Raw genomic sequence first — 72,089 nt, forward strand, 5'->3', positions numbered from 1 at the left:
CCTGTACCTGGTGCAGGAGTCTCTTCACGTGTAACACAACATATGTTTAGGGCTGTCATGGAGGCACTGGCACATTCAAAAAGGTGCTCCAGACAAATGCACAGGATTGTAGATGTACCACAGTCTGACATCTGTGACTGCCTCCACCATGTTGTTGATTCCATGGATTGGATGAATAACACATTGGAGTGAGGTGTTTCTGTGATGGAGCATGGAGTATCTGTCATGGAATTCACATTGTCTGTGATGGAAACATCACCCTCATGGAAATAGGTCAGCAACTACAACTGCTGTGAGCCAATGTGGCCAAGTCTGATCATGCTCCTGTATTGGCAGTACTTCCACTGCTCCATCAGGGAGTGTGATGTCCACACCCAGATGTGGCAGGTGATGGGGTCATGGTCCTGGGTGTTCCTGTGAAGGGAGCTCGTCCAGCAGACATCAGTCATCTACAGGTAGCAGTCCTGCATCTCACATTGGGCATGGAGGTGCCAGTGCAACTCCTGGCAGAGTGAATTCTTGTGGTAGGGGCAACAATGATGAACTGTCAACTCTACCATGCATGGGTCACACCTGTCTGACATAGACACATAGAGCTAGCACTGAGCTTGGCTGTGTTGCATGCAGATATTCACACACCAGTGTTACATTGAGGGCACCTACAGACAGACACACACACACACACACACACACACACACACACACACACACACACACACACACACACGCGCACACACACACACACAACATTCCCATGACCATCTTGCCTGCTTCACTTCCTTACTCACATACACTCATACACCTTTTGTGTCAGCCTAAGCCTCCTGCACCCCCACACAATTCCCTGTACAAGTGTTGATAACTATGCAATTTCCCAGTTTTCTATCTTTTGGATTCAGTGATAGTAAAGCTATGTGCCTTATACACAGGGTGACTGCTTACATAACTAATGATTACATACACCTGCATGTGTGGTGTTGAACTGATGATTGCACCTGTCAGTTATATTGTACTTGACCAGTTATACAGATGCTACCATCATCACCATTTCACTGCTTTACAGTAGATGTTCTTGTAAGGCTTGTGAAGTTAATAACTGAAATTTGTATAATACAATTTGAAATTTTCCCTGTACTCAGTGGTGGCTGGTGACTTCAAATGAAAGGGGGGATGCAGGAGAAATCTGAATGGGTGGGGCCAATGGGAAGGGGTGTGACCAACTAGAACAGGGTGGAGATAGGCTCAAACCACAAAAACTGGGGGTGGGGTGCAACAAGTATGTCACAATTTGAAATGTCTCTGGCTGACAGTGATGGCCCTGACACATTTGTCATACCTCTCATCCTCAGAGCAAGAAATCTGGACAAAGCCATAAATAGAAGTGGGATAATGGCCCAAAATAAGGACAATTTCTAAATATTGCTCTTATAAACTTAGAAAGATAATAGAATAGTAGGTCTTGCATTAGTATGAGTTTTCTGAAGGATATGAAATTTGAAACTCAAATGTCTATCATTATTTTCTAACTTCAATCTTTAATGAGTTGCCACTAATTTGACAGAAAACCACAATTTTATGAAAAATGGACCAAAATGTAATGCAAAAATATAAAATAGCCACACAATACAGCTGGGAACCTGTCAAAGAAGGGCCACTTTTTTAATATTAGTACTGTTAAGTTGAGCAGCTGACAAAATAAGAGAATCTACATGCATTTCTGAAATAAAAAGTAATCTATAACTCTGATCATTACAATTATTTATTAATTGGAAACCCCCACATTTTCTTCCAAAATTGCCATTTTGCGGAGGGATTATTAGGGGGAGAGCAACATTTTCAGTCAAAGTCGGGGACGGTTGAAAGGTTTGAATATACCTAATTCTATAAAGTGATTTATTTGCTCGTACCTCTCAGCCTTTTAATGCAGGATGGATAAGGCCAAATACATTGGAGGAACATACAGACAGTACTAAAAATTGCTCTTGTACAAACTTAGACAGTTGATAGAATAACAGGTCTTGCTTTAGCATGCATTTTTCTGAAGGGTATGAAGTCTGAAACTCAATTTATGTCATTATTTAGTGACTTCATTCCCAAATGATTTGTCAGAAAACCACAAATGTTATGAGGAACAAACCAAAAATAAAAAGCAAAAATCTATTCATTCTGCAAAAATCTGGACAGTTGAGAGTTATAGTTCAGCCGGGGCTGTCTTTGAGTTTGCCACCCTTCCCCCCTCACAAAATCATGGCTGAATGGGGCCTCACCCCTGCAGCCATTCTAATGTCCCATTACTTGGCTATTTCACCCCATTTACCATAAACACTGGAATGTGCATACTACTTTACGTCTATGATGATTTGGATTTCCTTTAAAAGTTTTATTTTACATTTTACAGCACAGACACTAATAGCATCTCATAAACAAAGCAATGCAGTCTCGCAATGAAAATAGAGTTAGCATTAAAACTTCTCTGCCCTGAAAGTCACATTCATTGAAACAGCATTGAAACCCACATTCACAGAAAATAAATCTGGCCAGTGGCAGATAAAGATTAACCCCCGGATTCACTACCCTTCCATGCATGACTAAGTTATTCATGCACAGAAGCAGCCATTTATGAGCATGATGGTATCGTGCCATGCACATTAATGAAGACGCACCGCCTGAGCTCCTAATCCTACATGGAGTGTGTAAGAGTGCAGGGGACATGTCTGAGAGCAGAGCTCTCAGAATATACATGCCCCTGCAATGAAGGACTGTAGAAAGGTTGTAAACAATGAGTGAGACCACTCATAGATGTACGCATATCCCCAGCAACATCCCCCCACATGTATAAGAGCAATAGTGAATAAAAAAATTTTTTTTAATGAAACGGATGGAATCTAACCATAGGTGTGCAGGTTTGCCCATCGCTTAGTTACAGTTAATGCAGCTTAAATAAAAGAAAGTGGATAAAAAGCAAGATATATGCAAATGACGCAGTACAGCAATAGTGTAGTGGGCAAAGCATTTGCCTTACGAGCAGTCATTCCCGGTAAGAGTCCCACCGCAGTACATTCCATTTTCCATTTCAAATCACTTTATGATCAATATTTTTAGTTGCATAATCTAATAAATAACATATATTTGTGAACTGGAATACTGCATTTAATCCAGATGTGATATGTCAGTGTCATAATGTTGCAAAGTCCACAAATAATCACATGTGCCCCATACAGTATCTCTGATACAGATGGAAGGTAAACTGTGTAATGAATGATAACTCCATACATTTTCCAAATTCCCCACCTCCCCAAGAACCATTAGACTATTACTGTCTAAAATATAGCAGTAGTAAGCGGTAGTAAGCATATTTAAGCAGTAGTAAGTGTGTTTAAGCCAGTTTGTGCAGGGGTAAGCAATGCACACACAGGTTAAGCAATATTGAAGCTAACTCTCTGTAAGCATATGTAACCAGATGTTAGCATTGCTTACCTTCGTGCAAACCAGCGCAAACCCACTTACAATTGCTTAAAAGTGCCTTAATCACTCTGTGTACATCAGCTGCTGTTCTGGGCAGAAAGAAAATAGCCAGCCTTTGCAGATCATGAACCCATGACCCTCTACACTACAGTCACCATAATTAACCACTAAACCATCACAGCAGTACATAAGACTGAGGTTTCACCAAACAAATCCTCACCATAGGAAAATAAAACTGAACATGTGAAAGGAATCTGTATACAGTCTGATGTTGTATAACCTGCTACATAGCATAAATATGTGGACTGGAGTACTGCAGTAAGCCCACATGTGAGGTGTCATTGTAATAAATTGTTGAAGTCCCCAGGACCCCATACAGTGTATGTACACATGAATCATGGATACCAGACACATATATAACATGTAATAAATAATAAATCAATGCCAAAAAGCCAATATAATGCAAATTAAATATTAAGCAATGCTAAGCATTGCACAGCTCTGCTTAGTTGGTGTAAGCAATGTGTAGGCCAGCCAATTCAACCTGTCCATTGGTATACCTCTTTAAACAATACAGTGTGCCCATAGCTTAGTCTATTCAAAACCGTCCAATCATGGAAAATTATGGGAAATCAGGCATATTTAAACCCCACAGGCAGGAATACTTCCCATAACTGGTTGCAGATTCCTACTGTAGGCAGAATGGCTGGTGTTGGGGAAGGATCTCAATTTCGAGTGCAGCGCTGGGGCATCCAGGAGTCCAAATTCATGGTATGGCTCCTGGTAAAACACCATGAGCAGAGACTAGAGCAGGGCCAGTGCCAGGGCTCACAGTATAAAATGGAGGCCTGGGACAGTCTCGCCCATAACCTCACCAGTGCCACAGGTATCCCCCAGACTGGTGAGCAGGTCAGGCATCACCATGCTGACCTGAAGCAGTGGAGGGGTGATCTCTTGGAGCAGTGGATCCAAGAATCAAGGCAGATGGCCGATGCTCCAGCACAGAGTAAATACCCATTCTACTACGTAGATAATGATCGCCTAGCTTGTGTATACTATGGATAGGTAATGGCAAAATATCACTGTATTTCTCTGACAGCTGCAGATGAGCAGGCTGCGAACCAGCAAGCCCATGCTGCTAGGTTGGAAAGGCTCCATGGTGAGGCAGGTTAGTAATAATTCTGCATGTACTGTCATAACAAATAAATATAAGAGTCTTAGAAAGTGTTGTACCAGTATAAACATGTATTGTGTATGGGATGTACTGAATAAACTAGCAATATGGCAAGAAGACTGTCATATAGGTTGCATGTAAATAAAGGTGTAATATCCTGTGAATAAAGGTATAACCCCTGGAGTGCATGTGTTTACTCTGCTTTCATATGTTATTGCAGTGTTGCATTCTATAAATAGTACTGTTGTATTAAGCAGTGTTACCCACACTGTGGTATGCAGATAAAATGTGTAGGAAGTTCTGTATAACAATGTTTGAAGTTCCAAGAGGTCAGTCATATTATACAACTGAGGGAGACTTAGACAGAAAACATTGGAAAGCTTCACACCATTTCCCTGATAGCACAGTGTACTGTGATTTTAGCTGTAAATTTTTTACCACACAGAGCATGGGTTTGAATCCTGGGAGTGGTACTAAGTTGTATGCATAATCATACCCCACAACTGTACTGAATTTGTGAGAAGGTTCAGATAGAAAGCTGTATGCCTAATTAGACCCAACAACTGTACAGAGTTTGCTAGAATGTTCAGATAGTAAGCTGTAAGCATAATCATAACCATCAACTGTACAAACTGTCAGAATGTTCACATAGTAAGCTGTATGCATATTCATACCCCTCAACAGTTCATATCTGTCCAGCATGCCCACACAAATGGCCCAAATATGCTGTCTGGTACCCTGTTCTCTTGACAAATCAGTGTGATGATCCAAGAAATGTAGGCAGCTTTTAATGATGAGAATTAACTGTTAGAATTAGAGAAAACCATGAAATTTTGAAAGCCAACACCTCCAGAGACAATTTTGGTAGCAAAATGGTGCAAATTCAAGAAAAATTGCACAAGTTGAATGATGAGCTATGTCAAAGAAAAAGAAAAAAGTTTTTTAGAGACAAGAATGAATATGCTAATTGTACGGCTTCAGCATATGGGCTGAGGCTTGAAACAAGTGTTAATGAAAATGGTCAAAATGAGTTTGATATGGGAAATAAAGCTGCTGGAGAAGATACAAGTTTATTAAGGAGGTCGGAAAGACTTGGAAACAAAAATCAGATTACAACAGTGGCGGAGGTCCATGCCAATATGGCAGGGGAAATAATACAACATGCAAATGAACAAGTAGTTAAAGCCAAAACCAAAGATAATTTTAGGAAAAAAACTAATGAAATACAACATAAAGCGAATGAGAATAAGCAGATTATTGAAGTATAGCAAAGAGTTGACAATCAAAATGCAGATGGCTATAAAGATAAGCCTTATTATAATAAACAACAACAGCAAAAAAACGGGGGGGCAGAAAAGTTCCAAAGAAGAACTGGAATTACCATCAAAAACAGTGGAAGACATAAATAATGTGAATTTCAAAATTGTTAATCTGTGTGAGAAAAATATCTCCTATGAAGAATGTTGTGTGCTGAGCAAAGGATGGAATTTTGCCCCTGCACAAAGGGCTGACAAACTTACTATGATTAATGAATTAAGAGACTATGTTAGAAAGTCAAATTTCACACTTTTTTTCGGAAGTCAGAAATTCAATAGCTGTGATTTTTATAAACCAAGCTGCTATAATCCACCTCTGTGTAAAGAATTAGAAATGTTCTTGAATGTTTGCAAAATGCAATTGTTAGAAATGTTAGATAATGATTCTAAATTTAAATATTACAATTTAACAAAAGGAGAAAAAGAGTGTTTTGATGCCCTATTACATGATGAAAACATCTTAATTTTTAAAGCAGATAAAGGAGGGGCAATGGTTTTAATGGGAAGACAAGATTATGAAACTAAAATGAAGGAATTATTATCGGATTTTAGTTTCTATAAACCAGTTAATATGAATGAGGTTAGAAAAGGGTTCTCCTTGATAGATTCTTGTATAACAGAGTGGTTTTATGCTGGAAGAATTGATGACAAGATAAAGTGGAACATTACCAATAATAACCCCAAAATTAGTAGAATTTTTGGTATACCAAAAATCCACAAAAATATTGGCTGCCCTCCATTAAGACCAATAGTTGTTAGTAAGAACAGCAAGACTGAGGGTATGTCTATTTTTGTGGACAAACACCTACAAAAAGTAGTACCAAATGGTATAACATACATAAAGGACAGCAATGATTGTATAAAGAAACTAAATGAATTACAAGTCTCTGTTACAGATATATTAGTAACTCTTGATATAAATTCTCTTTATACTATGATCCCTAACAAAGAAGGGATGGAAATGGTCAGAATGGGATTGTTGCAATCCGAAACATTTTCTACAAATACTGTAAGTTTGCTCATGGAAATGATAGATTTAGTTTTATCATATAACTTTTTAGAATTTTATGATGAATTGTTTGTACAAGTCAATGGGGTGGCTATGGGTGCAGCCTTAGCACCCAGTTATGCCAATTTATTTATGCAAGGATGGGAGATGGCCAATATTTTTGGAAGTATTTTTGCAAAGAATGTCACAAAAATGCTGAGATTTATTGATGACATTCTTATAATTTGGAATGGTTCTGTGGAAGAACTAGAAGCATTCTTAAATTATATTAATAATATCTGTTCATATTTCAAATTTACTCATACTTATAGTAAAGAAAAAAATAAATTTTTTGGATCTTACTATTTATAAGAAGGATGATAGATTAGTTTCAAAGATTTATAAAAAAAGAGTGCCAAAATAATATATACTTACATTACTCGAGTTTACATCCTAAGAAGACAAAATGGAATATTGTTAAAGGCCAGATCAATAGAATTAGTAGTCTAACAAATGATGAAGACATTTTTTATAAAGAAGCAAATAGTTTTTGTAAAAAGATGAGTAATAGAGGATATCCTGAACATATGTTAAATAAAATTATGAATGAAGAAGTTCTTAAAAGAAACAATGTGATGACAGATGAAGCCCATACAGAACATAGTATGGACTTCACGACAGCTTTAGCAGTCCAAAATAGCATTGATTCTTATGAGATCAAGAACATCATTAGAAATAGTTGGGCCATCTTCAAAGGTAATAAGGATCTCCTACAGAAACTAGGAGATGAACCCAGATTTGTGCAGAAGAGAGCAAAGAATTTTAAAGATTTTTTTCAAACTAAGTGAAATAAATGAAGGTAATGGAAGAAAGAAAAGGCATGTTTAAATGTTTCAATTGTAATTATTGTCAATTTTTATACACAGAAAGTAATGAAATATTATTAGGAAAAACTATAGTTAAGGTTCCGGGCAAATTTACTTGTAAGTCCAAAAATATAGTTTATTTATTAGTATGTTTAGAATGCATGTGCTTCTATATTGGTAGAACAAGTAGAGAATTATATAGAAGGATATATGAGCATCACTATGCAATAGGTAGAGGGGATGCAAAAAATGCAATGGCTAAACATTATATAGATAGCAAATGCAAAAATAATTTTAAATGCTTAGTTATTGATGCAATTCATCCCAAAGTTATAAATATTAACATTGAAGAAGAGTTGGGTTGGCTTGAATACTGCTGGCAAGTCAGATTAAATGCATGTACCCTGGACTAAACAATAGAGAAGAATGCATTATGTATCTAAAAAGAAAGGTGCTTAAGCATTAGCTTTAGTATTCTTGTCTTTTAATTAACTAATTCCAATTTATGGGTTAATTATGTTTCAATTGATGTTTTAATTGATTTTAGAATGATATATAAGTGTATTGCTTTTGCTTCACCACCAGTCTGAAGAAATCTCCGATATTAGGAGATGAAAGCGCTCACTTGTGGTGGAATTTTGGAGTGATTCGTGTCTGGAATAAATCCTGGTTTTACCTTTGTGCTGTGTCTGTCAACACTTTTTACCTTTGGAGCTTTTAATGACATATAAGTGATAGTCAGACCTGTACATATTCAGAGAATGTATTTGAAAACAAACCTGTCATTGTAGCATCTCATCCAAAGTGTATGAGAGCAATTCTCAAAATATGTCGCATTAACATCTGCATCTTGTCAAGCCTTGACCATAGTGTGTGCAATAACAGATTGAGAGGTATGTGTATAACATCAGCATGGAATCTGGGAGTATGTGTAGAAATAGTCCGGTAGTGTTAACAAAGAATTTGTCCACAGCTATAACAGGTAAGAGGTGTAGACTGTAGGTACAACACAGTTCACTTATATACTTGTCTACAAGCATGGAATCTGGGAGTATGTGTAGAAATTGTCAGATATTGTTAACAAAGATTTCCTCCACAGCTATAACAGGTAAGAGTTGTAGACTATATGTAAGACACAGTTCACCTATATACTAATCTACAAGCATACCATTGTAGAAATTAAGGACATTGGGTAATGTATAATACATGTAAGGGACAGATCACTGCAGTGACTAAGAATATTGTGAAAACTACAGAGATATATTAGTTGTTAATTGAACTCTCTCTCTCACCCCCACCATATCTGCAACAATAACCTAATTACACACCTCAATGGATATGTGTACACTCCAAACTTTTGTTGGGACATATGTCATATTGCTTTATAAATATTCACATTTGGTTCTATGCATGTTCCATGTTACAATACTCCCATATTGGTGGCCTGTTGCCATCAATGAAACCTGCATGCTGTTGTAATGGCCACTGTTGTTCCATATATGCACGTTCTCTGCTCAGTCTGCAATTGTTCGGAATCTGGTGTCTTGGGTTAATGGGAATAATTCTAGGCCCACATCATGGGGGATACTAGAAAACAATTCTATCACATCTATAGTGACTAAGAGTATGTGCAAACCATATTTGCTCCTCTTCATCCCTCTCAGAAAAGCCCATAAATCTTTAGTAATGTGAGATACTGAAGAAATGAAATTCTTAAGATTCCAATCAACATAAATGGCTAAGGGTTCAGTAATACCCCCAGCTCCCGCTACGATAGGTCTGACTTTCATGCTATCAATCCCTTTATGGGTTTTAGGTATCCCAAAAATACTGGACATCCTAGGTTTCTGGGCCTGGAACGGTTTGAGGCTGTGTTATCCCTCAAATCTGGCCTAGATGGTAATACTATTAATTTGACCCTGGACGTTATGGACACTATTCTTAGAACAATTTTATACACTTTAACGGGGAGTTTTTTCATCAAAGAAAAGGTGTGGCCATGGGGGCAGCTTGTGCCCCCCTGTACACCAACTATGTGTTATATTATTGGGAGAAAAATGTTGTCCTTAACACTGACTGGAGAAGGTATATTGCCTTATATACTAGATACCTGGATGACATCTGCTTATTATGGGATGGCCCCAGAGATATATTTGTGGAATTTATGATGTATCTGAGTGACTCTACTGAATTTTTAGCTTTTACACATACTGTTAGCAATTCCAGCATTAATTACTTTGACATTACACTTTACAAAGACATTGTTAATAACTGTTTTCAGTCAAAGATATACAGGACATGTACATTCTCAAATTCTTATTTGCATTTTGAGAGTGGAGACTCTTACTATCAAAAGAAGGATATCGTTAAGGAGCAAATGATCAGGGCCTCCAGAATGACTACTGTGAACGCAGAATTCTTAGAGGCGATTAGGACCCTTACTACATTATTTCTTGAAAGGGGATACGCTAAACAATTGATTGACTATTTAACACAGGAGGTCATAAAGAATAGGGACATTCAGTTTTTCCCCTTATTAGGTATGGGCACAATTCCTTTGGAGAAAACAGTAGAGGTGGAACACAAACACATGGGGGATTTCATTCCCACATTCTCGAGTACTTCAATACAGGTAGAGGGCATTATTAGAAAACACTGGCCTATTTTAATGGTCAACATGGACACTAGTTTATACCTCCCCAACCATCCCACTTTTCTAAGGAGGAGGGACACTAATTTGAAGGAGTTATTTGAGATGACAGATTTTACACCACCGGTAGGTGATGGATTCAGACTTGGAACCTACAAGTGTGGGGCTTGCCAGCAATGTTCTTTTATTCTTGACAAGAGTGAATTATTTATTCCTTCAAGGAGATATAAAATTAGGGCTTCTAGGTATTGCAACTGTGGAACGAAAGGGGTGGTGTATACAAGGATTTGTGAATTTTGCCAGAGTTTCTATATAGGAAAAATGGAAAGACAACTAAGAAGAAGAGTGTATAAGTACATGTATGAGGTATCTAAGGGTAAGAATTCTAATGCTTGTTTTAGGCATGCTTTGTCTTGTAATGAGATGAAAATCAAGTTTTTTGTGTTGGAACAGGTTTTGATGGATCCCTGAGGTGGATGTTGGGAGTCCAGGCTGGAATACAGGGAATTGTTCTGGCAGCTTAGGCTGGATGCAGGTAGAACTCCTGGACTTAATGATTGTATCAGTATTAATAGTGCATTAAAACTCAGGGCTGCTAAATTGTAAGGGAATCATTGTGTTATTTGTGGCAAGGGGTTTATGTTGCCTCAAATAAGTCTCTCTTTTCTTCCATTTTTTTCAGATTTGTTTTCCACATTCCGTACAGTACATTGTTTTTTCTGTACATACATATCTACAGTTAGATATTTTAAAACATTTTACAGCTGTGTTTATATGATACATGTGTGTAGTATATGAATTTGACTTTTATTTTGTATTACATCTGACAGGGCAAGTGCTGTGTTTTTGTTTTAACCTGTTGGGGAACATAGGGTTAATATTTTTTACTATAGGTGATTCATTGAAGTCAAGTTTCATCAATTTACTATTTAGGGAAGATAACTGACTGGGTTCATTGTTCTGAGGAAGCCTGGTATTACACTAGGTAAAAGCGCTTAACCTCATGCCTTTTTGCATTTTGGTGTGTTTTTATTGTGTTTTAACACTGGAATTATATTAAATTGAGTTGAGTTCACAGTCCTGCTTGCCGTGGATTTTCTGCTTTTTGGTTTTTGGTTTCATGGTTACTGTAATATAATTGATCGATATAGGGTATATATTATACATCTACATGCATCCCTTTATCAATGAATGTGAAATACTGTCATTTTCTTTAGTAATCTAGCCATGACACACTTATATTCTTCTTCTTTTTATAACTCTCAATTATTGCTTTATTTAGCAAGAAATAATGTTTTGTTCCATATGACTTTTTATTACCTTTTTGTTCTATTGCCATAACTGAATTTTTTATATAAATTATTATAACCTCTGTTTGTATCAATTCAGGTATATAGTTTGAATATTGTAGGATGGCAAGCTATTGGTTTATAGCTCTTAGGATAGTTTGCAAGTTCACTCTTAAAGAAGATTATTGGTTTTCCTTTTGTAACCAGGTTGGTGTCTATTAGAGATGTGTGCATAATTAATTCTCACTCAAAGCTAAGTCTTCATGTAAACATGTTAATACCTTTAACTAGAATTTAGATACTGTATCTAGACCCCATTGTTTTTCCATTTAGAAGCTTTTCTTAATTTTGCCTCAATTTCTTTGTCTGTTATTTCATTCCATTTCATATCCTTTACATTAAATCTTCCTACTGTTTCTTTTATTTCTTCTATCAATTTATTTATTTATTTTTTATTTTACAGTTGTTAACCGGGAAAGTCTAACTGGATACAGGTCCATTTTCAGTGGAGGCCCGGGGAGAAAAGCTCCACATAACAATAAGTACATGAGAGAAAATATAAGCAAACATATACATAACTATATAAGAATTCATGTGGGCACCCACAAGAGAAATACATATAAGCATATGTACAGTAGTTGTTAAAAAGTTCTTGTTGTAAGGAAATTCATATAGTACATTATACATGATAATGATTGAAAAATACAAAAAATAAAAACACATATTTATTTTTTTTACTAGAAGATAGGTATTTGTTCTATACTGTATATGTCATTGAATCTGAAAGGTACATATCATCGGATAAAAATGTAGAATTTTTGTTATATTCAAAAAATATTCATAATTACTTCTTTAAAATGTGCCTACTTTTTTTGGTGGCGTTTCTATTTATTTTGCTTTGTTTTCCAATTTTCTATAATACCTTTTTTAGGTCATTAGAAGTTGCTTATTTTGTAATATTCATTTATATTTATCTGCATATCTTCTAAATGTTTCTGCTTGTGCTGATTGTGAAGAAACTGAAAACACTGTCTATCTGTGTTAGCATGCCTGGCAGGAGATTTGTCCATATTCTTAAATTAACTTGTATTGTATGCCAGTATGCATAATTGTGAAAATGTAAATAAGATGTAAAATGTTGAGTATTTCTCTGTTTAAACAGAATGTATAAAAATCTGTGACTGCCTTCATACATTTCTAACTGCACATGTTTAAGAGGGACATTCTAAAGTACAAACTGTGGAGAATCAACTGATCAGTGAGTGATGTCATTAGAATGTTCCTTGCTACTAAGAGACTATTTAAACAGCTGATTGACAGAGAAAGAATTTTTTACAGCTGACTGTTATATTTTGAAATTAGACAGTTGTGACTGAGAAGCTGTGCAGTTTGTCAAGTACAGAGCAGTTTGTTAAGTACTGAGCAGTGAACACCAAGAAAAGAGAACTCATCAAGAAAACTGTAAGCTTGCCTTGGCCTTGTTATTATATCTTAGAGTAGATCAGGGACAGTATTCTTTAGTTAGATCAGGAAAGTTTAGTTATTAAGATAGATTTTTTCTTGAATAATGGAGTCCCATTCTGCAGTTTGATTTTACATTTCTGGTGACTGACTTCTAGTGTTTATTGAGAGTTATTGATTTACAATTTTGTTATCATTTTTACTTATTATTAAATGTTTTTCATTGTTTACATTGTGGCTAGAAACTAGTGTCTGTCCATACAGATTAGAGAGTGCTTTTATCTGTTTGACACTCCCTGGATCACCTTGAGGCCTAGCTGTTCTGGTCATAGCTATCATTTATTTTGATAATTAATTTTTGTAATTGGACATCCCTTTTGAAGGACATGAAGATGATCTGATTGGTGGCATCATTGCCATATCATTTTGGTAAAGAGACATAGCTGAAACTTTGTATCAGGCTTTCCCGGAAGTGTTTGAATGTGTGAGATTTAAATTTACTTGAGTGTGAGTGTATTAGAGGTCCTAAACTGGAACACTTTGCTCTGAAGTGTGTAATAAGAAAATACATTTGGGTGGAGAGAAGTATATAGTCCAGTCCCAGAAAAATAGAGCTTGTTTCTTTTGTGCTCTTAGGGGAAAATTGTGAAATATTACTTCTGTTAAAGTGACAGTCTCATACTGGGGTCACTAGTGAAGATTGAGGCTCCTTAATTACTGATCCAGGATGGTAAGAGACATCACATTAATTGTTGGCAGTCCGGTGGGATATAGCCAGACATCGCACTAATATTTTCAATTTATATTGGAGACAGTATATGATAAGTCCTGGTCTGCTTCAATATTATGTATTGCTTTTAAGACATCTATCTTTCTTAGTAATTTTGATGATCTGTTTCCATTTCTATATTCTTCTAATGCTGATACTTCTGGTTTAAAATGATTTTTCATTTCCTCTATTTGAGGCTTCCATGGTGGCATTCTACTTGTTCTCTTTTTTTAGTCTTGCACTTTATGTTTTTGTGGTAACACTTCATCCATTATTAGTTTAGCTACACATTAATCTGTCATATTTTTAGTTATATCACACGAATTTCTCTTAATATTCCTGATTAATATGTTTATCTGTTTTACCAATATTACAAATTTTGGGGCTTATTTGCTTTCTGTAATCTATTTATTTTACCAATCTTTAATAATCTATACACCTCTGTTAAATCAAGCAGGTCATCCTGTAGATTGATTTCTTCGGAACTGAAAAGAAAAGTTCCAGAATATCTTCCTGTGACATATACTTTTGAGATGCATCTTGCTTCATCTGCCCCTCCTCCATGTGGGGGCCCATTGGCCTATCATGCAGCAGCATTACATGAGTCAGAGTTCCACTCTATCCTACTCCATCCCTTGCTGGGCATCTTCAACTTGACTTTCATATGGGTCTGCTACAGAAGATTCCAGAGCATCACCATGTGACAAATATCCTTCAGATGCATCCTGCTTCATCTGCTGCTTCTAAATCGAGGGACCCACTGTTGCTGTGACACTACCTGTGTTGGAGTCTGCACATGAAATGCATCACTTCATATATAGTGCATCAGTTCAGTTTCTGTTTGTTTAACTTCTACCTCTCTAATTGTCTTTTCTATTTTCTTACTTTATGATCTTATTTTTCACTGAAATATTCCATATCCAGGTGCCTTTGCCTGTATTTTTCTTCAAATATCTTTGGACCTGAAATGTTTGATATATATATATATATATATATATATATATATATATATATATATATATATATATATATGGCAAAATATCAGATGTCTTTACACTTTCTCTCTTCCTCTGCACTCCTTTTTTTCTAGGGAGCATAATGTTCCTTTTTTATGTTTTTTTTTTGTTGATCTGTTCTAATGTTTTCATTTTGTATGTAGTTTTTAACAGTTTTCTTGTGAAAGTGCTATTCCTGGTAACCAACTGAAATGTTGGAATCTGCTAGAATGGGTCCCACTACATGGAGCCGAAAGATAGGACTTGCATATATTAAGCCCAATATGCTATTTCTTGGAATATTCACTTTTGTCTGGGGTATGGAGCTCTCATATTTGCTATATATATATATATATATATATATATATATATATATATATATATATATATATATATATATATATATATTTGGCAAGTGTGAGAGGGTGCAGGGGGTGCTCAACCCCCCCTGAAAAAAAAAAGTTTTAAGGAGAAGAGTGATTTTTGAGATTCACTCTTCTCCTGTGTTTTCAGTCTTTATTTTTGGGCTTTTTGGCACTTAGCATTTTCCTCCAATTTCGCTCTTATTCTCTCTCTTATTCTTGATAAATATCCCCTGTTTGTAAATTCTAGGACTTCTGCTTAACAGCAACAAAACATAATGTTTAATTATCCCCAACAATCTACTTTGTCAATTCAAGTCTTCTTTTTTGTCCAATCAGGGTTATGTGAATTTTATGCAGTACTTTTTCCTTCTAACACAGGGAGACCATTCTCCCTCTGTGGTAGAATTGTTTCCATGTCCTGAGCATGCTACACTGCCTTGTATCCAGTCCTGGCACCAGTGCATACACCAGGGGTGAACACTTTTTTCCCTGGAAACTGGGCACCCAGTTATCCTTTTTTTTTTTTTTTTTTTTTTACTTTTTTTTGTTCTGACTTTCACCTTGATATATACAATACAGTTTATTTATGAGTATCATCTTAGAGAGATGTTTTTGTTATAAAACAGGATCCACCACATAAAGGTACTCACCAAGATTTGAGGATGAATTCAATTCCAGCAATATAGTGATACTGCTCTCCTTGTATTGCTATTTCATCTCTCTACATTCATTACACCTCCTCAGAGAGGTATCTAAGGAGGCATGCAAACTAAGTACCCAAACCACCTCAACTGGCTCCTTTTAGTCTTAAGTAACAGTGGCTCTACCAGGATCACCAAACTCCTTAATCTTTCTTGAAAAGTGAGCCCACCAGTTAAAAGAATTAACCTTATTTCAGTGATCTGTATCTAACTCTCATCTTTTCAGCAGTATCTGAGACACATATCCATATGGAGGATGGGAACATAAACTGATTGGGAAACTGAGACCTTCTTTTTCACCACCTCCATATGGCATAATGCCTGAAATACTGCCACACCTGCAGCCATCTGCTGGTCAATGACATGATCCCCTCTATAATAAACCATAAGCAAAACCCCAGGATGTTTAAATTCCTGCACTGGAGGTAGCATCTACTTTCTCACCTGCAGACAGCAACCCACTCTCTTTCAAGAAAGAACCTTAACATCTGACTTAGAAATGACTTCACATCCAGCAGCAAAATACTGCAGTGCTAGAGATCACAGCCCTTTGAGAAGAGAACATCACTAATTACAAGCACCTGAGATGCAGCCATTATGTCTCTGAATCTGATGTTCTCCAAAACTTTGTTGAACATTGATATCCTGCCTATGAAAATCATAAACAGGAGGGGAGTAAAGGCTCAATTTTGGTAGAGTCTGACAACCACTATTATTGTATTTTACGTCATATGAGAATGGAGATACAGTTCTTGCTTTGCAAATAATGGAATCAAAACTGTCAAGAGAAACAATAAAAATCAAAGATATGTGGATGATACCACTCTGATATTTGCAAATAAGGGAAAGGAGACAAATCCAATGATGAAGATGAATGTTTGAAGTGTTAAAGCTGGCTTGCTGCTAAAAAAACAAACAAACAAAAAATATACACTAAAACTGCATCATCTACCATATCAGTTCTTTGTAAATAAAAGAAAAAAATAAAGGGATTTAGTTAATTTACTTATAAATGTTATTTTTCTGGGCTCAAAGATCTCTGAAGTTGTACCTATTATATTAAAACGCACTCTTTCTTTGGGAATAAAGCAATGGCATCTCTGAATAAGATTCTAAACAGGAACAATATCACATTGTCATCAAAGGGCCATATAGTCAAAGCTATGGTTTCCCTAGTAATAACATATGACTGTGAGATGTGGATTAAAAGTAAGGTTTTGAACTGAAGTATTGGAGAAATCTTGAAAATTCTGCTGACTGCAAGATCAAGTTGGTTGACACATAAAGAAATAAACAAGGCTGTAAAGTAAATGAAAATACTTTGGTCACATAATGCAGAGACAAGACTCAACAAAAAAGACTGATAGGAATGATCAAAGACAAAAGAAGACAAAGTTTGCAGAGGCTATGATGGAGGATAGACAACATAACTGAAGTAATGAATATGAATCTGTAAGAACTTAAAGAAGCAGTCAGGACTGCATACATATCTGCTGACCTGACAAAATCCAAACATAGAGAAAGTTTTCAAACATGAGGAGAACAAGTGTAAGGTGACTTCCCCTGCTTAATTTAGCAGAAGCATGTCGGTGTCAAGTGGGACTGGAAATTAAACCAGAAGCAGATAAAAATCAGGCAGCAACTGAATGCGCCTAAAAAATGAAAGAATATAAAGTGAAGGATAAGATGAGGAAGCAAGAAATGTAAAGAGACATAGCTGAAACTTTGTATCAGGCTTTCCCGGAAGTGTTTGGATGTGTGAAATTTAAATTTACTTGAGTGTGAGTGTATTAGAGGTCCTAAACTGGAACACTTTGCTCTGAAGTGTGTAATAAGAAAATACATTTGGGTGGAGAGAAGTATATAGTCCAGTCCCATAAAAATAGAGCTTGTTTCTTTTGTGCTCTTAGGGGAAAATTGTGAAATATTACTTCTGTTAAAGTGACAGTCTCATACTGGGGTCACTAGTGAAGATTGAGGCTCCTTAATTACTGATCCAGGATGGTAAGAGACATCACATTAATTGTTGGCAGTCCGGTGGGATATAGCCAGACATCGCACTAATATTTTCAATTTATATTGGAGACAGTATATGATAAGTCCTGGTCTGCTTCAATATTATGTATTGCTTTTAAGGCATCTATCTTTCTAAGTAATTTTGATGATCTGTTTCCCTTTCTATATTCTTCTAATGCTGATACTTCTGGTTTAAACTGATTTTTCATTTCCTCTATTTGAGGCTTCCATGGTGGCATTCTACTTGTTCTCTTCTTTTAGTCTTGCACTTTATGTTTTTGTGGTAACACTTCTTCCATTATTAGTTTAGCTACACAGTAATTTGTCATATTTTTTGTTATATCACACAAATTTCTCTTAATATTCCTGATTAGTAAGTTTATCTGTTTTACTATTATTACAAATTTTGGGGCTTATTTGCTTTCTGTAATCTATTTCTTTTACCAATCTTTAATATTCTATACACCTCTGTTAAATCAAGCAGGTCATCCTGTAGATTGATTTCTGCGGAACTGAGAAGAAAAGTTCCAGAATATCTTCCTGTGACATATCCTTTTGAGATGCATCTTGCTTCATCTGCCCCTCCTCCATGTGGGGGCCCATTGGCCTATCATGCAGCAGCATTACATGAGTCAGAGTTCCACTCTATCCTGCTCCATCCCTTGCTGGGCATCTTCAACTTGACTTTCATATGGGTCTGCTACAGAAGATTCCAGAGCATCACCATGTGACAAATATCCTTCAGATGCATCCTGCTTCATCTGCTGCTTCTAAATCGAGGGACCCACTGTTGCTGTGACACTACCTGTGTTGGAGTCTACACATGAAATGTAAATGAATGTAAACTTCATATATAGTGCATCAGTTCAGTTTCTGTTTGTTTAACTTCTACCTCTCTAATTGTCTTTTCTATTTTCTTACTTTATGATTTTATTTTTCACTGAAATATTCCATATCCAGGTGCCTTTGCCTGTATGTTTCTTCAAATATCTTTGGACCTGAAATGTTTGTATTGATTAGTTTGAATTTCTTGTCTCTCTCTCTCTCTCTTTATATATATATATATATATATATATATATATATATATATATATATATATATATATATATGGCACAATATCAGATATCTTTACACTTTCTCTCTTTCTCTGCACTCCTTTTTTTCTAGGGAGCATAATGTTCCTTTTTTATGTTTTTTTTTGTTGATCTGTTCTAATGTTTTCATTTTTGTATGTAGTTTTTAACAGTTTTCTTGTAAAAGTGCTATTCCTGGTAACCAACTGAAATGTTGGAATCTGCTAGAATGGGTCCCACTACATGGAGCCGAAAGATAGGACTTGCATATATTAAGCCCAACATGCTATTTCTTGGAATATTCACTTTTGTCTGGGGTATGGAGCTCTCATATTTGGTATGTATGTATATATATATATATATATATATATATATATATATATATATATATACATATATATATTTGGCAAGTGTGAGAGGGTGCAGGGGGTGCTCAACCCCCCCCCCCCTAAAAAAAGAAGTTTTAAGAAGAAGAGTGATTTTTGAGATTCACTCTTCTCCTGTGTTTTCAGTCTTTATTTTTGGGCTTTTTGGCACTTAGCATTTTCCTCCAATTTCGCTCTTATTCTCTTTCTCTTATTCTTGATAAATATCCCCTGTTTGGAAATTCTAGGACTTCTGCATAATAGCAACAAAACATAATGTTTAATTATCCCCAGCAGTCCACTTTGTCAATTCAAGTCTTCTTTTTTGTCCAGTCAGGGTTATGTGAATTTTATGCAGTACTTTTTCCTTCTAACACAGGGAGTCCATTCTCCCTCTGTGGTAGAATTGTTTCCATGTCCTGAACATGCTACACTGCCTTGTTTCCAGTCCTGGCACCAGTGCATGCACCGGGGGTGAACACTTTTTTCCCTGGAAACTGGGCACCCAGTTATCCTTTTTTTTTTACTTTTTTTTTTGTTCTTTCACCTTGATATATACAATACAGTTTATTTATGAGTACCATCTTAAAGAGATTTTTTGTTATAAAACAGGATCCACCACATAAAGGTATTCACCAAGATTTGAGGATGAATTCAATTCCAGCAATATAGTGATATTACTCTCCTTGTATTGCTATTTCATCTCTCTACATTCATTACACCTCTTCAGAGAGGTATCTAAGGAGGCATGCAAACTAAGTACCCAAACCACCTCAACTGGCTCCTTTTAGTCTTAAGTAACAGTGGCTCTACCAGGATCACCAAACTCCTTAATCTTTCTTGAAAAGTGAGCCCACCAGTTAAAAGAATTAACCTTATTTCAGTGATCTGTATCTAACTCTCATCTTTTCAGAACTATCTGAGACACATATTCATATGGAGGATGGGAACATAAACTGATTGGGAAACTGAGACCTTCTTTTTCACCACCTCCATATGGCATAATGCCTGAAATACTGCCACACCTGCAGCCATCTGCTGGTCAATGACATGATCCCCTCTATAATAAACCATAAGCAAAACCCCAGGATGTTTAAATTCCTGCACTGGAGGTAGCATCTGCTTTCTCACCTGCAGACAGCAACCCACTCTCTTTCAAGAAAGAACCTTGACATCTGATTTTGAAATGACTTCACATCCAGCAGCAAAATACTGCAGTGCCAGAGATCACAGCCCTTTGAGAAGAGAACATCACTAATTACAAGCACCTGAGATGCAGCCATTATGTCCCTGAATCTGATGTTCTCCAAAACTTTGTTGAGCATTGATATCCTGCCTATGAAAATCATAAACAGGAGGGGAGTAAAGGCTCAATTTTGGTAGAGTCTGACAACCACTATTATTGTATTTTACGTCATATGAGAATGGAGATACAGTTCTTGCTTTGCAAATAATGGAATCAAAACTGTCAAGAGAAACAATAAAAATCAAAGATATGTGGATGATACCGCTCTGATGTTTGCAAATAAGGAAAAGGAGACAAATCCAATGATGAAGATGAAAGTTTGAAGTGTTAAAGCTGGCTTGTTGCTAATAAAACAAACAAAAAATACACACTAAAACTGTGTCATCTACCATATCAGTTCTTTGTAAATAAAAGAAAAATAAGGGGATTTAGTTAATTTACTTATAAATGTTATTTTTCTGGGCTCAAAGATCTCTGAGGTTGTACCTATTATATTAAAATACACTCTTTCCTTGGAAATAAAGGAATGGCATCTCTGAATATGATTCTAAACAGGAACAATATCACATTGTCATCAAAGGGCCATATAGTCAAAGCTATGGTTTCCCTAGTAATAACATATGACTGTGAGATGTGGATTAAAAGTAAGGTTTTGAACTGAAGTATTGGAGAAATCTTGAAAATTCTGCTGACTGCAAGATCAAGTTGGTTGACACATAAAGAAATAAACAAGGCTGTAAAGTAAATTAAAATACTTTGGTCACATAATGCAGAGACAAGACTCATCCAAAAAGACAGACAGGAATGATCAAAGACAAAAGAAGACAACGTTTGCAGAGGCTATGATGGAGGATAGACAACATTACTGAAGTCATGAATATGAATCTGTAAGAACTTAAAGAAGCAGTCAGGACTGCATACATATCTACTGACCTGACAAAATCCAAACACAGAGAAAGTTTTCAAACATGAGGAGAACAAGTGTAAGGTGACTTCCCCTGCTTAATTTAGCAGAAGCATGTCAGTGTCAAGTGGGACTGGAAATTAAACCAGAAGCAGGTAAAAATCAGGCAGCAACTGAATGTGCCAAAAAAAAGAAAGAATATAAAGTGAAGGATAAGATGAGGAGGCAATAAATGTGGAAATTCCTGGAACAACCTCATGTCAATCAGGATTTAATGCACAGATGGTTAAGGATAGGTGAATTTAAACTAAAAGATGAAAGTTTAGTGTTGGTAGCCCAAGATAGTGGACTATGTTCATGCTGGTTTACAACGTCCATTGAATGTGTTGGATAAACCAACAAATGCAAGTTTTTGTAAAACAGAATTAGAAACAGTTGCGCATCTTGTGATACACTAATGGCAGAAGGCCTGTATACTGAAAGGCATACTGTTACATTGGGGATTGTGAAATCATTATAATATTGAAGTAGCGTAGCTGAAAAGCACTTGAAACATGAGCCACAAAGCGTTATAGAAAATTATGAAGTTTATACCACGTGGCATCACTGACTACAAACAGTTCAAAAAATAGTAGTGAGAAAACCAGCTATTGTAGTTCAGGAAAAGACAAAAGCAGCATTAATCATTGAAATTGCTATACCCAGTGATTACAGTGTCTTATGTACAAAGAGACACAAAGAAATAAAATACCAGAATTTATAGGCAGAACTGAGGGCAATGTGGAAGAAGGATACCCAGACAGTTCCAATAGAAGTAGGAAAAATGTGTCTCATAAAAAAGAATATACAGTTGTATTTAAAAATGTTACTGATACATCTAATGTCATATGAATTGCAGAAGGAGTCAGTACTGGGAACATTGTGGGTCCTATGAAGAGCACTTTTTGCTAACATCAAAGACTGAAGCAATACTAAGTTTGTGAACTTTAATCATACTTTGACTTAGGAATGGGGTCCATTTCCATCATGGTATTAGAAACTCAAAAGTCTTGGAGAAATGAAAAGGTAACATGATTTTATTCTTGTTGGAGCAGTGATGTTACTTTGTACTTGATATGTCTTGTCATAACCATATAAATGGACATCTGGTTTAATTCCGTGAAGCTCCTTCTTCTCCCACCAGGTAACACTGATGTTTGCGGGATAAAATCCTGTAGATCTACAGCTTAATGGCACTTCTTTATTAGGCTGAACATGGTCTATTGGACCAGAAATTTCTAGATAAGAGGGTAGTCACTAAATAAATGAAATGCAAAGAATAAATACAAAAGAGAAACAATAAACTAATGGTCATTGACTACAGATTTAACATAAACATATCATTGACCCACTAGATACCAACTGTGATATATTTACAGCTGTAATTAATATAACAAATCTGATAAATTCTGTATAGCTAGATAAATCAAAAGTGCATAATATAACCATAGTATATACAGTCAGTTTTCCTGCACCCTTGATATGGGGGTTATGTCCTCCAGACTTCCATATACTGAAAATTCAAACCCTAATATCACATGTTCCCACAGGCAGAGGAACACTTGGATTTGCTGCAAAATCAGACATACCAATGAAGCGTCTGCTCACTCCAATTGTATCCCTCATCAGAGGTGCAGTGGAGTGCAGAAAATAATTTGAATACGGAGGTCCTTGCAAGAATACTTTAACAATATTCATTTTTTGATGGTACTAATTTCATGGTGCTGGCAGTTGTTTATATAAATAATATTACCTGTGTAGAATATCTGATGTTGACTTGTGCCTGATTTACTATTTTTGCAGAAAACTTTTCACAGTTAAACTGATGTTGATTTCCTAGCCATAAATAGAACTTGTTAGCTAAAGCAAGAACATTTTTTTATTTATTGTGGTCCCAGTAGTAGCTGGCAACATTTCTTCCTTACTGATACTCATGCAAAGTGTCTGTGTCTCTAGTTCAGTCTTTGCCAGCTCATACAGGATCTATTAACTCACTCATTGCTGATGGAACAGTGTAGTTTCAGTTACTAATTCTAGGGGTGATGAAGAGATCACACAGATTTTTGTTGTTTTTATTTTATAATACCTTCCCGTATACTGGCTGGCATGTATAGGATGGACATAAACATAAGTGTTGCAGGAGGTGTGACCCACCTCTGCTGTACTGCAACCTACATTGTTCTGATCACACAGTAACTTGCTAATGCTTCTTGTCACCAGTCCTTGCTCTCCATAGCTAACTGTGATTTCATGTGCACTCTGCATAATGTGACATACCCCCTGAAAGAGATGAGAAGGTATAAGTCCCTTCAGTCCTTTCTTGTTTCTCACTGAATCTTCCAAAACAAAATCCAAATAACATAAAGGCATTGCTGCACAGCAAAAATCTTTACTCCGTACAGGTACTGCTTACCCTGCAATGCATTGATATATGCATCAATAATGAGTCCTGATTTAAGACCATTGAGAGCACCCTATAAGTGGACGGTTTTAATGATTACAATGTGTTCAGGCCCACAGCATGAGATGAAAGTTCTAAATGCAGCACTGTCCACAGACTTATTAAAACTCCTTCATATCCAGCTTACCATTAACAAAACCTCTTATTACGTCATAAGTAACTATAGGACCACACCTCTATATTCACCTTGGTTCATATCTCCTACTTGACTGGTATGGATTCCCTATGCATTAGGCCAATCACCATTCTCCAAGGGACTTCTACTGCCCCTCCTTCAACTGGGAGACATATGCATCCCTAACATGTATGCCAAGAGATTTTTGGAATTCATAAGTACAATCTCTCTGGACCAGTTAGCCCACACCCCAACTAGAGGAAACAAATTTTTGAACCTGGTCCTCACTAATATGGGACAGTTCTGTTCCCCACCAGTTGTAATGTCTTCCCTTTTCAAACTGGACCATAAATCAGTCACATTCACCATAAGACTGAAGCTGGAGACATCCTCAAATATTTTGCTATTCAAAGTTTACATGAAAGCTAATCTACAAAAACTGAATGATGACCTGGCTAAATTTAACATCCCCCACTAACCTGATGACCTCAGTTTGTATGTGGAATGCTTTATCATCAAATTCTATGCGCACACAAATAGTTGCATAGATGCATCTGCCCACTCTCCAAAGCAAATACAACTCTAAATTTAAAAATGTTGGACCAAAACTAGAAACAGGCACTATGATTAAAGAAAAAAAAAACATAGCGCTCGGTAATAAATGTAGCTATCAAGATGTCAACTTAATAAGGGACTCTGGTTTCTGATCAAATAGCCACCCAGACAAAAGACAACCATGAAGCCTTTTTGCAACATGTTAGAAACATCAGAAACAATGCCCAGCACTATATAGATCTAATGGGGTCAGAAAGGAGAGATGATAAAATCAGCAAGAAAAGGACTGTAGTATTGCTGGAACTGAATTCCTCATCAAATCTTGGTGAGTACCTTCAGGAGCTGGACCCAGTTTTCTCAAAATCTCACTAAGGCAACATCGATATATATATATATATATCTACATATGCTATGTTTTTAAACAGCAAACATCAATGAGAGAGGTAGGTTAAAAAATAAAAAAGGATTGCTGGGTACACAGGTCCCAGGATAAAAGTGCCCAATCTTGGTGTACACAATGGTGTCAGGACTGGAAAAAATGGTAATGCAGAATTCTCAAGACATGGAAGCCTTCCTATAAAGGGTTTAGGCCAGGCTCAGGGGAAAGATAGCTCCCTGTCGTAGAAGGAAGTAGTAGTCCACAAAAGCTGACAGGCCAAAAAAATTACCATAAAGATGACAGAATGGACTATTGAGAATAAGGAATAAATTGTGCATTGTTACTCTTACGTAAGAAGCTCAGAATGTACAGATAGAAGATATTCATAAAGATTAAAAGAGAAATTAGAGGAAAGAAAAATACTTGCACAAGAAAAACTATCAAAAGCTTAAAAAATGCATGATCATTAACACAACAGATCCATGCAAAAAAATTACATAGACAAAGAAACTTTGGGCTGCATGGAAAAAGAAGCAAAAGAGGAAGTGTAAAAATCTAAAGAACATAAAAAATATGCAAGCACAGGAATCTGTCTGCTTACAACTTCACCACAAGTGTTGAGGGATTAAAAATAAACAAAAAACAAAGTAATGGTCTTAAAACATCATTGATAAGCTCAGTCACAATGTCGTGTCTTTCGGCTTTTCCCGGTTAGGGGTCACCACAGCAGAACTCCGGTCCGCTAATGATTGGCAGTAGATTTTTACGTGCCGAGTTGCCGGCCCTGATGGACAACCTTCAACGAAGGTACGCCCATTCATGCATGTCTCCACACAGAAGACGCTCTAGCTGAGAATCAAAAAGGACGTCTTACTGTGAGGTGACAATGCTACCGCAGCACCACCACCGCAGTTGATAAGCTCAGTCACAATAATTTCCAAAAATCATGAAACCCAGATAGTGTTCCAAAGCAACAAGCCTTTATTCATCACAGACAAGTGATACTCAGTAACAAAAAATCAGAAATATTTTAGCAATGTTAAACAAATCCACTTTTATACACTTAAAAGTAGGTGTGGAACATACATGTAGTGTTTAATTTTAAAAGAACAAAAACAGACTTTAGAGAGGTGCAAAAAAGAAATATTGACATGGCAAAGAAAAAGAGATCTGATACTGTGCAATAGTTATGTAAAGGAGAAAGCCAAACTAACCAATACAAAATAAATAAATAAATAAACAAACAAACAAATTAATAAATAAAAAATCCAAACATATTTGAAGAGACGTGCAGGCAAAGGCATCCAGATATAGAAAATGTCACAATATAAAAAATAGGAAAGCAAAGAGGAAATGTATAACAGAGGATTAGTAGGTAGAAATTAAACAAATAGAAACTGAAATAATGGGTTAGCTGTGTGGTGAAAGATTTAGTCGAGAAAATACAGCACAGATAATGTTGAACCATGATGGAATAATGAGTCTACAAATTAAGGAGCAGCATGTGGAGAGAAAGGTACCAGAAGAAGTACAGACATGGGAAAGGAAAAATAATCTGTTACGGTACAATATTTGCATAAAGGAAAAAGCAAAAAATAATCAATATAAAAAAGCAGCACCAAAGATACTTGAAGAGAAATACAGACAAAGGCATTAAGCTATGGAAAAATGTATTATACAAAAAAATAAAACAAAGAGGGAAAGTAGAAAAGCAGAAAAGTGGATTAGTAAGGAAGAAATTAAACAAACAGAGAATGAGGTTATGGATTATTTGTGAAGTGAAGACTTTAATGTAAAAAAATCCAACACAGGTAATGCGACAGTATGATGGAGCAATGCGTCCCCAGATTAAGGAGAAATAGGTAGAGCATGAGAAATCTGAAGACTTGCCACATGATGATGTTCTGGAACCTTCTGTAGGAGACCAGCACAAAAGTTACATAGCAAGGATAGCGGCAGAGAACAGAGGCAATTATGACAAAAACAATGTTGTGGAATGATGGGTGAATGATTTCTCATATGAAGGAACAACAGACAAAGCAAGGTTCATCTGCAAAGGATATGTCACAGAAAGATGTTCTGGAACTTTCTTTAGAATGCCCACAGGAAATGGAGATCAAAGAGGATGGTCTCAGTCTAAACAAAAATGATATAAGGGAAGAACTGCCTGATTTAATAGTGATGGAGAGCCATATTAAGATCATTGAAAGAAATAGATTACAGAAAGCAAATAAGACCCAAAATGTTAGAAGATTGGTAAAACAGTAATTAAGACTAGTAACATAAATTCTAGTGATATAAAAAAAATAACTAGGATATACTACTGTCCAGCTAAATTAATAATAGTTAGTCTTACCACAAAAGATAGAACAATTAGAGAAAGGAAGGGAAACAATAAAATGCCACCATGGAAGCATTGAATAGAGAAAACTATAAATTAACAAAGACAATACGTTTCACTGTTAGAAGACTATAGGAGAGGAGCAGATCATCAAAAATGCTTACAATGATTGGCGTAGTAAAAGTAACAAACTGTATCAAAACAGACCAGGCTCTGTCATACACTATTGCAAATAATAAACTAAAAACATCAGCAGAGGCCGAAAAACTAGCTTGCAGTTAAATATAAAGGAAAAGCATAAAATAAGCAATTCATTGATGACCCAAATTGTTTTAAGAACTTGGAAACAAAAAAAGGAATAGAAACACAACGGATATCGGGTGGTATTGGTCTTCCAGATTTTAAAATATATTCCTTATCCTCAATTGTTAAGAAAATTATTTCTTGGTTAAATACAATTATAATGACAAATGGAAAGATATTCAGGGAAATATTTAGTATGCATCTAATAATTTAACACAATCACATCATACTAAAATAACTACTAATACATTTCATTGGTTAGTAAAAGAATATTTTACAGAAAACAAAAACAATCCAATTAACTTGTATTATATTAATGCAATAATACCCTCCTTTAAAATGTTCATTTTCAGAAACCCGAAAATAAAGCATGGATTTTCTTTGTACTTCCAATTGCCTATACTCAAAATAGTATTACTAAATTTAATTTAACAATGACTACACTTAAAGAGAAAAAACTATTATACTGGTATCAATTACTAGACAATTGGAAGTTACAAAATGTTGATCATGTCATTAATAAGTCTGAGTTAAGAAAACACATGTGGCTAGAAATTCAAAACTGCAGACAATTAGTTGAACGTAACATTAATCTAATGCAGCCAATAGTTAGAAATCATTTCCCCACATTCATTGATTTACTTATTATTCTAATGCAGCAGAATATAATTGGAAAGGGACTTCTATCTAAAATATATACCATACTTAAGAAATCATCAGTATTTAATGAAAAAAGGTTAGACTTGTTAATAATAATTCCCCAAGTGAAGATAATAACAAAACTAATGCTCCAGTCTTCAAAACAAACTACTTCATCACAAAGTTAGAGGACATTCTCTTGGACGTTCTTGCATAGAACCTTTATCACACCATATACAATTGAATTGATGTATAATGAAGACATAGAATGCCGGTGATGTAAACTAAATGTTAAAAATGATTGGCAGCATATGTTTTACACTTGTATAAAACTTAAAAATATTGGGATAATATGGGGAAAATGAATAGAAACACCACAAAAAAGAATAAATAGATACATTTTGGAGAAATATTTATGAAGACCTAGTGAAACATAATAAAAATGCTAAATGTAAAAGAAAAAGTAAGGAGTTCTAATGTAGAGGATATCAAATGTGGTGAAGTAATAATCAGAGAAATTGAAATTAAATTAAGAAAACTTCTAAATGGAAAACCTTGGATGCAGATGCCAAACCTAACTTTTGGCAAAAAATATTAACATTTTTGCTCAAAGATTTAGCCCTGAGTAAAAATTACTTATATGCTCTTACTGAAGGGACACCAACTTTGTTAACAACAGTAAAAATGATATTCCTCCTCAAAACTAAAACTGCAAACAATCCTAAAAATTATATATCAATAACTTGCCTTCTAATGTGATACAGACTATGTACTGGAACTGATGCAGATAGAAGTTATAGTCATTTAGGAAAAAAGATCATTTATGGTATACAGAAGAAAATGGTAATACAAGGAAGTTAAATGGAACAAATGATATTTTTTTTCTAAATAAATCCATATTAGAGAATTGTAAAATGAGGAGGAATGTATGTATGGCATGCATAGCCTACAAAAAAGCATGTGACAGCATTCCACATTCATGGATAAAAGAGTGCTTACAGAAGTTTAAACTACATCCCACATTGATCAGTTACATTACAGTGACCATGAAACAGTGTCAAACCACTTTGCAGCTAAACCGTGACAAAGGGAAAATTATCATCCAAGGATAAAAATTCAAAGGGGGGTATTCTAGGATGAGGCTTTGTCAATGCTGCTTTTTTGTTTTGCATTTAATTCATTAAGCTGTTTATTTAACAGATTAGGCCATGGTTAAAATTTGCTTCCCTGAAAGCAATCTTGTTCATCTTCATTTTGGGATGACTTAAAACTGTGTAGCTCATCAGGTAAGGAGTTGAAAGCATGGCTGTGAGTAGTCAAAACTTTTTCAGATGATATACAAATGCCATTAGGTTTTGATAAATGTGCAAAAGCAATGTTTAAAGAGAAAGCTACAGCACCAAGAAAATATTCGTCTTGGACAGGAATGTGATATAAAGGAACTTGAGCTGGAGGAAGTGCATAAATATCTGGGAATTGATGGAGGATTGACAATAAAATTTGAAGAAATGTGAATAAAACTAGGTAAGGGATATCTTAAAATACTAAAGTTAACACTGAAAACTGCCTTGAAATCCAGGAATAAAGTCCAAGCTACAAACCAATTTGTTCTTCCTGTTCTAACTTACAGTTTTGGGGTGATTGACTGACCCCAAAAGGTACTGGATCAGTTGAACAGGAAAATAAGAAAAATGTTTCATGCTTATCAAATGATATATAAAACTTAGTGTATACCAAAATTATATATTCCTCATTTTGAAGGAGGTGTGGGCCTCCTCAAAACTGATTACTAATATAGATCTGTCATCATTGATCTGCATACCTATCTGCTGACCTCACCAAATCCAAACATAGTGACATTTTTAAAACATGAGGAGAGGATGTCCAAGATGACATCTCTGCTTAGTTTAGCAGAAACATATTGGTGTCAACTGAGAATGGAAATTAAACCAAAAGTAGACAAAGGTCAGGTAGCAACAGAATGTGCCAAAAACAAATAATTTAAGAAGAAAGATTGGATGAGAGGGAAAGAAATGTGAAAAATGCATACATGTTTGGAAAGTACAGAGATCTCCTGAACAACCTCATGTCAAACTGGATTTGGCACAGAAATGGTTAAGGAGAGGTGAAGTCAAACCTACAGATGAATAGTCAATAATGGTGACCAGGAGAGTGGACTACATACATAGTGGTTTGCAAAGTCCATTGAACATGTGGGAAAAACAGACAATTGCAGGTTCTGTAAAACAGAACTGGAAACAGTCACACATCTTGTTGCTGAATGTGATACACTCATGGCAGAGAGCCTATATACTGAAAGACACAATAATGTGACAAGACTGTTAAACTGGGATTGTATGAACATTACAATATAGAATTTGCAGAGATGGATTAAAACATGAACCACAAAGCATTATAGAGAATGATGAAGTTTATATGACATGAGATTACCCAAACAGCAGTTTAAAATTATATGTGAGAAAACCAGATATGGCAGTCCAGGAAAAAAAGACAAAAGTAGCATTGGTTATTGAAATTGCTACACTCAGTGATTATATTTTACATACAGAGACACAAAGTCATACAATTCAGGATTTGCAGCCAGAAAGGAGAAGAATGTGGATGAAGGATACTCAGAGAGTTCCAATAGTGGTAGCAGTAACAAGTCTAATATAAAAAATAATTTACAGTTGTATTTAGAAATGCTAGTGTTACATGTAACTCCATCACAGAAGAAGTCAGTTCTGGTTATATTGCAGGTGCTATAAAGACCACTTTTGGCTAACATCAAAGATTGAAATAATGCAAAATATGTGAACTTTAATTATACCCTGATTCAGGAATTGGGTCTATTCTTGTCATGATATTAAAAACCCAAAGGTTTTGCAGATGTTAAACTGAGAAGAAGTTATCAATAAATCATATCACATACTCAGACCCTGAGGACATAGCCAGTCTATTGGTGGATACATTTAGATCTAACTTCACCCACTCTCTCTCCCCCTGCATTTCTAGATCACGTACCAGCATTTACACCCCTTTAAATCCTCTAAGAACAAGTCATCAAACCTTTTTCCAAGGCCAAGCTTTTATGAGGCCAAATAACATATCAGACTACCTGCTGACCAGCCTGAAACAGGACTATTCAACCCCCTACTGAGGCTATTCAATATCAGTCACCAAATAGGCTTTGTGCCACATGAATGGAGGACAGCAACAATCACTCCCTAGCACAAAGGTGGGGTATCGATGGACCCAGGTAACTACAGGCACATACATCTATAAGGCTATGAAGAGGATGACATTGGTAACCTACAAACTCTTGACCCAAGCTATTTTGTCAATGCCAGATCCTGCATGCTTAACTTGGTCGACTTATTTGATAAAGTTACTGAAACAATTGATGAGTGCAGATCTGTGCAAACTGTCTCACAAATAGAAACTAGGAAGTTAAGGTAGGAGGTTCTGCTTCCATCCAAATGACTTGTCACTAGTGGTGTACCCCAGGGGTCAGTCATTGGGTCACTCATCTTCATCATTTACTTCGTGGAGATGAAAACTAATGTAAAGGGTTTGCAGCTGACCAAGTTTGCTGATGACTGTATACTTGCTGCCATCATAAAGTCTACAGAGGATACAAAGTTATACTTTTCAGAAATCTATAGATATTGTTCTTTATATTTTCACATATTCCCTGTCACTTCTTTTTCCAGGCTGCCCAAATTTGTATGCAGATGATGTGCATTTTTTTACTCCTATGAAATTCCCATTAAGATGCAGACTTCATTACAAGCTAGCTTTACATCACTTATTAACTAGATCAGAGCCAGCTGACTGATTATTAACCCAAAGTCCAGTGTTATGTTATGTAGAATACGTAATAAAATGACACAATCCCCCTAAATTACTTTTAAGAGCAACCTGGACAATCATATTCCATTTTCCCCAGCAAAAATAGTGTGACATTCTTCTAAATATATCTCTTTCCTTTACATTTCAAACAGGCATAACAGTTAAGAAAATTCTCTCTCAATTGAAACTCTGCTACACAATATCCCCTCTTTTGTCACCAAACTCATGCCATGGCATTGCAACAAATGACCTCTTTCCAAAAATTGAATATGCTGTCTCTGTAAAAGCACTCATTTTAAAACCAATACAGAAAAGTATCAGACAGCACAAAACAAGATGTCCTGGTTTGTCTTATTAGCAAACAAAAGGATCCAGCATTGTGACTTAAATAATGGCTTCCAAATGGCTATCTGTTTAAATCAAGTCTTCAATGATTCTTAGCACACTTACTTTCAAAATTATAATATTTGATCAATGCTCCATCTGAGGTCTAGTCTTTCATTTAGGGAACCTCCTTACTGGGATGACCAAACAGAGGCCCAAGCTTTTTCTGATCTCCTTGAAAATTATCCATAGAATTGTGAGCCTTTTATAAATCGTACCAGCAACATTGACTCACCTTCCGTTTGAAATACAGTCACAAAACATTCATGAAAGTTTTAAAAATATGGTCCAAAATATAATTTAGAAGTGGCTACTTGTAACTGATTTTAGCAACACTGGGCAACTAGTTGTATAACTACACAAGTTTGCAGCAAATGTAACAATGTAACTGGATAAAGTCATTAAGACTCTGCCACAACTTACTGTCAGGGGAAAGGCTAGTTTGTTTTAGCTTTCTCATATTTTATATTATTTTATTGCCTTCTTTTATTTTTGTATATTGTTTTTTTTTTTCATTTACACTGTGTTTTACTTGTATTTTGCTTTTAATTGCATATTTAAACTAGGAAAAAGACCACAGTTGTGTCTCTTGTGAGTCACACAGAAATTAGAACAGGTCAATTAATGTTAATTATGTGTGAACTGAGGGTGCAGCTAGGAACTAAACCTTCTATTTAAAGAGTAAAATAAAACATTTCAAAGCTTTACTGGAAAAGATCCTCCAGACTCTGCCATAGCTTACTGTGAGGGAAAGGTTAGTTTGCTTTTGCTTTCTTGGCATACAGGGCATCATCAAACCCCACTGTGATGGACCTACTGCATATCTGCAAAACAAAGAGCACCAGAATTAGCCATTCTAAAGACTTAACTTTGCCTATTTTATAAATAAAATGGAGACATGGGTATGTATCCCAGGACTACTGAGTCTCTGGAACAGGCTCCCCATCCATGTGAAGCAAAGTTCCTTCCTGACCCAATTCAAGAGTAATTTGGACAATTGGATGGGGAATAAGAAATTCATCCCTGGTTGGGCACCTATGTCTCTAATGGACACAGGCAGCTTGTAAATGGTTCATCTCCCAGGCCCCTGCTTGTACATGTGTCATCTCCCAAGCCACTACTTACACTTATCAAGGGTACCAGAACATGTCAGAGATTTGGGATGCATGGCTAGGGTTGACACAGCCCTTGTGGTTGCTAGCCTAGTAACACCTATGAAACTATGAACCTGTAAGACAAAATTGGTAAGGTGGGAGGAAACGATCCTCAAAATATGTATTTTTGTAAACATCAGTGCTATATGGCCTGGTCCATGATTCATCTTCTTAATGTATCATCTGTGTGTCTTTCTCCTTAATGTATACATATCATTTGTATCTATTTGTTTTAATTGTATTAAATCTTCATATTATTTTTTAACATTTCATAACAATATATCCATTTTCTTCTTGATTCTCATTTAATCCCATGTCATGGCTGAGAAAGGGAATTTAGTCCAGCCCACTTATCCAGTTAACAAATTTAAATAAAGTGAACAAATTAACTCTAATACTTATGAAACAGAAATCCCTCATATTATTTACTGCTTTTTACTGGAGTATTAGTCCACAAATTGTGGACTAATACTCCAGTAAAAAGCAGTAAATCACAATATCTATTGCATGATGGATCTACGTAAAGGGGACAGTTGTCTACATGACTATCTCCTGGAGCAGATTTGATTATCTGTGCTGAGATTTACCCTACGTCTGTACAAAATACATGCCATCTTGCACTGGATGGTCTAGGTCAGCTGTTTCTTACATGCAGGTGAAAAGCAGCTGTGTAATTTAGTACAGATGCTTCAAAAAAGCAATGCCTTAAACTATGTTATGCAAATAAATATGTTCAGTTTTCTTCTGCTCATTCATGAACCCATGCTTATGTAGCTTTGTTCAGACCTATAGTTCAGTGGAGTCTTTATAATTATTATTTTTTTTTTATTTTACTCTGTCTTTGGTGATTAAAGCATTAGAAAGAAAAAAAAATCAGTAAATTATATTTCGCATTGAGTAAGCAGCTCTGCACAGTGTAGACCCATGTAAACACAGTAAACATTATGGTATGCTAATTATAGCATAAGCAGCTGAATGGTATGCTAATCAACCAATCCAAGATGGAGGGCTATTCAACAAGTGCGTAGACTCAATGTAGGTTTTCCCTGTCAATTCCAAAACCTATGGGAATACAGCCACAGAAACTTCTGTACACCAAAACAATGTTAGGGGGCTGCTGTCATTCTTATTCAAGTGTATGTGCAACAGACCCAGTCCATACTGCTGCTGCTAATAGACTACGGCCAGAAAGAAGAAGGATGTTTAGAACCCATTTAACATTTCATAGTCTGCATGAGATGGAAATTGTAGAATGTTACAGGGGGTATAGAGACACACTGCAGGAATTCTGCAACCTCTGTCGTCCTCAACTGACAGTAAAGGCAAAAGAAGGGAAGCAATACCAGTGGAGATGAAGGTATGTGTAGCACTCAGAATATTAGTTACAGGAGCCTTCCAAAGACCAAGAGGGGACATTCTGGGGGTATCAGAGACATCATTACCCAGGAACCTACATGAATTCCTGAATGTTATGCTACAACATGTCAGTGATTACATACATTTTCTCCTTTCATCTGAGGACAGAACCACAACTATGCAGGAGTTCTACCCAGCAGCACACTACCCTGAAGTCTTGGGTGCCATAGGCTGTACACACTTCAAAATCAAAACACCACCCAAAGAACAGGGAAAGGAATACATAAACAGAAAGGACTTCCACTCTATTAACTGTCAAATCATGTGTAACACTAAGGGAATCATCCTGAATGTGTGTGCTGGCAACCCAGGTAGTTACCTCGACCCACATATCTGGCACAACTCTCAAATGTATCAGGTGTTTTCTAGGGTGATATCCTACAGGGTCATTTAGTGGGGGATGCAAGTTATGCACTTGAACCATGGCTGATGACACTCATCAGAAATGCACACACACCAACTGAAGAATGTTATAATTAGGTACATCCTCAAACAAGAAGTAACATAGATCATGTGTTTGGGCTGCAGAAGTCATTGTTCCTGTTCCTAGACACATCTGGTGGAGCCCTGAAGTACATTCTTCATACGCGTGCTGAAAGTTTCACCATCTGTGCCATCCATCACAATATTATTCTGTGAAAACAGCTTCAACAGGATCACCACGGGTAAGGGGCATACATCCCACCACCACAGGCAAAGTCACCACAGCCACATGTAGGTGAGGACTCAGAGGGGGATACCACCAGCCACTGTGAGTGTAGGCAGACTTAGGCATGCACAATATGCCCTCACACTGCCCAAGAAGCAATGGATAGCACACACGCTCATCAACTAAAGTGCTAAAACATTCATCCTATGCATATACATTCATTAACAGTGATGTCAGGCAATGCTTATAACCTTTATTTACCCATGTAAGGGCTGTGTACTGCTAGCATCAGACAGAGTCAGCCCTAAATTAAAACTCTTGCAACTGCCGGACTTCAAGGTAACTGTTAAACCTGGAATAGGAAAATAAATGGCTAAGAACACAAATGAATGGCATATCCTTGAATGCTGCTACTCACTAATGTAAGTAAGTATAAGGTGGGTGATTTTTTACAGCAATAACATCAGTATGTGACAGCACTGACTTATGTCAATACATGTGTTCTCTATCAACTAATAGCCCTCATGCATCAAAGATTCACACATTCATATCCCTCAAATGTACAGATTTCCACAGAATGTCAAGATTTTGGCATCATAGTTTTGTACTAGCAAATCACTGAAGATTGAAGTTAGAAAATAATGACAGACATTTCAGTTTCAGACTCCATATCCCTCAGAAACATTTGTGGTAATGCAAACCCTGTTATTATATTGACTTTCTAAGTTTGTAAGACCAAAATACTTTAAAAAATTGCCCCTATTTTTGGACCTTTGTTCCACTTTTATTTATGGATTTGTCCAACTGTTTTGGTCTAAGAGGTTAAGATGTTTGCAGACATTATACAGACCTGTAAGAAAATAGTACAATTTGCAAAAGAGCATCACAAACACATATATACTAATTACTCAGTCAGCTATGTATCCTGAGCATCAGACAAAATACTTATGTATACCTCAATCAAAAAGAGAGAAAATCAAGGTTTATGGCATACTTATCATTATTTGCACAGGGTGTTTTTTTGGGGGGGTCAGGATGCCAATGCTGACATAAAAGGTAGAGAGTGTGTGTGAGTAAAAAGACAGAAAGGCAGACATTTGTACAAAGTATAAAATGGCCACTGAGACAGAATGAGCTGAAAACCTCATGACTGACCCATGTAACTATTATGTGTGTGTATCTGTATGGGCAGTCGAGGGGAAATGTGTGTGTGAATGCCTGCAAGAACATAGCCAAGCTCTGTGCCAGCTCTACATCCCGGTATGTCAGACAGGTGTGAGCCATGCATGGTAGAAGTAACAGTTTACTCTTATCATCCCTGACCCCAAGAACTGGCTCTGCCAGAAGTTGCACTGGCATGTCCATGCCCATAGTCAGATGCACTGCTGCTACCTGAATATGATTGATGTCTGCTTGGGCAATTTCTCCTCACAAGTATGCACAAGACCATGACCTTGTGGCCTATCATGTCTGGTTGTGGATACCTCAGTCACCACTGGAGCAATGGAAGTAGTGCCACTACAGGTGTGTGATAGGGCATGGCCACACTGGCTAACATCAGATGATGATACTGACCTACATCCATGTGAATGCCATCCCCCTCCCAGCAGGTGTTCCATCGCAGACACTGCCCATTCCATTGTGTCATTCATTCAATCTATTGAATTGGCAATACAACAGTGGCAGTCATGCATGTCAGCCTGTGCCACATCTATAACCATAAACATTTCCTCAGAGGCCCTAATGGAACATTCCTGTGCCTCCATTATGGCCCTAAACATACGTCAAGTGGCACCTAAAGACACACCAAAATCAGGAGGAGGGTGGTCAGCAAGCCTCTTCCGAGCACCCCTAACAACAATCCTGTATGGCACCTCACCCACACTTTGACTACAGCCAGAGTCAACTGGCAGTGAAGCCACAGTAACCACACTACACTGATCAAGCATATCACCTACCTGTCCAATACCTGAAGGAACACTGGAAGAGGTAAGATTAGGCCTACTGGCTGTGTCTTATGGAAATACAGGGGATAGCTGAATGTCAACCTTAGTGTCAGATTCAAACTCTGCACTCCATGACTGTGCCACTGTTTTCCCACCATCATCATCAGAGTCTGTCGATACTCTGATATCAGGTAATAAGATTCCTACATTTCCACTGTCAGGATCACCTGTGACAATAAGCAACAAACACAAAAAAGAAATTAGTACCTTCAATACAATTTAATATATGCTAACAAACTAGCACTGATGCCATTATTACAAAGGTTACAGCAATGCACCCACAGTCCTTACACCCATCTCACACATATGGATACATGCATATTTCTGACAAATGGTCATCAATACTCAAATAAAAATGTTTAGCATACCATGTGCAGATGACTCCACACTTTCGAAGGAGGATGGTCCTGGAAGAAGTTAAGAAAAATGTAAGGACACAATCATCAAAATTACAGTAACACAGAGGGGACGAAAATTTTGCCTTTATATGACCATTAACAATACTTTTAACTGAAACCTGACTGACATGTCCCACAAAGCCCATGTGCAATGAACAAAAATGTGTTGTTAACTATATCAATTTATCAATAGGTTCAACCCCAGCAAAATTGCAAATTAAGACAATGAACTATTACCTACAATATTTTACTATATAATAAAATCTTATAAGTTGACATATGTAAGCTTACCTGGAAGCTCCTCCTGGGACATACTTGTCCTCTCAGAAACATCAGCACCAACATCAATCACATGCTGTTGTTCACTTTCCACTGAGCTTTCTGGATCTCTGACAGTGGACAGAAACTTTTTATTTGGTGTCAGTCGTGGCTCTGTAGCAGCCTCCCCCATAGCTAGCTGTTCACAGACAATTGCAGGTGCTCTCTTCTGGGATGATGAAGTCAGATCAGTGGCCCTATTATGCACCTGATCATAAGTCCTGTTGCACCCCCCCATGGCATTGGCATCATTCACTGTCTGGTTCCAAATCTGCATTTTGTCAGACATACCTGCACATCTTCTCTCAAGCAGAAAAGCAGCATGTCAAAATTGCATAATTTTTAGAGTCATTGAAAGGGGGTTTACGGGATTGGAATACCTGGGTGGCATAATCTTAGGAGACATAAAACAAAAAAGAATACAACACTTAAATATGACATAAATATATTCCTTCTTACATATACACGTGTTATATTGTCAGTATTACCGACTGGAAAAACACAGTTCAGGTATTAAAATATAAGGTTATGTGGTTGTAACATATCATAGTCATACACGAACCAAGGTTTGACCCAAAACAAGGAAAAGCAAGAGCAAACATGTTTAAAAAAATGTTTTGGCAATGCAGAAATGGAACTTGGCTCCCTCACCCCCAGAACAACAGGCAAATGACAGTTTGCACCAAGCAAGGAATAGCACATTAGTCAATTAGTATAAATGCTTTTAAAAAAATTCTCATGAAATGTGTACACATTTACAACAGAAAAGTCATTTTTATATGATTGCCAGTCACCTCTCCCTGTGCACTATGATCCCCTAGAGGTGTCTATGGGCCATCTTAGAGACCTAACACACCTATACCATTGACAACATAGGCCATTTACATTTCACTGAAAAAACGTATGAGTGTAAGATAACCAGCTGTAACAATAACATGTGTGATGAAAGTTAATAAGGCTGTGTAGCTGAGAAAGTAAAATGCCCTGACAAAAATGCCTATGCCAACAGTGAACTTCTAAGAAGTGCATACTGCTAAAAGTTACCTTCTCTAATGAATAAATAAATAAATAAATATATATATATATATATATATATATATATATATATATATATATATATATACATACATAAAATATTTTCTTTGTAACATGTGAACAACTCTAGTATGGAATTGAAACATTCAATCATACCTTAGCAAGGTCAGAAGTCTTCCGTACAAATAAATTCAAATCAATTGCAATCTTCTTCTGTGTTGTCCACATAAACAACCCTCCTTACCTTCAGGTTCACTAGCTACATGGTTACCATTTTGTAGTGTTGATTCAGGCCTGTGAGCATGGTGAAGATGCAGATGAAATGTGAACTCATTAAAATTGCTGAATCCCAAAATTTTACTTTGTGTAGCAGGTGTAAACAGTGTGGGAATAACTCAGTGTCTTTTGCTAATGGATTGTAACTATGAATTATTACTGGTAGGAAGAAGGAAAATACAACAACAATTCAGACTCTCTTACCTGCAGTTGGTGTGTAACCCAGGTTACATTCACAAATTGTATCAAGCTTTTAAATGTAATTCTTTTTGTTCACTAACAACCAAGCTTCCCTGCCTTTGTTGAAAATTGTATATTATTGCCATGTAAATTCTCAAACATTTTAAGGACAATGACACAAAATGCACTACAGCCTGCATGCTTGAGATTACAGCACAGATAAAAGAATAATGGACACAATACAAAGAGAAGACAGAAGCTGCATTGCTTCAAACAATACTCATAAATGGTTGTGTGATCAGTCATTGCACTAAATATGTAATTAACATGTACAAACAACTGAGAGTGTACGAGTGATATATGTCTTGTTAATACTGTGGATAAAATAGTCCTTGCTTGTATGCACAATGATTTGCTTTCCTGCTGTAAAGCTGTTTCTAGGGAAAAGAAGGTAAGACACCCTTAATGTGTTTTGTAGGTTTATTAGTTTGACAGTAAAATCTAGAATTGTCTAATGTGTGCTAAAATGTATTGTGTAATTTTTTTTTTTTTTTTTTTTTTATATTAATACTTGCCAGGTGCGGGAGGCCATAGTGGTGCAGTGGTTAGCATTGTCACCTCACAGCAAGAGGTTCCCTGGTTCAATCCTTGGCTGTAGGTGGATTGGACACTCTAACTTGGCCCTAAGTGTGAGTACATGTGTGTGTGTGCCTTCTGTGGAAGGTTGGGTGCCAGGCTGGCAACTCGTCATGAGCGGACAGGTGATCCGCTGTGGTGACCCCTAACCGGGAAAAGCCGAAAGAAGAAGAATACTTGCCAGGTGCATGGCTTAGAGCCAACACTGTGAAACAGATAAATAAGTTAAATGTCATGTAACTGACTTCTATGATAAAGAGTGCATACATTACACTTGTGAATCAAGTATTTGTGTATGTAGTAGACATGGTAAACACGATGAAGTGCAAATTATGAATTATATTTAGATTGTGGTTCAAGTCCCACATTTATCTTTTAATGATGAAACCTAATAAACACTTCTTAGAAGAATAATACAAGGTGAGCTTTGCCTGTCAAGTTTGCTTGTCCCTTGCCTTCACGCAAACATGGTCTATTGGCCCAGACAAAAAGCAGATATTGTCAATTTTAAAAAGGATAAATTGTTACTTCTTTTGCTTTCCATTGCACAAACCTGCTAAGCAGCACTGTGTGACAGCCAGCAAGCTCCCCCAACACCTGCAGGTCTAAAACACCTGCAAAACATAAGCAAACAGTATACAATTTCAAAATGGATACATTCTATCATGTGTGGTTTGCCACGGCAGAAACACGCTAAGCTACATTACGAGGCAGTCAACATGCATACATAGTAATGAATGTGAAAATGTACAGCTGCTGCCTAGTTGTTCCTGTGACAGCAGTTGTAAGTTAAGGGTTATAATACAGGTGAGCCTGGGTACTAATCCAGCAAAGATTACATTTTTCTTACTGATGTTCCACTTTATTTTATATAAAAATTAACAGTAGAAAAAATACTTACACATATAAATAACTATCTATAGCAGGTTCATTGAGCATACACAATATATCAGATATATTACATGTATAATTGTGAGTATCAGTACAATTATGGTTCTACAATTACACATTTATTTTCTGAACTTTCATGTCAGATGCATACTTGGTTAAACACTCAGCTCTTTAATGTATATGTATAACTAATGAGCAGCTCTGACAATCAAGGTCTCCATTGCAATGAGCACTCTGCGCAGTAATGACTGTATAAAATGTACTTGTAGTGTAATCTTCTCTTTGCAAACTGGTATAAGGTAATACTCACAATACAGGTGAGCCAGGGTTCTAATTTAACACACTCCCAATTTTATTAATGCTTGTCCACCCAATTTTACAAAATCTGAAACAATGTAAATATAATTATAAATAACAACAAGAATGTATAGCACTGGACCGCATATGAATTATATGTGCGGCTGAGGGTATATTGACAATTATGTTTCTGTAATTATAATTTTTTTTTGTCTTGGATGGTCTTCAGACTTCAGTGATACTCATACACACATGAATATGTAAACAAGGGCCTTGGTCAGGTCACACATATATACGGTTAACCCCTAGCATGTGTAGTTATATATAATTAATGAGCATGCCTATCAAGCACTCCTTATGTGGCAAGGATGAAAAATCACCTATGTGGAGGAATATATTGTATCTGTTTTGCACAGGTTTGACTCCCCCATTGTACAAATTAACTTTATCAGTGTGTAAAGCCACAGAAAGAATGTGTCAAGTCATAACATTTATGCCCCCAATACACGTCTGTAAAGTTAAATCAAATAAACGTTGGAGCAGCAACCAAACTATAAACTAAAGTCCAGCTGTCAGATTAGCCTTCCTATTTCAAAACCTGCTTTCATCTCTGGCACTGTTGGTTTGCAGTATGCAAACCCAGTTGTTGTGGTTGTTCAGGTTTGCATACTGTCTTGGTGGGAGAACATTCTTAACTGCTGCTGTTTGACCTAAATGGACATCTCTGAAACTAGAAGGAAATGTGCCCAATTTAGGTCTCAAAGGTAGGAGGAGTCCAGAATATTTATTGGACTTCTTGAAAAGTGCCACAGCTGAAGGCCTCTGCAGGAGGGACTATACTGGGTACAAATTTGATGCTTGGAATAGTCTGGCCAAGGCTGTCTCCAATGGGAATGGCATTCTACACAATATATAACATGCAGGCACCACTATAATGATCTCAAAAGGCACAAGCAGGATATATTCAATCAATGTCTGGATGAGTTCAGGACTGCTGACATCCCACAATTGTGTAAGTATACAAATAAAGATAATTTAAATTAGATAGAAAACTGGATATTGGCAAGACTGATATGAATAATGTTCTTCTCTTTTTCTCTCCTTTTATTCTACAGCTGATCAAGAGATTACAGCTAACAGCTTATCATTTAGGGATATGTATGCAGTACAACATATGTATTATTTTATCTAATGGACTTCTCTTCTATACAGTAGTAGCAGATTAAACATGCATATCCTAACTGTAACATCAAGCATGCATACTTCATTCTGTAGTTCAAGCCAACTGTTAGAGTCAATTATAATACTGCATTCAGATGTTGTGAGCTCAAATCCCAGAGGTAACAAATATGTCATAAAATTATTTGAAAATATATAATAATTGCAACAAAACTGGCGTACATGTCATGCAGTTTAAGTAATCTGTATTATTTGATCAAGCATATGTGCAATATATGCATATTGTAAGAATTATTTGGAGCAGTCAGCAGTTATAGTTTGTAGTTGTTAGAAAGCCTACGTACTGTAAAAGTAGAAATAAAACATTTATATTGTACTCATTTATTCTATGTCACATATGATGGTACTAATTAACTTCTTTTTTGTCTCTTACCCAAACCATTATCAATCTTTTTTTATTTTTATATGTGTGATTACAGTTTGAAATCATCAATTTCTGACTACTCCCAAAATGATTTACATCAAAGAAAGATACTGTGGCTCAACCTGCCCCCTTTCCTGTGGTTGCTGCAATGACACCCAGCACATCTTGGGTCCAACCTGCCATTACTGCCTCTGCAGTCCTTGCAGTACCTGGGCAGTCATCATCAGGTAGCATTACCCTGGCAGCTAATGCAGAGGTATCCTCCAGGAATATTGGTGGATGTGGGGATTTTGTCACCTGCCAGGAGATGCCAGGCATAGTGTATGCAGTCATGGAAAACACCATTGGTGCATACATCAGTCAGATGGAGAAAATGATTGCCAGAATGCTGGGCAAAAGAAAGCATCAAGCAGTCCAACAGCAAGTTGAGGAGGAGGGCAGTGATAACAGTTCTGAAGGTGAGGATCAGATAATCAGAGTCCCCACTTTTGTTGTCATGGGCATCCAATGTCCCCTTCCCCATATGGTGTCTCCTAACCTGTTGTGTCCCTCAACATGCCAGTGTTTTGTCTTGTTTGCCCTGTTTTGTCTGCATCCACTTCCTTACCTACCCTATTTACTTGACTCAGAAATGCCTACATCCCTTACCCAGCATTCCTCTCTTACTGAAATAAAAACTCAAAAATGGGCACCTGTCCCTGCCAAAAAAATCTTCCCATGCATAGCTCTCCACTTTACACATCTTCCCAATACACTTAGGTTCATAGGTTCATAGGTATGTACTAGGCTAATGGCCCTGGAGCCTTTACAAGCCTAGTCTATAGGATTACCCTGGCATTGTGCCACCCGACCTTACTTCCCAGTGCCTCTGTCGAGTAAAGCCACTGGAGTGATCTCTGGGGTGAATTTTCTATTTCTCATCCACTTATCAAGATTTCTCTTGAAGAGGGCCAGTGAGGTGCTCTGCTTGACATGTATGGGAAGTCTATTCCATAGCATGGGCAGTCTTTGGGTTATGAACCTGTCCCTCCAGCATGTTCTGTTGATTGTGGTAACGAAGTTATGGTTTGTGGAGCATGTGGTGTGGATGGATTGAGATTTATTTAGATGTAGCATTTCTAGCAAAGCTGGGTGAGACATGGCTTTGTAAGTCAAGCAGAGATCACTTCTAAGTAGGCGATATGAGACAGAGAATAGTTTGAGTTTTTTTAGTCTGTCCACATAGGACAAATGTTTAAGACCTAAGATCCTCTTTGTGAGGTACTTTTGTGGCCTCTCCAGTTGTTGCAGGTGTTTAGTGAGGTACATGCCAAATGGGGCATTAGACTTAATGATTGGCCTAATGAGGGAAGAGTAGAGGAAGACAATCACCTCTTTCTTCCTGGATGCAAACCCTTAGTAATGAGATGTGCTACATAGAAGTACTTTCTGACCACAGTGGCAATGTGGGAGTCAAAAGAGAGGTTGCTGTCAACCTGTGTTCCCAGATCTCTTATAATGCCTTCTGTGTTCAGTGGACTACCATCAATGTGGTAATTCATGGGAACTGAGTTTTTCCTAAAAGGGATGATGATACATTATTTGGCATTGAGCTTAAGGCCATGGTTCTGACACCAGTCGTTGGTTTCAGTGAGGCCTTTCTGTAGGATGTCAGCATCACTTGGGGAGTTAATAATAGCTCCCAACTTGCAATTGTCTGTGAACTTTGTCAGCCAGAGTCCCTTCGTGTTGGCCTGGACTTCAGAGAAATAGATACCAAACAGGAGAGGACCCAGGACCAAACAGGAGAGGACCCAGGACCAAACCCTCTGTTACTCCACTCGTGACTGGTCTGTAGTCTGACTTGAAGTCAGCTACTATAATACTGTGGGTTCTACCTGTGAGCCAGTTTGCAAACCACCTAGTGATATAGGGGTTGATGCCTAGCTTAGTGAGTTTTTCTATGATTCCTGAGTGGAGAATGTGTATCAAAGGCCTTGGCTAGATCAAGGTAGGCTGTATGAATCACCTTGTCTTCATCCACAGCTCTGGTGACTGACTCAAAGAAGTTGACCAAGTTGAGCAGGCATGAGCTACCCTTCACAAAACCAAACTGTGTGAGATCCAGAGTTTGGAGATTCTGTATATCCTTGTTTATTAGGTCCATGATGATGTGCTCCATAGCTTTGCATATCAGACTTGTCAGCCTAATGGGGCGATAGTTCTCGTGGTCTGTAGTCATTCCTCCTTTGTGGAGTGGGATGACTGTAGCAGTGCACCATTCAGCAGGGAAAAAGCCTGAGGTGAGGCTGTGATTGAACAGGGCACACAGGTGAGATGCCAGTTCACTCTGTAGTTCCTGTAGGACACAGCCAGGGATATTGTTAGGTCCCATAGAAACTGTATTATTGGCCTTGGACAGTGCTGTTTTAACCTGTGCAGCAGTAATACTGGGTGTCTGGCAATCTACTAGTATTGTGACTGGTCTTGTCCTTGATTCAGTTCAATAGGCTATACAACATGATTGCATTGTTGTCAACCATCTTTGTTGAGGTGACCGTCCAAACTCAGCCAATATTCTATGCATATTCATTTTATAATTCAGCCAATATTCTAAGCATATTCTTTTTACACCATTGAAGAAGTAGATAGCTGTGGTTCTTTCCTAATTCCCTCCTGCACAATCCTATATTGTTTTCCCTTTGTTCTTATATCTGCTTCCCCTCATTTCACCACTTTCCTATCTACCCCATTTTTGTACCTTTAATCTGGTTAAAAAAATAGAATCACACACCAGATACATAAATAAGAAACCCCCAGTGAAGCCCTTCATTTTTTTGTCCACTGTGTTTGCACATTTCCCATTGCCCAACAATTCCAAGTGACAGTGAATGGTTCTTCATATCCAATGGCATGCTATGGTTACCTCTGTGCAACGCTGCTTAAACCCACTGCACTAAGGAAGCGCATGTTTAAAGCAGAATAAAGGCATTCATATTAAAAATTTCATTTAAATAACTATTTTATTTAGTCTGATGACTGTATCAGTATGTAATTCCATATGTGTAGTGTTGACAAATCACTTGAGTTCTGTTTGTTTTCATACAGAACTTCATTGTAGTCATTCCCACTTGCATTTCATATAATTATCACATGTAATTATTTAATTAGACCATTAATACATATTTAAAAATATTAGATACAACTGGAGTTGAACCCTGTATTATCTGGGCTTAAAATAACAACTCAGTGCTCATTCCCTCCAGTACAAGTCTTTTGAGTGTGTACCTTTAACCCCTAGTAGGTGTGGCCTAAGCCTTTAAAAATGGAGTTATCACCTTACAATTCTAATAAATACCCATTGATAGAGGTCAAATATCAGTACAGTTGTGTTTGCCATCATGTATGCTTCAAGATAAAATATTCTGATACCTTGTATGTAGCGTGGTTTTGGAATTATTAATGCAAGTATGAACAAGTAATATTTGACGTCTAGAGGAGCAGTAGGGGGTAACTGCAGATGCACCTGGAGGCGTCACTCGGATGTAATGCTGCCACAGAGTCAACTAGGTAACAGGTGTTTTCTTAAGCTCAGTCCTATCCAAAGTGCTGACTACCATGCCTCTCCACTTAGTGTGTTTATGTGGAGGAAAGCAAACCAACAGAACTGTTATAATTTTATCAGTGAAGCAGAGGCCTGTGTTTGCTCACCACGTAAGTACATGCAAATGGGGAAAGCAGTATAAACACTTTTTTAAGGTTATGCAATTGATGACACAACATTTCCAACATGAACTAGTTATGGACACCATAGTATCTGCTAACTGTGTCTACCATAGCCAGTATGGATAAACTTCTCAAGTCCAGGTAGGAGTCCTTATATGTGTATATCACATGTGCAGCACTTTGCTTTCAATCACGCAAACCAGCTGCTCTGCAGTGTGCTATGGAAAGTATTTATGTTTACTGCATAGTTAGTCTTTCATCCCATTAAAGCCTGTGTAAAATACAACCAAATGGAAGGCACTTTTTAATGACTGAACACACATTTACACTGTAAGTCATGTGTTACCTGCACCCATGCACTTGAAACTTGGTATCTCAGTACTTGTTCCCAAATATCAACTACACTACAGAAATAAATACAAAAATGTTTTGTTACATACCATGTACAGCTTTATACTGACAATACACATTCAGATTGTCTAATACTTGTATTTATTTGGACAGCAATTATTCACAAATATGAACTCACAAATATGATTACAAAATGTAGGGGTATATATGTAACAATTTAAGTGAGTAATGTACACAACATAGTGGAAAACAGCTGCATGTGTCTAATTTCTACCACATGCATCCCCAACAGCTGTTTGCATCTAGTTTGACAAGCTGTCTTTTAAAGTATACCTGCACATTGGAAACAGAACAGGAATACTACATCCACACTTTGCACACCACTCTCATAACAAGATATGTCAACCAGATCATATAATGATGATGGCATCATCAATAAAGACAACTCTGAGATGGTAAATACATACTTCAGTGGTGTTGCAATCACCACATATTGTATTTTGCAGATGGGAACAAAATAATTACATGTATGATAGATTAGCACAGTAGCCACATTACATGTGTCTCTATGTATATGTTAGTGTGTGTGCATAGTCAGAGGAACATCAGTCTGTATCCTACTATCATCAGTCTGGTACCATGCAAAACTTTAATATCTTGACAGCAGTACATGGCTACCCATCCATTTCACAAAGGCCTCTCAACATCTTCTCCCAAACATCCAGTGATGATGGCATCCACTATAAATTGTCCAGCAGCATTGTAAAAGTCAGATGTGTGCCATGGGGTCTACTGCTTTACATCAAATCTACACTTGTTCGAAAGTAGAGCAGCAGACCCACATTTCAGCGAAAGTGCACTTCAACGAAAGTTCACTTTCGCTGAAATATACAACTGTAAAAAAACACTAAGACATATTTTTGCACCCCCCCACTCTTTAAATATACCAACTCCAAGATCACACTATAGTGCGGAAAGGGAATATTTCCCTTTCTGCTCTGTAATCTTGATCTCGAGTTAGTCTATTAAAGTGTGGGGTAATGAATCTGAGGGGCTTGCCTCCCTACTTACAATAGTTAGTTGACTGTTACCTTTATTTATTTATTTATTTTTTAATTTCAAATTGCTGCAACTTCAAACAAGTGCGTTTGATCTTTTGGAGTTCAAAGTTTCAGCAATTCGACTATTTATTAGGAACCTGTGCCATGGTGCTTGCATTAAACTCTGAGTTCTCTAGCTGGCATACTTAGTTAGGTAGGGGTTCTAGTCTCACTGCAGTCAAGTTGTGTGTGCACTCAGATGAAAGTAATTGTAGTTCCTACAGTCAGAATTACAGTCCCACGGATTACAAATATTTTGACAGTTGTACATGCCTACATAATCATTTAATTCAGCTCTCCAACATCCAGTGATGATGTCATCCACTATAAAATGTTCAGCAGCATTATAAAAGTCATACGTGTGCAGTGGTGCTTGTGTTAAATACTGAATTTTCTAGCTGGTGTACTTAAGTAGGGGGTTTAGTCTCACTGTAGTCAGTTGGTATGTGTATGTGTCTGTGCTCACTTAGTTGCCATTTAAGATACCATTTTACACCATCATGTGAGACACTGCTATAACCATCTTCTTCTCACCAGACACTGCTGATATCATCAGCTACAAAGTGTTGTCTGACACTATAAAAGTCAGACTTGTGCTGTTAGGTACCTCTTCTATTCTCACTGTGGTCAGTTGTTATGTGTTTTGTCTGTATTTATTTAGTTGACATTGAAGAGACCATTTTGCACCAGCATGTGAGACACTCCTACTGTCATCTTCTCAGCAGACACTGCTGATGACATCAGCTATAAAGTGTTGTCTGACACTATAAATGTCAGACTTGTGATGCAGCTTTTGCACAGTAGTGCTCTGTACATAGGTAGGGGTTCTATTCTCACTGTAGTCAATTGCTGTGTGTGTGTGTGTGTGTGTGTGTGTGTGTGTGTGTGTGTGTGTGTGTGTGTGTGTGTGTGTGTGTGTGTGTGTGTGTGTGTGTGTGTGTTCACTTGGTTGATATTCAGGAGACCATTTTACACCAGCATGTGACACTGTTCGACTACCATCTTCTTCTCACCAGACACTGCTGATGTTATCAGCTATTAATTGTTATTGGACACTATTAAAGCCAGACTTGTGATGTAGTGCTTGTGCTCAGTACTGAGATCTGTTAATAGTTAAGTATGGGTTCTGCACTTACTGTGGTCAACTGGTGTTTGTGTTTGTGTGTTTTTGCTCACTTGGTTGACATTCAAGAGACCTTTTTAGACCAGCATGTGAGACACTCCTACTGTCATCTTCTTTTCAACAGACACTGCTGATATTATCAGCTATAAAAATGTTGTGTGACACTATAAAAATGAGAATTGTTGTGTGGCGCTTGCATTAATTTATGCGCTCTGTACATAGTTAGGGAGAGGGTTCTACTCTGACTGCAGTCATCTGGTTTGTGTGTGCATTCAACAATCAATATCATGACAATTTTACAATGAGATGTGAGTCCACAGCTATGTCAGACACTCCTCAGAAAATCTTCTTATAATATACACAGATGATGTCATCCTATATAACATGTACTCTGACAATGTTCAAGATAAATGTGTGCTATGGTGGTAACATTAATTACTGCATTCTCAAGCTTTGTTACCTGGATATATAGGGGTTCTAATCTGAGAGAGGGAAACTTGAGTGTGCATATATCCAAATATTACATTTGAGGCAATTTTACACAGATATGTGACTACACATCCATGTTAGACATTCATCCCAATATGTTCTTAGCATGCAATGCTGCTATCATACTTCAAAAAGTGCAATGTGATACTGTTAAAGTCAGTCATATGTGATGGCACTAGTGTTACACTGCATGTCATTCATGTTCTGTACATAGACAGGTGTAATGTTCAAATCAGATCCGGTCTACTGCTGTGTGTGTGTGGGGTTGGAGGTATGTTAAGGCTATTGTATGATCCTTTGAATTGCTCTTCATTTCACTGCCACTTAGAAGAACCTTTAACATAGCCCCATGCATCCACCATCCTCTTTTTTCCTCTGGCCACGTGACATCCTTCCTGCAGAGGATTGGAGGATGTCCTTATGTCAAATATGATAAACAAACAAAGTGGTCTCAGTGCCAACACAAAAAACTAATACACTTGCACAAAGCACCAGGAAACCAGCAGTGTTGACAGTCCAATTATTGTATACACGAGAACACATATACCAACCACAGACCAAAACAAGAATAACATTGTAAAAAATTCCTTTTACGTTTTCATCATCCAAACTTCATCAGATCAACTGTTCCCTCCTAAATGAACATTTATATAGCCCTTGTCAATTTAAATCATCCAATAAAATAACAGTGTCAATCATTAATAAAACATAATTAACCCTAAACTGTCTCAATGTGATTACACTGTGTAAAACAGTTCCTAAAACATAAATATAACACATAAACTGCTGTTAGCCATATCTTATGAAAACATAAAGTATTATGATATCAAATACATCAAATGTTAAAATACAAATGTTTAAAAAGACTTGCTAAAATTGTTTAAAAACAAATTTGCCATCTGGTGGAATAACCTGGTATAGACGATGCAGCAGATTGTATTAAATAAAAACATAAACAAGTGTGTGAAGTTAATATATATTCAAAAAATATCATACACATGTCATAAAAAATATAGTTATGTGTGTATGTTGAAGAAACAAATTCCTCAAATTGTTTTATAACTTGGCAGATCTAAGTTTTAATACCGGCTTTAAAGTTAGCATGTCATTGAGCCCTGGTGGGTTACTAGCATCCAAAATTAACTGACAATATAACTCCCTATATTCCATTCGAGTTTCCCATGGACCACCCTTAGCGTCCAAGGGGACAACCTCTATAACGAAAAATTGAAAATCAGCTTTATCACATGTTTGTGAATGTTTGTACAGAGCATTTTTGTCATTTTTCTTTCTAATGTCATAGACATGCTCGTAGATTCTTTGCTTCAATTTTCTTTCAGTTTTACCTATATAAAAGGAGTCGCAGGCCACACATAAAACAATATATACCACCCCAGTGGTGTTACAGTTTGCAAAACCTTTAGTGTTAATGTGTTTTTTCCTACAACCCAAAATTATAGAGTCGCCTTCTTTTATTTTAGAACAATAGGGGCAACTCCCACATTTGTGGGTGCCTTTTTTGTTACTATTGTAAAAATCTCCACAGGCTCCTTCTAAAATATTCTTGATGTTCCGTCCCTTTCTATAAACACATTTAAAAGGTTGTTCAAAATTGGGTTTCAGGTCGGATAAACTGGCAAATTTGTTCCATTCATTACTAATGATGTTCCTTACTAAGTTACTTTCTCCATCAAATGTAGTAACCAAGGCTGACTGATATCTTTTTCCTTCTGGTTGAGATGCAGAATTAATGTCTAGTGTGTTTGTACAATAGGAAATATTAACAAAACCAGAAGTCTTTCCTAAAATTGGTGCAAACCTGGACGATCTGGCTTCAACTACCTCACTAAGTAATTTCGTTAATAAGTCTTCAGGATAACCCCTAGATTTAAACAATTCAATAATAAGCTCACATTCATGCTTAAAATCATCATCTGAGGTCATTCTACTGGCCCGTACCAACTGTCCTTTAACAATCTCCCTTTTCTGGTGTGGTGGGTGGGCACTGGTATAATGTAGATAGGCATTAGAAAAAGTTCCTTTCCTGAATATTCTAGATTTGAAACCATTGCCTAGCCTCTGAATAGTCAGATCTAAATAATTAATTTCTGTGTTGTCTACATTGTATGTGAACTTCAGAAAATTTGTAGTATTAGAAATGTAATGGTAAAATTCCATAAATTTTTCAGTGGAGCTATTCCAAAACAAGCAAACATCATCCAAAAATCTTCCGTAAAAGTTCCAGAATTGCTTAAACTCAGAATTAAAAACAAAATTGTTCTCCCAATGAAGTAATATGATATTAGCATATGTTGGAACACAATGTGCACCCATAGCTATCCCTTTTAATTTTCTATAATATTCCCCCGAAAGGAAATAAAACTGTTTTTTAAAATCAAGTCCATAAGTACTAAACATGTACGGAATACATTGAAAGACACCATTTTCTTGCCTTCCAAAAATTTTTTGAACCATGTTAAACCTGTGTCATGGGGAATACGGGTGAAAAGTAATAAAACTTGATGTTCTAGCCTGATTGGTATTATCAACATGTCCTAGGAAATCCCACAAATCCTTTAAGATGTTCGGGTTTTCCATCACCACCTGTTTTAAATAAAAATCCATGTATTTTGCCAGGGGAGTGGTAACAGAACCTTCTGCAGTGACAATAGGTCTAAGTGGAGCATCGGACAGGTTCTTGTGGACATTTGGTATACCAAAAATCGAGGGAACCTTGGGTTTGTCTACTGAGAAATAATTGTATGTATGCATGTCTATCAGTCCTTCAAATAACAAATCACTGAGGCATACAGAGAGTTTTTTTGTAGGCTATGTTGATTTCATTCAATGAAACTCTCTCATAGGTGTATTCATCACCTAACATTTCAAATATTTTTGCCTCGTAGGAAATCTGGTCCATTAAAACTGCCCCTCCTCCCTTGTCCGGTTTCATAATCCTAAGGTTTCTGTCATTCTTGAGTGTGTGTAAGATGTTACATTCCTCCTTGGTAAGATTTCGGGGGACTTTGTTGTATTTAAGTTGCTCCCTTAACTCCTTTTCTACCATCAATTCAACATTTTTGAGCTGTGGATGTAGAGGTGGATTAAAAGTGCTCTTTCTGTGTAAAAAATTAGAATTTACACTTCTCTCATTACCATTGAAAATTAGCTCAAAGTTTTTTTGTCGGGTGAATAATTTCAAATCAACTAGTAGATTAGCTACATCTGTTTTCACTCTGGGAATAAAGGTAAAACCTTTTGAAAATAAATGAAAATGCCCTTCAGTAACGGGTTGTAGTGTAATTGAAAATTTTGAAACCTTTGTAACTAGACACATAGCCATTAGGCCCAATGTCCTCAACTGTTATTTCCAATATGTCTTTTTCCCTTTGTAGTTCTGGTATTCCTTTCCATAGTTCACTGGATTCTTTTTCTTTAACCTTTCCGATCTTCTGGGGAAGGGAATTCTAAAGGGTCATGAATATTAAAGCTTTCAGGGTAGTCTTCATTTAAATTGTCGTCTCTAAATTCATTGTTGTCTCTGGGTGTGTAGGTGTTGAAAATCCTCTTTCCCCCAGCTGTTTTAGGTTTAGGGTAATGGAAATTGTTGCTATACTCATTTACATCCCTTTCTCTTTTCCTACGTTTTCTCTCATGAACCTTAATACATTTTGTTTCAACACTATTCAACATATCATAATATTTTTCCTTTTCATGCTCTACACCAAGCAGTAAATCATTCACTATTTTAGTATTAATTAATTCTATTTGTGTATACAGTTTGTCCAGTTCCACTTCGTTATGCTTAATAATGGCTTGCATTATATCAGCCCCACATCTATCGAATGCAGAAATTAAATCTTTGTGAAACTGTGAACCTTCCACAACATTATTAGGGAATTTACAAACCCGTAGGCCTTTAGGAACAATACTTAACTGTAAACAATGCTTTAAATGCATATTGTCCAATTCCCAGTTTTTGTATTTGTATAACATATTGTCCATATCTACAATCGTTGCTGCATAGGTGTTGTTATAACAGTCCAATTGGGGTCTTGGTAACTCTTTAAAATCAATTTTAAAATCTAAAATGTCTTTAAAACTTTTGTTTGTACCTTTGTGCCCCACATTGGATGCGTGAACATCCGCTGCATTGGATCTGTCATTTTGTTCTGTTGATCCTGGTATTAATGGGAAGAAATTGGGAAGAAATTGAGGGTAATGCTGCTCAATGCCAGAAGTCTAAATCTCAAAATGCACGCACTCAAGGCCCTTCTCAGTATGGAGAACATCGATGTCTGTGCTGTAACTGAAACCTGGTTCAAGGCTCCTGAGAGCACCCCGGCACTATTAGGTTTTACCTCATATCATGCGTTCCGGCCCCAAAACCCGGACCACTCCACAAAGGAGGTGTATCCATATTCATAAAGGATACTCACACCTCCAGGTTGGTGGCAATGCATGAAGCTGCGGAAACCATCCAGGTGCAACTAACAATAGGCAAAACTGCTCTACAAATTGTAGCATGCTACAGGCCACCCTCTCAAACTCAGGAACCCCACACAGCCTTCCTGAAGACACTGGAGGGTATAAATGTATCTCCAAACACCATCATATTGGGTGACTTCAACTACCGAATATAGACTGGGAACATTACTCAAGCCCTAACTTTCTAGCCCAACGGTTCCTGGAGTTCATAAATTCAAATGCCATGGAACAGCTAGTCACTGTTCCCACGAGAAGAGAAAATATACTAGATCTCATTGTCACAAACATGGGGACAAAATGCTCCACACCGGAAGTATATCCCTCATTGGTGAGATCTGATCATAAACTAATCTCACTGGAAATCCACATCCGCCCCACCCCAAACAAAAAGACCATAGTGAAGAACTTCTCTAAAGCAAACTTCACACTACTCAAGACTGGTGTGGTATCCTTCAAGGCCCCTGAGTCAGAGGAAACCACAACCCAAGCTGCGGATGCCCTTACAAATGCCTTCTATGAACACCTCCAGGACTGCATGGATCAGGCAATCCCAAATAAAACCAAGACTCTTTCCACAAAGGGCAAACGTCCAGTCTGGTGGACCCCAGCCATTAACAAACTTTACAATAAGAGGAGAAAGCTATTACATGATAGAACAAAATCCATAAAAGGGAAGTCACCCTGATCATTATTAGTAAAAAAAACGAGCACTCATAAAATCAACTAAGGCCAATTTTGAGAGAAAAATTGCCATGGATTCAAAGGACAATCATAAGGCCTTTTTCAGCTATGTTAGGAACCTGGGTGGAAACTCACAGATATGCTCAGAATTAGTCCAAAATGATACAAAAATCACTGAACCCACAGACATTGCCAACATACTGGCAGACAGGTTCAGTGCAAACTTCACCCCTCTCCCCTAAAGGAGAGATAACTATCCCAGCCGAGTGTAGCCTCCCGGACATCTCAAATGCGCAGGTGAAAGCTGCTCTCTCTAAAGCTAAAAACACAGCATCAATGGGACCGGATGGTGTCCCGGCTGTGTGCTACACGAGCTAAATGAGGAATTAAACCCGCACATAAGGCAGCTGTTTAATCTCAGCCTTACCACAGGATACGTGCCCAAGGAGTGGCGACGGCAACTGTGGTCCCACTCCACAAAGGTGGCGCCTCTACGGACCCTGGTAATTACCGCCCATAAGCTTAACAAGTCTAGTCTGCAAAGCTATGGAGAGGATCATAATGGAGCTCATAAACAAAGATATAGGGACTTGCAGACATTGGACCCGACCCAGTTTGGCTTTGTCAAGGGAAGATCATGCCTTTTGAACTTGGTGACTTCTTGAAATAGTCACCAAAGCCATTGATGAGGAAAGGCAGTCCATACAGCCTACCTTGACCTTGCAAAGGCTTCGACACAATACCCCACTCGGGTATTGTAGAAAAACTACCAGCTTAAATGTAAACCCATATGTCACAAGATGGGTTGCAAACTGGCTTAAGGACAGAACCCACAGGGTTAGAGTTGCTGGCGCTGTGTCAGACTCCAAGCCGGTCACAAGTGGTGTCCCACAGGGCTCGGTCCTTGGCCCCTATTGTTTGGCATCTACTTCTCAGAAGTACAGGCCAACATGGGAGGACTTTGGCTGACAAAGTTTGCAGATGACTGCAAACTGGGCCATAGTGGAAAGTGCATCGGACACTGATATCCTTCAGAAGGGACTCACGGAAACAGATAGCTGGTGCCAGAGCCATGGCCTGAAGTTAAACGCCAAAAAATGTATAGTCATACCCTTCGGGAAAAACAAGGTAACCCCAAGCTACCATATAGGTGGCAATCCACTAAGCACAGAAGAGGTTATCAGGGACCTGGGGACCCAGGTTGACAGTGGCCTTTCTTTTGACACTCACATTGCTAAAGTGGTTAGAAAGACCTTCTACATTGCCCACCTGATCATGAAGGGATTCACATCCAGATCTAGTGAGGTCATTGTTCCCCTGTACTCTTCACTTATCAGACCAATGATCGAGTACAATGCCCCATTCGGGATGTATCTCACCCGACATCTGCAGCAATTGGAGAGACCCCAAAAGTTCCTCACCAAAGGATAAAGGGACTCCAAAATCTGTCATATGCTGCCAGATTGAAGAAACTCCAGCTCTATTCAGTCGCATACCGTCTGCTCAGAGGTGACATGTGCCTGACATACAAGGCCATGTCCAACCCGGAATTAATGGACATGCTCCACTTCAAAAATCCAAATCCACCAAAACCACTAGAGCAAGTGACTTAAACCTTAGCACGGATATAAATAGGACGTGCTGGAGGGATAGATTTATCACTCAGAGACTCCCTATGCTGTGGAATAAAATCCCGGTCCATGTGAGGCAGAGCACCTCGCTGACTCTGTTCAAGAGAAATCTAGACCTGTGGATGGGAGATCGTAGGTTTACCCCGGGAATCATCTCTGGGTCACTGCTGGACAGAGGCACAACAAACTAATGGGCACAGTATTTTTTCATATAAGGGGTGGCGTAAGCCACAATAATTTGGGCTAGGCTTATAAATGCCTTAGGGCAGATAGCCTAGTATAAACCTATGAACCTATGAACCTAATGGATTTACACTGTTCCCAGATAAGGAAAGATTTGGAAATCCATCCAAACTCCTTTGTTGAGGCTGGCTTGATTGCCCATGTAGTGTTACATCAGCCGTTTGGACATGGGATATTTCTTCCTTTGAAGCTGAACTGGTGTATCCTTCCTGGTTGCAAGGCATGGACGTTCCTGAGCACAGTGTGATCAATGATTGGTATAAGGGAGTCAACAAGCCCACAAGTTGTGAAACTTATCCAATGAGCTTCCGCAGATCACCCAAATCGCTCCCTTTATTAAAATTCTCACTGTTGGAAATGTCCAAACGTGCTGGTTGTTCCATGACCACAACGAAAAAACTGATAAACAAAGTGGTCTCAGTGCAACATGAAAAACTAATAAACTTGCACATAGCACCGGGAAACAAGCACTGTTGACAGTCCATTTATTGTATACACAAGAACACATACACCAACCACAGACCAAAACAAGAATAATGTAAAAAATTGCTTTTACGTTTTCGTCATCCAAACTTCATCAGATCAATGGTTCCCTCCAAAATGAACATTTATATAGCCCTTGTCAATTTAAATCATCCAATAAAATAACAGTGTCAATCATTAATAAAACATAATTAACCCTAAACTGTCTCAATGTGATTACGCTGTTTAAAACAGTTCCTAAAACATAAATATAACACATAAACTGTTGTTAGCCATATCTTATGAAAACATAAAGTATTATGATACGAAATACATCAAATGTTAAAATACAAATGTTTAAAAAGACTTGCTAAAATTGTTTACAAACAAATCCGCCATCTGGTGGAATAACCTGGTATAGACAATGCAGCAGATTGTATTAAATAAAAACATAAACAAGTGTGTGAAGTTAATATATATTCAAAAATATCATACACGTCATAAAAAATATATAATTATGTGTGTATATTGAAGAAACAAATTCCTCAAATTGTTTTATAACTTGGCAGATCTAAGTTTTAATACCGGTTTTAAAGTTAGCATGTCATTGAGCCCTGGTGGGTTACTAGCATCCAAAATTAACTGCCAGTATAACTCCCTATATTCCAGTCGAGTTTCCCATGGACCACCCCTAGGGTCCAGGGGGACAACCTCTATAACGAAAAATTGAAAATCAGCTTTATCACGTTTGTGAATGTTTGTACAGAGCATTTTTGTCATTTTTCTTTCTAATGTCATAGACATGGTCGTAAATTCTTTGCTTCAATTTTGTTTCAGTTTTACCTATATAAAAGGAGTCACAGGCCACACATAAAACAATATATACCACCCCAGTGGTGTTACAGTTTGCAAAACCTTTCGTGTTAATGTGTTTTTCCTACAACCCAAAATTATAGAGTCGCCTTCTTTTATTTTAGAACAATAGTGGCAAATCCCACATTTGTGGGTGCATTTTTTGTTACTATTGTAAAAATCTCCACAGGCTCCTTCTAAAATATTCTTGATGTTCCATCCCTTTCTATAAACGCAATTAAAAGGTTGTTCAAAAATGGGTTTCAGGTCGGATAAACTGGCAAATTTGTTCTATTCATTACTAATGTTGTTCCTTACTAAGTTACTTTCTCCATCAAGTGTAGTAACCAAGGCTGACTGATATCTTTTTCCTTCCGGTTGAGATGCAGAATTTATGTCTAGTATGTTTGTACAACAGGAAATATTAACCAAACCAGATGTCTTTCCTAAAATTGGTGCAACCCTGGATGATCTGGCTTCAACTACCTCACTAAGTAATTTCGTTAATAAGTCTTCAGGATAAACCCTGGCTTTAAACATTTCAATAATAAGCTCACATTCATGCTTAAAATCATCATCATCTGCGGTCATTTTACTGGCCCGTACCAACTGTCCTTTAACAATTGTCCTTTTCTGGTGTGATGGGTGGGCACTGGTGTAATGTAGATAGGCATTAGAAAAAGTTCCTTTCCTAAATATTCTAGATTTGAAACCGTTGCCGAAGGCTCTGTTACCGTCCCCCTGGCAAAATACGTGGATTTTCATTTAAAACAGGTGGTGATGGAAAACCCGAACATCTTAAAGGATTCTTGGGATTTCCTGGGATATATTGATAATACCAATCAGGCTAGGGCATCAAGGTTTATTACTTTAGATGTAGTGGACCTTTTCACCTGTATTCTCCATGACGTAGGTTTAACATGGTTCGAAGAATTTTTGGAAGGCAAGAAAATGGTGTCTTTCAATGTATTCCGTACATGTTTAGTATTTATGGACTTGATTTTAAAAAAAATATTTTATTTCCTTTCAGGGGGAATATTATAGACAATTAAAAGGGGTAGCTATGGGTGCACACTGTGCTCCAACAAATGCTAATATCATATTACTTCATTGGGAGAACAAATTTGTTTTTAATTCTGAGTTTAAGCAATTGTGGAACTTTTACGAAAGATTTTTTGATGATGTTTGCTTGTTTTGGAATAGCTCCACTGAAAAATATATGGAATTTTACCATTACATTTCTAATACTATGAATTTAGTTCACATACAATGTAGGCGACACATAAATTAATTATTTAGATCTGAATATTCAGAGGCTAGGCAATGGTTTCAAATCTAGAATATTCAGGAAAGAAACTTTTACTAATGCCTATCTACATTACACCAGTGCCCACCCACCACGCCAGAAAAGGGCAATTGTTAAAGGACAGTTGGTACGGGCCAGTAAAATGACCTCAGATGATGATGATTTTAAGCATGAATGTGAGCTTATTATTGAAATGTTTAAAGTCAGGGGTTATCCTGAAGACTTATTAACAAAATTACTTAGTGAGGTAGTTGAAGCCAGATCGTCCAGGTTTGCACCAATTTTAGGAAAGACTTCTGGTTTGGTTAATATTTCCTATCATGCAAACACACTAGACATTAATTCTGCATCTCAACCGGAAAGAAAAAGACATCAGTCAGCCTTGGTTACTACATTTGATGGATAAAGTAACTTAGTAAGGAACATCATTAGTAATGAATAGAACAAATTTGCCAGTTTACCCGACCTGAAGCCCATTTTTGAACAACCTTTTAAATGTGTTTATAGAAAGGGATGGAACATCAAGAATATTTTAGAAGGAGCCTGTGGAGATTTTTAGAATAGTAACAAAAAAAGCACCCGCAAATGCGGGAGTTGCCCCTATTGTTCTAAAATAAAAGAAGGCTACTCTATAATTTTGGGTTGTAGGAAAATGCACATTAACACTAAATGTTTTGCAAACTGTAACACCACTGGGGTGGTATATATTGTTTTATGTGTGGCCTGCGACTCCTTTTATATAGGTAAAACTGAAAGAAAATTGAAGCAAAGAATCTACGAGCATGTCTATGACATTAGAAAGAAAAATGACAAAAATGCTCTGTACAAACATTCACAAACATGTGATAAAGCTGATTTTCAATTTTTCGTGATATAGGTTGTCCCCCTGGACCCTAGGGGTGGTCCATGGGAAACTCGACTGGAATATAGGGAGTTATACTGGCAGTTAATTTTGGATGCTAGTAACCCACCAGGGCTCAATGACATGCTAACTTTAAAACCGGTATTAAAACTTAGATCTGCCAAGTTATAAAACAATTTGAGGAATTTGTTTCTTCAATATGCACACATAACTATATATTTTTTATGAAATGTGTATGATATTTTTGAATATATATTAACTTCGCACACTTGTTTATGTTTTTATTTAATACAATCTGCTGCATTGTCTATACCAGGTTATTCCACCAGATGGCGAATTTGTTTTTAAACAATTTTAGCAAGTCTTTTTAAACATTTGTATTTTAACATTTGATGTATTTGATGTACTTTCCCGGTCAACAAATGTTAAATAAATAAATAAATAAATAAATAAATAAATAAAAATTTGATATCATAATACTTTATGTTTTCATAAGATATGGCTAACAACAGTTTATGTGTTATATTTATGTTTTAGGAACTGTTTTACACAGTGTAATCACATTGAGACAATTTAGGGTTAATTATGTTTTATTAATGAGTGACACTGTTATTTTATTGGATGATTTAAATAGAAAGGAGTTATAGAAATGTTTATTTTGGAGGGAACAGTTGATCTGATGAAGTTTGGATGACGAAAACGTAAAAGGAATTTTTTACAACGTTATTCTTGTTTTGGTCTGTGGTTGGTGTATGTGTTCTCATGTATACAATAAATGGACTGTCAACACTGCTGGTTTCCCTGTGCTTTGTGCAAGTTTATTAGTCTTATGTCAAATATGCATATACACATCATGAAGCAGAGTCCTAACATTAGCCTCTACAAGCTTCCTCAAGACCACTGGATTGTGATTACTGATTCTATCATGGTGTGGTGCACATATCCCCTGTGGACAGTGACAGTATATAATACAATTCAAAAAATACCCACATACCTGGTCATCACCAACATGAGCGACCGGTTCTCCACACTGGAGGTCACCCCCTCACTGGTTAGATCTGACCATAAACAAATCACTTTGGATATCCACATTCCGCTCCCACCCCCGGACAAGGAAACCACCGTGAAAAACTTTTCAAAAGCAAGCTTCACGTTACTTAAGACCGAGGTGGAAAGTTTCAAAGCCCCCATGCTAAAGGATAACATTGTCCAAGCTGCAAAATCCTTTACTAATGCATTCTACGGGCACCTACAAGAATGCATGGATCGTGCTATCCCAAGCAAAACCAAGACTCTCTCCTCCAAGAAAAGGAAAACAGTCTGGTGGACTCCTGCCATAAACAAGCTATACAATAGTAGGAGGAAACTAGTACAGAAAAGAGTAAAAATCCCAAAAAGGGAAGACATCCCTGATCAGTATCAGCAAGAAACTACGATCCCTCATAAAATCATCCAAGGTGAGTTTTGAAAGAAAAATTGCCAAGGACTCCAAAGATAACCACAAGGCATTCTTTATCTATGTCAAGAATCTAACTGGCAATGCTCAGATCTACTCAGAGTTAGTGCAGAATGGTACAAAATACACTGAACCGACCAATATTGCCAACATCCTGGCAGACAGGTTCAGAGCAAACTTCACCCCTCTCTCACCCCCAAAAGGGCCCATAACCATACCAGAAGAATGTAGAGCCCCTGAAATTACAGACACTCAGGTTAAAACAGCCCTCTCCAAAGCTAAAAACACAGCATCAATGGGACTGGATGGTGTCCCAGGCTGCGTTCTACACGAGCTCAAAGACGAACTAACCCTTCACCGAAACACACTGTTCAAACTCAGCCTCTCCACAGGTTACGTACCCATAGAATGGTGCACCGCAATGGTTATTCTGCTCCACAAAGGTGGAGCCACAACAGACCCCAAGAACTATCGCCTTATAAGCCTGACTAGCTTGGTCTGCAAGGCTATGGAGCATATCATCATTGAACTCATTAACAGAGACATTGGGAACCTCCAAACACTAGACCATACCCAGTTTGGCTTTGTTAAGGGTAGATCATGCCTCCTAAACCTGGTGGACTTCTTTGAGACAGTCACCAAGGCTATAGACAAGGGAAAGGTGGTACACACTGCCTACCTAGACCTTGTAAAGACCTTCGACATGATTCCCCATTCTGGTATTATAGACAAGCTCACCAGCCTGAACATAAACCCCTACGTCACAAGATGGGTTGCCAACTGGCTCACGGACAGAACCCACATGGTAAGAGTTGCGGGAACTAGGTCTGACTATAAACAGGTTACAAGTGGCATTCCCCAGGGCTCAGTCCTAGGACCCCTCCTGTTCGGCATATACTTCTCAGAGGTACAGGCAAGAACAGGAGAACTATGGCTGACCAAGTTCACAGACGACTGCAAACTAGGGGCTATAACTGACTCTCTGGCTGACACAGACATCCTCCAAAAATGTCTCACTGAGACGGATACCTGGTGTCAAAATCATGGCCTCAAGCTAAATGCCAAAAAGTGCATAGTCATCCCCTTTGGAAAAAAACAAAGTACCCACAAACTACCACATAGGTGGTAGTCCCCTAAATACGGAAGACGTAATGAGGGATCTGGGGACCCAAGTAGATAGTAATCTCTCCTTTTGATAATCACATTGCCAAAGTGGTTAGAAAATCTTTCTACTTGGCCCACCTTATAACAAAAGGGATCGCATCCAGATCAAAAGAGGTCATTATGCCCCTCTACTCATTGCTCATCAGACCCATCAAAGAGTACAACGCCCCATTTGGGATGTATCTTACAAGACACCTGCAACAGCTGGAAAGACCACAGAAGTACCTCACCAAGAGGATCACTGGCCTCAAACAGATGCCCTATGCAGCTCAACTGCAGAAACTCAAGCTGTACTTGGTTGCATACTGCCTATTCAGAGGTGATCTCTGCCTGACATACAAGGCCATGTCCAACCCAGAACTGATGGACATGCGCCACCTAAAGAAAAGCTTATCCCATCGAGCCACACACTCTAGGGATCTAAACCTCACCATAACAATAAATAGGACATGCTGGAGGGATAGATTCCTGTCCCAGAGACTTCCTATGCTTTGGAACAAGATTCCAATCTACATTAGGTAGAGCTCCTTGCTAACACTCTTCAAGAGAAACCTTGACAAGTGGATGGGAAACAGAAAGTTTACCCTGGGGATCACTTCAGTGGCTCTACTGGACAGAGGCACAGGGAACTTATCTAAGGGGGCGGCGAAAGCCAACACATTCTGGCTAGGCTTATAAATGCCTTTGGGCAGATAGTGTAGTACCTACCTATTAACCTACCTATGAACCTATATGAACAATAGTCTTACTATCTTTCATCATATAAATCTGGGGAGTTTGTTTTAAATGGTATAATAATGGCTAGCATTTTATGTGATGGTGGCCATTAGCTTAGTAAAGTCCTGTGACTCTATGGACATTTGACATGCCAGTGTTGCTATCATTAACATGTGCTATGTTAAGGTGTGGATGTACAGTATGCCTACAAGAGGGTATTACAATCTGTGATGTGAGCTAATATATCGATGGACATTGCTGCCATTTCATTACATGCTACTTCTATAACAGCTGTAGTAATATGTCTCCTGAGAATTGTTGATATGGCATGATAAACATTTATGTATACTGCTGGGTTATCAAGACATGTGTTTTTGAAGTGGAGCAGATCAACATTCTACACAGTTCTCGTTCCACCATCACACAGGCACTTGCTGTATGGTACAGGTGTGCATGTGTCTAGCTACCGTTATTAAATGCTCTGTGACAGACATCAATATAAATTCTTATTGATTACTATGAAGTGACACTCTGACCCCATGTGAAAAAAATGGGAAAAAAGGGGCTGTGGATAGATGCATGGATTTGGGCACATAAGTCTTGTTTCATACACATGTTGTAATGGTGTGATATACACAGAAATATCACATGTTTTGATTCATTTGCAACCTTGAGGAATTCATTGTATGTGCAGTTGTGTTGCTATTCCAAAAGATTATTGATGTAGTCAGTAACACCACTGTGTGACTATTAGCACTTGTGTTAGGAAATGTTCTGCATGAGCCACAAACAACTGATTTGTAATGTGTCCTTATATGTCAACAGGCTGCTCAAACACAGCTTTCACATGAAACATATATAGGCATATGTTGTGCAATTGATGTAATTATGTGACATTGGTACGGTCGTATGACAGTGTGAACAGTACCACTGTGTAGTATGTGATGCATACCCAAAGTTGCATTTGGAGGTGTTGTCACAAATCATGTATTATTTAAATAAGTGAAACATTAAGGGGAATACACAACTAAGTGCATAGCTGTTTGTGGATGCCAGCAGCCATACTCAACTGGAGAAAATAGACAATCTGCTAGCTGACAGTTTGTCTCACACTTGAGCCCCCTGTTGCCTCTGGCCATCAACCAAGGTACCTACACAAATATTACTCAATTTATCTTTTCAGGAGAGCAACTATCTATGGCTGAAAAACAAAGAATCAGTAGTTGCCTATAGCATGCCTTAAAACCTGACCTAGCAGACACAGTTAGTTCCCTACTTAAACAGCCTCCAGACAGCTTATGTTCTTGCAGAAGGGTATACAGCAACAGTCATCCATCTGAGCGGGGGGACCATCACCTCATGCATGGAGTCATAGACCCATAGGCCTAACTCTCCTCATCTGTGAGGCAGACCAACAAGTCATCATGCACCTTATCAAAAAGAACGCAGGTAATTTCCCAACTGTATAATACACTCACGTTTGATTTGTCATCATGTCTGTCGCATTTGTTTGATGTTTTCAAGAAAGTCACCGAGAGCATGCATGAGGAAAACATTGTCACCCTGTGTAACTGACCTGGCAAAGGTATTTGACATGAATCCACACTCAGGTATTACAGAGACACTGTCTCAAAAGGGCACAAACACCTACGTCAACAAGTGAGTAGACAAATGGATCACATACATGACAGATAACGCTGAAGTGTGTGAAGTCACCACTATCTCGAGTCCAGTGATCAAGTCTTACCTGAGGATTCTGTACTAGGCTCTTTCTGTTCATTATTTAAGTATAACCTGCTCAAAGCCCACCACAGATCAAACAGCACAATCCAAGCAGCTGATGTAACAGAAAATGATCACTTTAATAGTGTAAAAGTCACATAAAATAGTATGACAAGTTAGATTTAGTGCTTTCATCCACTGCAAATGTGGACTTCATCAGAATCTGATGTGGTGGTTTTTGAGCGGGTTATACTATTATTTTTAGTTATTTAGTTGGTTTGTGAGTATAACCACTCTTAATTGTCTTTATTTCATTATTTAAGTCTCAGAAGTCAAGACTAACTTACACATCCTTTGACTAACCAGCTTTATGGAGGATTGCAAATTGTGGGCAATCATTGAATCCAAGATTTTTTTGGGTATAATGCAGACAGTATTAACACACACAAAGGATTATTGCCAGAGCCATGGAGACACAGTAGCGGAACATAAATCAAGGGGGGATTAGTTTCTTATGAAAGCAAAAACACCATCTAATTACAATATAGACAGCACACCTCTATGAACAGACCAAGTGTGACCTGTGTACTCAGGTAGATGGAATAAGGAATGTACCAGAATGTGCCCTGAGTGATGACTAATCCTTTGTATGTAGCACAACTCCTGAGTATGTGTGGGACATCCACATCAAACAGAATTATAGCCCATTGTTCTCAGCTCTCATCCCACAAATAATTGAGTGCAATGCCCCCTTTTGCATATACCTCCCAAAACATCTTCCAGGGATAATTTAATCAATTCTATCACTTTTTCCATAGTGAGCTCCCTCACATCTTATCAACCATACCAAAGTATTCTTTGTGATGCATAACCATTAGGGGTTGATGGTGCAGAACCCCCTTTGTGTGTTATACAAGATACTTGCGTGATACATCTTCCTGTGATGTACACTGTAAATACATGGCTGACTGACAACATTGATGGCATGGGTTACATTCATGCAAGTGTCTATTGTAGTATACACATGCCATGCAAACCTGTCAACTAGCCAGGATTGCTCTAATTTCAACTACAGTATAACAGTGTCCCTCTTATAACCTCTGAAAGATATCAATTTTTGAGAAAGGTGTGCTTGATTCCCCTCATAGAGTACTGACAAATCATGTCAGTCAAAAGATGACAGTTGTACAAGTGTGTTGTTGCAGAACCATCTATAATAACTCAGATCACATATGTTATGTCAACGATACAGATTAACGGTGGGATTAGTCTGATATTATCCATGACTGCACATGCTTATGTCTACTGTTGTCCACAGTCCTGTTGCTATGTGTCCCACTAGATTGACACCTATGCTAACATTGCATTCATATGCAGGAAACACATTTTGCACATCTTCACAATATGCACCTACTCCCTATTGTACATTCTGTCCTTGATAAATGTCCTCTTCAGGGATCATGTCAGGATGCTTCTATCATTACAAATCTGCATTGGTATGTGACCTTGTGTGACCATCACATAATATACAATAACTGCGTGATGATATGACTACATGTAGACAGCAGCATATACTGTATCATGTAGATATGTGCTTACTGTTCATGCTACAACTGCCTTTCTCTTGTGGTGTACATACATTGACATGTCCTCATCTGCAGTATATGACAATGTTTCACCTGTCCTCTTCCCCTGTATTCATTCCTACAATTCATGCATGTGTCCCTTTTCAACACACACACATCCCCTGAATGCTTATTTCTAATTCAGTCTATGTACCCTTGCTGATCACTGGCAAAACATCTATTCAGTATGCATAAAACAGGTTTTCACACCACTCTGCAATGACTACACTTTCACAAATGATAATAACTGTGTGCATTGCTTTATATTAAACTCTGGTAGTCATTGTGACTTTACTCACAATCCAGCAGGCCTAGTTTGGCTGTAGGTAAATAGATTAGCATTCCTGAAGGTGTTCATGTTGCTTTACATGGTTTCCTGGCTGGCAACAGTGTTGTTGGCCACAAAACTGCACTTGTGTCCATGTAAGCATCATGCATGGCGTGCATATGCAAGCCGCACTGCTGCTCATAGTGCTAACAAGTAAACTCAATGTCAACTTCGCACTATTATCTGCAGGGAGTTTATTGAATTCACAGGATAATCTAGTTTTCTGCATCTTTGTGAAACTCATACTTTCTCCAACAGTAAATTCACAGATGTTGTTGGCTTTACATGATATACAATAACAAGTCCTGGGCTATATAGCAAACACAAGTGTTAAAGGGTAAACACTTTTATGCAGCTATATACCTGTTTAAATATATCTTGTTAAAGGACCATTATGGGCAAACAATGAAAAAAACATGTATTTTTTAGCTTGCCATGATTTACTGCACTTCCTAAAGCTGCCTGCAGCAAAATAAGTGCTCTTTCCTAATTTTTTTTTTTTTTTTACTCTTGTCTGCCCTCATGGGGGCAGACATTGTGATTCCTTTGGAAAGCTAAATCTGTCTCAATGCACAGACTGTGAGAACAAATAGCCCTACCATTTGTTGTCAGACTAGACTTCCATTCACTTAGAATGGAACACCTGAAAAAAATGTCAAGTTTGAGAGTTTGCAGCTCATGTGTCATTGACTGGTATGTGCTGAGTTTTACAAATGTTGTTCCTATTGATGTACTACACATTCTTTGAAAGAAACTTGCAAAAGTGTCAACAAATTACTGAGATAAAAAATACTTTTCACAAGGAGCAGTTTTGCAAGTTTCAATTCCTGGCCAAGTTACTCCTCCCATCTCCCCTCCTTCAGTGGGCTACAGTCTCACATTTCCAGCTTTACTAGATTCAGCTATTTAGTCAACTTTGCATGACAATAGACATAAAAAAATCACAGCCTGGTGTGCCACTAAAACTGTTTCCTTGTATGTCTCTTCACTTCTGAATAGCATTTCCCCAGGAATAATAAAAAAAAAAAAGCACACACATCAGTCCAGAGTTTGGGCCAATCTATCCATTTCTTAATGTGCACAGTAAAACATTCAGTTTATAATGTGTTCTGGCTGCTGACATGGTTATCTTTACATAGTTATTCTCTTATAGCATAACCTGAACTCATGGTATTCAATGCCAAGCTTTACAACAGTTCTCAGTTTCGTAACAATGACCTCCCAAGCCTCTGATGTGACCCAGTACTTTGTCAATATACTGTAAATACATAGATTAATACAAATATTTGTGCACATATGACACGTACAATAATACACAAATACCATCAATAAAACAAGATAAATGCAATATAAATCATATCAATGTAGTTATGCTTTCTAGTTTATGACCCTGTTTGTCTATGGAAACTTCTTTTTGAATTTATGTTCATGCAGTTGTATATTTGTTGTATATTATCTTGTTTAATTGTTTCTCAATATTCTAACCACTGTGTATGCTGCATCAATTGTAAAACTCTGATTTTACTCCTTTTATATTTTCTATGCTCTTTGTACAAAATAGCTATGTTTGTATAATTTATTTTTATTATTTTTTATAATTGTTTACTATGTATCTGGAGCTTTTCAACCCCAGCCTCCGCTGAAAACTATCATCTTGTGTCCAGTCAGACTAACCTGGCAAACAAATGGAAAATAAATAAAAAATAAAATATACTAAAAAAATCAATCAATATACCAAGAAAAATCCAAAACGTAAGAAAAAAAAAACACAGAAGGAAGGAAAATGTTTCCTTGATGCTGTCATGAAAATCCCACTCACTTATTCAGATATTATGGACAAATATATATATATATATATATATCTATATATATATATATATATATATATATATCTATATCTATATATATAAATATATATATATATATATATATATATATATATATATATATATATATATATATATATATATATATATATATATACATACATATCTATATATATATATATATATATATATATATATATATATATATATATATACACACATATATATATATATTATAACATACATAATATATTAGGCAAAACAACGTACCCAACACACTAGTCATAGGTGAATATATTAGTCAGGCACACTGATGTCCCACTCATCAGGCTAAACAAGGAGAAGATTACTGTCAGCTGCCTGTCGGGTGCCAGGATCTGCCACATAACCCATGCACTCAGGTCACTCCACAACAAGTACAAATATGGCTCTGTCATTTTCCATGTTGGTGTGAATGACCTGAGACATGCCTCCCTGGACTACATGAAAAGAGACATGGAGGAGCTCTCCGATCTTGTAGCCCAGGGAGGTATGACCCTAGCCCTGAGTAGCATTCTGCCATCGCCCAGAATGATACCGCAGTACAAGGACAAAATGACTGACTTCAACAATTGGCTAAGCTTCTGGTGTCATTCTAAGGGGATCCAGTATCTGTCTGCCTGGGATGATGCTTTGCCAGAGATGGCCTGCACCTGTCGCCCATGGGATTCTGGATACTGGCTAAGGCTCTTGCCGCCCCTACAGTGCCTTTTTTAGAGAAGTTTCAAATGTAACAGGAACAGGCAAGCAAAAACTGAGGGTAATGCTACTCAATGCTAGAAGTCTAAATCTCAAAATGCACTCACTTAAGGCACTCCTTAAAATGGAGAACATTGATACCTGTGCAGTGACTGAGACCTGGTTCAAGGCACCAAAGAGCACCCCTACACTACCAGGCTATAAATCATACCACACTTTTCGGCCACATAACCTGGACCAGAACATCAAAGGCGGAGGTGTGCCCATATTCATTAAGGATATCCACACCTCCAGGCTAGTTGCTCAACATAATGCATCCGAGGTTATCCAAGTGCAACTAACTCTGGGCAAAACTGCAATCCAGATTGTAGCTTGCTACAGATCCCCCATCATGCCCCAGCATTCCCACTCTTTTCTTGATATATTGGAAAATATTAGGGTTCAAACACCCTGATAATGGGCGATTTCAACTACCCCACCATTAACTGGGAAAACTACTCATGTACCAACTCCTTCACTCAATGTTTTCTGGAATTCCTAAATTCCAGTGCCCTGGATCAACTTATCCACACCCCCACCAAGGGCAACAATATCCTAGACCTAATCATTACCAACATGAGTTACTGGTGTTCCACACCTGAAGTCAGCTCCTTGTTGGTCAGATCCGACCATAAGCTAATCACCCTAGATATCCACATCCCACCCCCACCCCCCATTAAGGAAACCACGATAAAAAATGTCTCCATAGCCAACTTCATGCTTCTTAAGACAGAAGTGGCGAACTTCATGATACCCATGCAGACAGCCAATACAGTTACGACTGCTGAATCCTACACAAATGCACTCTATAAGCACTTACATGAGTGCATGGATTGTGCTATCCCAAACAGAACCAAGAAGCTATCCTCCAAAAAAAGGAAGCCATCTGGTGGTCCCCTGCCATAAACAAACTGTACAACAGAAGGAAGAAACTGTTGCAAAAGAGAGTAAAATCCCATGAGTGGTGGAGCTCCCTGGTCAGCCTTAGTAAGACACTGAGATCCCTTATAAGAGCCTCCAAAGATAGCTATGAAAATAAAATCACCACTGATTCTAAGGACAACCACAAAGCATTCTATAGCTATGTCAAGAATCTCAATGGCAACACCCAGATTTGCTCTGAGTTACAGCACAACGGCATGAAAATTACAGAACCAACTGATATTGCCAACATTCTGGCAGATAGGTTCAGTGCTAACTTTACCACCCTCTCACACCCTAAAGGGCCCATATCTATACAGGAAGAATGCAGAGTCCCTGTAATCACAACTACACAGGTAAAAGCTGCACTCTCTAAAGCCAGAAACACAGCTTCCATGGGACTGGACAACATCCCAGGCTGCGTTTTACACGAACTTCAGAACAAACTGGCTCCCCACCTAAGCACCATGTTCAATCATAGCCTCACATCAAGCTTTGTGCATCACTGAATGGTGCACAGCAACAGTTATCCCACTCCACAAAGGGGGAGCCACCACTGATCCTGGGAACTATCGTCCTATTAGCCTGATGAGCTTGGTCTGCAAGCCCATGGAACGTATCATCATGGAACTCAAAAACAAAGACATTGGTAACCTCCAAACTCTGGACCCCACCCAGTTCGGGTTTGT

This window comes from Protopterus annectens, chromosome 9.part0 (assembly GCF_019279795.1).
Source record: "Protopterus annectens isolate FY-2018-M chromosome 9.part0, PAN1.0, whole genome shotgun sequence".
NCBI classification, from domain to species: Eukaryota; Metazoa; Chordata; order Ceratodontiformes; family Protopteridae; genus Protopterus; species Protopterus annectens.